The sequence below is a fragment of the Ascaphus truei genome, chromosome 3, assembly GCF_040206685.1.
Source record: "Ascaphus truei isolate aAscTru1 chromosome 3, aAscTru1.hap1, whole genome shotgun sequence".
Classification (NCBI taxonomy): Eukaryota; Metazoa; Chordata; class Amphibia; order Anura; family Ascaphidae; genus Ascaphus; species Ascaphus truei.
Window position 1 is genome coordinate 256,492,590 of NC_134485.1, and position 72,089 is coordinate 256,564,678.

The 72,089-nt window shown below is 42.9% G+C and overlaps 1 protein-coding gene across 1 annotated transcript; it reads left to right on the forward strand.

Moving 5' to 3' along the window:
* Nucleotides 1–17,988: 17,988 nt before the first annotated feature.
* On the forward strand, nucleotides 17,989–51,879 carry ANKRD10 (ankyrin repeat domain 10). The gene is made up of 6 exons (XM_075590692.1): nucleotides 17,989–18,276; nucleotides 21,248–21,400; nucleotides 25,112–25,203; nucleotides 42,884–43,119; nucleotides 48,676–48,756; nucleotides 49,892–51,879. The coding sequence occupies exons 1-6, from the start codon at nucleotides 18,070–18,072 to the stop codon at nucleotides 50,329–50,331; spliced, it is 1,209 nt and encodes a 402-aa protein (XP_075446807.1). The 5' UTR covers nucleotides 17,989–18,069; the 3' UTR covers nucleotides 50,332–51,879.
* Nucleotides 51,880–72,089: the final 20,210 nt, after the last annotated feature.

Below are 72,089 nucleotides of genomic sequence, written 5' to 3' on the forward strand. Positions count from 1 at the left end.
AACAAAAATGCCCAAAGCTACTTCCATTGTGACAAAAATACACAGTGCAAAACCTATATATCTCTTGTAAAAAGGGTCATTTAGTTTAACCCTTTGGCCAAAGCGTCTTAAATCTGCCGCCACTTACAAGGCATGACCAAAGCAGGTGCTAACACTCACCTGGGTTACAGATACAGGATTACTCCTGCTGGCAAGAGAGAAGCAAGAACCAATCAGATGACTGTGGCTTGACGAGGGCGGAGCCTGTGGGACAGCTTGGCCGGAAATTTCTGGTCGAAGGCCTTAACCAGACGGGGAGCATGGAGTTGATCCCGGGGAATCCAGGACCATTCTTCTGGACCGAATCCCTTCCAATGTACGAGATAGTGCATACCCCCTCGGGACCTCCTGGAGTCGAGGATAGACTGGACCTCGAATTCTTCTTGTCTATCCACTAGGAGAGGCAAAGGAGGAGGAGTCATGGGAGCAGAGCTGGACGGATCCTGTACAACTGGCTTTAGGAAGGAGACATGAAAGACCTCCTGAATTTTCATGGAGGGTGGTAGTCATAGCGGGAAAGCACCCGGGATGACGCTTTCGATGATAGGAAAAAGGCCAATGAATTTGGCGATAGTTTCGCGGTGGGAGCCTTCAACTTGATATTTTTAGTCGATAGCTAGACCTTGTCTCTGGGGTTGTATACTGGAGCAGCACGATGATGCCTGTCTGCTTGCCTCTTCTGGGTGGTCACTGCTCCCTAAAGGTTCTCCTGGATTTTTCCCCACAGTTCCTGTAGCTGCTGAATCTGGTATCCATTGCTGGGACCCTGGATGTAGCATTAGACGAAGGAAGTTCCCGAGGGGTGAATACCATAATTACAGAAGAATGGCGACTCCTGAGATGACTTGCTCTGTAAATTGTTGTGGGGATGATAGGCGGACAAGCAGCAAGACTCTGAGTAGTTGGCACAAGGCCCACCAGAACTTGGATATAAACTGTGAATGCCGATCAGAAACAATGACCTGTGGCGTACCATGGAGACAAAAGATCCCCTGGATAAAGACCTCTGACAAGATGGAGGCGTTGGGCAGGTCCCTCAGACAGATGAAGTGAGCCTGCTTCAAGAAGCGATTCACCACCACTAGGATCGTGGTCATGGCCCTGGATATGGGGTAGCTCCACGATCAAGTCCATTGATTCGTGGGTCTACGGATGGTCTGGAATCGACAGAGGCTGTAATAGACCCATAGGACGACTTCTAGGCGTCTTGGTCTGGGCGCGCACATGACAAACTGCCACAAATGTTTTTACATCTATACGGATTCTGGGCCACTAGAATGTCCGCTTCAAAAGTTCAACAGTCCTCCTCTTTCCTGGATGCCAGGCACTCTTGGAGCTATGACCCCATTCCAGAACCCTTCGTTGAAAGCGCGTCAACACAAAGAGGTGACCCTCAGGGATGTCGAGTCCTCTGGGATCTGGGACTGTCCCAGAATAATGTCCTCCAAGACATCAAAGGTGGCAGCAGAAATGATGCACGAAATGGGTGACGCACGTCACGCTACCAGGCTGGGGTTACTGCATGAACCACACGCAGGCTCCGCCCCATGACATCACGGTTGATGCGCATCGCACACGAGTTACACGCAGGCGCCGCATGACCATCCGAAGTCTTACTCTCAGCAATTATGCTACACCTGCTCTTATCCCCGCCCCTGCCTATCGGTGGACTGAATACATCTGAGGGGGTGGTCCCCATTCATTACCTTGCAGCCTTGTGCTAACCTGCTATTGGTTACCTGCCCTATTTATGCTCACCAAATCCTCCTCCAATTTGACTGAGCATAATCCTCTGTTTATGTTACGAAGTGCTTGCCCCAAAAGCACCCTGCTGCCTTGCTGTTACACTACCTTGCCTGTAATTATCCTGTTTATCTTGTTCCTGGTTTGACCTCGGCTTGTTTCTGGATCTCCGCACTCTCACCCCTGACTTCGGCTCGCAATTGGACTTCTACCTTCTCTACTCCTGGACCCCGGCTACGCACTACGACTTCTCCAACCCCAGACCACGGCGAGTACCACGTCCATCCAACTTCTCCAACCCCAGACCACGGCGAGTATCACACGACCTTTCTAACCTCTCCTACCCTGACCCAGCTACACGACTACTACACTCACACTCTGATGCGGTCTCAATTGGCTGTGCTATAGGACGCAGCTGCATGATCCAGCCGCCTATCAAGAACCGCAGCCCCACTTCCTGGATGCCTCCCATTGGTGGGAGGTCCTTTAAATATGCTCTCTGCATTCCCATACCTTGCCGAACATAACTCTTTGTGTGATGCTGATCTCACTACGCTGTGCCGGTCTGCCTGTACCTTGCTGCCTGACCCTGCCTGGAACTTACCTTGTGATATTCTCCTGCGCTGACCTTTGGCTTTGGATACGACGACTCTACTCTCTCCTGCACTGACCCTAGCACTGGAATACGATGATGCTGCTCTCTCCTGCACTGACCCTGGCTTTGTCTCTACGACTAATGCTGACTCCAATCCTGACTCCGGCTACGTACTCCAACGATCCACTACTCTACACTCCTAGACCTGGCAAGTACCTCCTTTACGCTGTCCTCTATTACCCTGATCCGGCCTGCAAGACTATCCTATACTCTGGACGCGCCCTTGCGGTTGTGGTCAGCGTTCTGTACCAATTTCTACCTCAGCCACGCGGTCGCGCCTCGTTTGTGGTGAGCTACGCGTTACAGTATCCTCCTCTATTCCATTTAGTTCATTATCTCTTTCATTTCCCTCCCACCTCCAACCAATTTTAAAATCTCAAACTTTTTTAACATTTTCACCCCTAGCACAGAAGATCCCTCTTCATTGAGGTGCAATCCGTCCCTAGAATATAGATGGCACCTCTCAGAAAAGGAGTCCCAGTGCTCTAAAAACCCAAAACCCTCCTTCCTGCACTACTTTCTTAGCCATGCATTAACCTCCCTGATCTCTGACTGTCTCCCTGCGGTAGCGCATGGCACTGGTAGTATTTCTGAAAATACTACCTTGGAGGTCCTTGCCTTATGCTTTTGGCCTAGATCCCTGTAATCATTTTTTAGGACCCTCCATCTTTCTCTAACTTTGTCATTGGTGCCAACGTGTGCTAAGACCGCCGGGTCAATCCCAGCCCCCCAAACAATCTGTCTATCCGATCTGCAATGTGCCGAACCTGAGCACCCGGGAGACAACAAACTGGTCGGTTCATGCGGTCCCGGCAACAGATTGCCCTATCTACCTTCCTCATAATGGAGTCCCCTACCACCACAATCTTTCTTTGCATCTGAGCATCCTGAGTCCCCACTGTGCTGGAGGAACTATTCCCCTGGCTCCTAGAGGAATTAGTCTCCCCCAGCCTTGCCATTTCTGCCCCAACATTCCCAATATCTTCACTCAACATGGCAAATCTATGTGTCAGCTCAGAAACAACCTGCCTCTCCCTATTGCCCCTGCTTCCCCTTCTAACTGTCACCCAGCTACCTACCTGCTCCTCACTAACAGCACTACTATCTGCACCACTAGTCGAAGCAAGGGCCTGCTCAGTGAGCTCTAATTCCCTTTCAAGATTGCCAATGTCCCTCAATATTGCAAGTTGCCTCTTAAGATCAGCAATCTCTGATTCTAAAGAGACCACCCGCTCACACTTTTCACAGCGGTATGCTCCTTGGAACAGCTGCTCCACGTGCACATACATGTGGCAAGATTTGCATTGAGTGGCATTTTCAATCTTGCTCATTCTAGCAACTATGAAGTTTAGAAGTACTAACAGTAAACTGTACTTCAATAACTATACCTTGTTTAACTGCTTCCTTGTTCAAACTGCTTCTGGTTCTAACTGCACACACTTTAACCAACCAGCACTTCAATCAACCACACATATCAGTCAGTACACGCAAGCTCAGGATTCGATAGAAGCCTCTGTTTAAATAGAGACACCCACCAGGTGTGTTAGGTTATCAATTAACTAACCCCACCCACTCTGCCTCAGGCAGGAGAAAGGGGAAAAAAGTTACAGGCTTCAATTTCCACACCCTTTAAAAATAAATTAACCCACTGCACACTCCCCAAAATCAGCCACCACTGCTAGTATAGACTAGTATGTGTCCCTCCTGAAATCTGTGGTGAGGAATCGCTTTTCTGAGGATCCTCCCCCCTCCTAGTCTGGTAAATGTTGATGGTCAAATTGAATACGAGGTAACTCCAGAGGATCAATTCAATATCTGGTTGATTGGAAGAGATACGGTCCTGAGGAGAGGAGTTGGGTGAAGTCTCAGGATCAAACTCCTGATGAAGCTGCTGAGCCAGCAAAACGCATAGAGTGAACAAGCAGCAGTCCAGAAGTGTACCCTGAATGCCCCAGAGCCCGTGTGGATCCATTCTGCGATCGATCGCTAAACCGGAAGTGACGCGACGGGCCGGACCGGAAGTGACGCGACGCGACCTCGGGAGTGGGGTGGATGGTGAACGCTGAAGCTGCGCATCGATATTTACGTGTCTATGCACATGGTGCTTATGTGAGTGCAATAAGAATTGCTTTTATAAATATATTTATAGTGAACATGCAATGTTGCACTTAAGGTGTCATTTTTTCTATTGAGGGTTTGTTCTGCTGATACCTGGGACCTGATGTCAAGCAAGACCTCTTTTCCTACTGCTGAGTCTACATCATTGTACTTACTACACTTTGCATGCCGCCTACCTCAACCCCGGAACCGTACCTGACTACCCTGCATCCCAGGCCTCTGATCCCAGGCCAAGGTCGGTGTATTACTCCTTACCTCTGCCCTGCGAGTCCATATCCTGTCTTGCAGTCAGCAACGTTACAGTGTGTGTGTGTGTGTGTTTGTCGGCATCTCTGTGTGTGTGTCTGTGTCTCTGTGTGTGTGTGTGTGTGTGTGTGTGTGTGCGCGCGCATCTCTGTGTCCCTGTGTGTGTTTGTGTGTGTGTCTCTGTTGGTTTCTGTGTGTTTGTGTGTGTCTCTGTGTGTGTCTCTCTCTGTGTGTGCATCTGTGTCCATGTGTGTGTGTGTGTCTGTGTGTCTCTGTGTACGTGTTTGGTGTGTGTGTGTGTGTGTGTGCACACGCATCTTTGTGGGCCTCTCTGTGTGTCTCTGTGTGTGTGTGTGTGTCTCTGTGTGTTTGTGTGTCTCTCTCTCAGTGTGTCTCTTTGTGTGTGTGTCTCTCTGTATGTGTTGCGCCTCAGTAGCACTCCTCTGTGACACTCATATGCTTATATATATGTTGTGGTCATTTTGGGGATTCAATAGGAGCTTGTTAGGTGTCCAGTATGTGTTGCGCCTGTACCTGTGGTGTGTGTGAGTCGCCAGCAGCTACTGCGCCTGGATGCATAGTCTATTAAGCAGGTGCGCCTGGACGTGGTACCTACTGCTCAGGCACGCCCAGACACGGCGCCTACTGCGCAGGCGCTTTGACGTCAGCAACGGCTCCTGCGCATGCACGGTGACCGTGGGAGGCCTCCGCATGCGCGCCAGGTGCAATAACGGCCTCTTCTGCTAGCAGTGACGTCACTTCCGAAACTGCACTTCCTTCTCCAACAAGGCGATTTACTCCAAGAAAAAAATTTCATTTGGTAGGTGCGAGCATAGAAGTTTCACTTAAAAAATAGAATATCGTCCAGATAAACAATGAGAAACTGGTCAAGTAGATCTTGAAAAATGTAATTAATAAAGTTCTAAAACGACAGGAGCATTGCACAACCCGAAGGGCATGACCAGATATTCATAATAGCCATCACGAGAATTAAAGGCTGTTTGCCACTTGTTGCCCTCTTTAATCCGAATCAAATTGTTTGAGATGAGGGAGTAAATAAGCCTGTCACGGGAGACCAGGCAATCATTCATTCATTGAGCAAAACAAGGTAATGAAATAAATTTAAGTTTATTCACACAAATTAGTTTACACAAAAAATAGAACACAAAATACAAACTAAAGACACACTTACTGGGGGTCTGGGGTCGAAAACTAGACTTTCCTAGGTACAGGGAACTCTAAATAAGAGTTTTACCCTGACCAGGACTTAGCCCGGAATTCCCTGGAACTCAAATCGGCATGAAGTTCTAGACACCATAATGGCCTAATAGCCTTCACGAGAATCAAAGGCCGTTTGCCACTCGTTGCCCTCTTTAATCTGAATCAAATTGTATGCACCTCAAAGATCTTTCTTGGTGAAGTCAGAGGTTCCACATAACCGGTCGAAGAGTTTGGAGATCAGGGGGAAGAGGTTAATGGGTCTTTACCATGGCTTTATTTAGACCTCTGTAATCAATAGAAGGCCTGAGGGAACCATCCTTTTGGAAATGAAAAAGAAGCCAGCTCCAGCGGGAGAGATAGATCTGCGTATAAAATCTTGCTGAAGGTTATCCAAAATGTACAGTATTCCCGCATAATCTTGGTTTCTAGCTCCGAAATCAGCTAGTCGAATATTAGAGGTTCTAAGGTCACGATCGGTTTGCCATTCTTGTATCCGGAGCTTCATCTGGATACATAGAGAGATGAGTTCCTCGAAGTCTTTAGGGGTGACATGACAGGTCAGCTCATCTTTTAAACGCTCGGAAAGCCCATGCCATGAAGCTGCCACTAGAGCTTCATTATGCCACCCTCAGCAGCAAGGCTACGGCGTTCAATCACAAATTTCCCCACTGTAAGTGTTCCCTGGCGAATGTGAAAAAGCAATGAAAAAGCCGAAAACACTTGATCAGGGGCATCAAATACTCTTTTGAATGCCTGTAAGAACACAGGAGAGTCATTACTAAGCAGAGACTACCTCTCCCACAGAGGGGAGGCCAATGCTTCGTCCATAAGCAGAGATTACATATGCTACCCTGGCACGGTAGGTGCAAAACATGGAGGGCTGGAGTTCAAACTGAATAGAACATTGATGCAGAAAACCACTGCACATAGTGGGATCGCCTATGTAACAAAGATGCGCTGGGATCCGCGGTTTTCTTGATGTCTGGAGTGACGGAGCTGGTGCCGAATGCATTCCCAGTGTGGACGACGTGGGGGTAGAACCCACCTGGAGGGCATCCAATTGGGTGACAATAGCCTGTATAGAGATGGCTACGAGTGTCAATTGTTAGTTCTGCTGAGTAAGATGTGTCTCGTGATCTCCTATTAGATGGCTTTGGAGAGACACGGCTCCCCCTTCCTCAGCGGGGTCCATTTTTTTCTTGTTAGAGTATACATAATTGGGTTGCAGGCAGAGCATTAAGGCAGGTGGCAGAGATGCAGAGTCGGAGTCACGGGCTGAGGTCAATGCAGGTGGTAGAAGGTGCAGAGTCGGGGTCACAGGTAGGTCAGCAACAGGGAATCCACAGGCAAAAGGACAGGGAACACGGAGTAACAAGCTGGGACTGCAACACTAACAGGAACCTTGCTCTGCAACTTTCTGTAAGAAGTGCAGCCTTAAATAGGAAACTGCCAGGAACCAAGACAGACACAACCAGCCAAGTGAGGGCAAGTTGAAAATGAAACCAGAACTGCAGCAAAAATATTAGGCATGGATCAGATGGAATCCTTACAGGGGTTTACGGTGAGAAAGTCATAGGGTATTTCATACACTCAGATTCATTTTCTCTCTCAAGCCATCAATGTCACCAGAGATGAATGAGTGGGAAAATAGGACATGCCCAGCAAGGTGGGCTTATTCTGGTCCCATTTCAAAGTTTGAAGGAAAAGAACATGCATTTGGGATATCCAAAAATAGAATTCAACAAGAGAAGTGTTATTTCACAACATGTGGATTCTCATACTTCAAATTAAAATACCTCTTTGAGGAGTCTAATAGGCTGTAACGTATTTAAGGCTTTCTGATGTTTTGCTTTGTTTATATTATCAACTGTCTGCATTTATATATTGTATGTCGTTGTATGTCGTTGAACTGTTCTTTTACTGTAAACAAGCAATGGATCACTTTTTGTATATTACATCTGAAATTTTCATAAGTAATGTCTATGGGCTCTAATTGAAGCTAGTACCTTTTGAAGAGAGTAACCATCCTAAGGGTAAGAACTTAACTTATTCTTGAGGGTGGCAGTGTATTGGGGTTGTAGTGTGACGGTTTGGGGAGATAATGCTTAGTTTTGAAGGCCCTGCTCGGAGGTGAGTCAGCAGGATAGCTAGAAGTATTAATCCTTTTGACATGCACAAGTCACAGGTGTTGTGTACGTGACACTTACCATGAAAATAATCATCCAACAAAACTGGAAATTAAAGTAAGAGGTGGTTCTGAGTCACTGTCAGCACAGGCAGTCGACAGGCTCAGGAATTCTGTGTACTATTTTCAGCTGTGCTGCCGGCACTCTGTTACATGTTGGTGAACTAATTTTACCGTTCCCAGTTTCAGCCTGTACGTCAACAGGAAATATATGAATACATCTGCATTTCCTTTCTCCTACTGAAATGCAGCAGTGTACAGTATTAACATTCAAAATGTCCATGCATTGTAGGTTATTATGGCTGTAACGTACTTTGAGATCCTGCCTATCCTCAGGGAACCACAGTTAGTTTAGAAATGAATGGAGTATCCTCAAAGGTCAGGTTGGGGTTCCCCAAAACATCAGACGCAAACCACTGAACTATATGCTAATTCAAGGGAATGCATGTATTATTTCAATAGATCTCTATGTTTCAATCTTCTCCTTATAAAAGAATGCCATTGCTCTGCAGGTCCAAGATTACAAAAAGATGTGGGGAGAGAAGATGAGGCCATGTAGGAAAACCTGAGAAAGGACCCACTGCAAGCTTCTTGTGACTTGTGTATCTCAGGCACAATTTGTGTCTGAAAGACATACACAATCGGATTAAATGTATTATCCAAAAAACGGTTAAAATACAGATAAATACATATACAATTCAGGTATATTAGTATCAGACATAAAATTGAACATAAGAAAGGGGAAGGAATTCCTTACCTGCTGATAGATATTGAGAGCAGTGATTCATTATACCTCTGTCAATGCTATGTACAAATAAACAATAGTATTAATATTTTGATTATTGAAGAGTACTTTCAGCCCCATAAGTTTTACCCAACTATTATCTGATTTTCTTTTTGCCAGAGCAGGAATATCATCATGTATTCACTTTGCCTTCCAACTGATACTATACATAAATAGTGTTGCATGATTTATAATCAAATCCACTAGGAAACTTAATAACACATTTAGCAATAGCTTCAAATATAGGAAGCATTAATAATCTGTTTTCCATGTGGCTAATTCACTAACAGAAATGTTGCCTTTCTGTGTGGAATGTATAGAATAATATGAATGAATGTATATTCATTACATCTGTATTGTCATAAGGGACATACATTACTTTATACAGGCTTCCTTTTTGTATCCATGTCATGTGGACAGATTGAACCAGTAAAGTATGTATCAACATATATGGGCTCTAACCAGAAAACCTCAACTTTCATCACTCCTCCTTTTATTAAGGTTCTTGATTTCTCTCCTTATAAGCCTACCTTTGGCCTTCATGAAGGAGCGGCACATAAGGAAAGTCCTTTTTTTGGACATTGCTGTGACTATGAACTGTTCCTGCCCCAATTCCATTTTTACTGAGCCCTCCTTTTGTAGCGGTCTCTAAATGCTTTTACCTGCAACTAAGGAGGATATGTGTTGGTTTTCTCTGCTTCCTGTTCCTTAGGCTGCGGCCCTAGTGAGCGCGATTGCGCTCGCACCAAAGAGCGGCGGCGTGGCAGATTTTTGAAAAGACGAATTATTTTGTTTTTTGGCGCGACGGCTGCGTCACCTGAGCGGTTCAGCCAATGAGGGCGAACCAGCCTGGTGACACGTCTGCCACGCCTCCCCTTCGCCTCCATCCTAGAGTGCACACATCGCTTGGGCGTCAAGCGCGCGCGATACCATGCACGCCTGCACTATAGACCAGGCCTTACGTTCATTTGTTTCTTCTTCTGAAAAATTGTTAAAATGTACTCATTCCTCTATGACAGCTAAACCTGAATACATTCTCTCATACTTTCCTGCCTTAAAGCAACAGTCCAAGCTGCCGTTTAAAAAAAAAATGTTTTTTTTTCCCCCTTTAATATGTGCATCAATACAATCCACACATTGATAAGTAATTCGTTAGTTGCCGCTCGATCCGTTCAACTGTGATCGATCAGCGAAGATTTGGCTCTGGGTTCACTAAATGGTCAGTGCAGCAGAAGAGGACCAAAGATGCAGATGTGGGGAAAATCATGTGACCAGACAGTCACTAGATACAATTGGTGCGCTGCTAGAGAGAGAGCAGGGCTCAAAACGGGGTGTGCTGTTTCAGAAGAGGAAGTTGATTGACTTTGTAAATGGTTGCTATAGAAACAAAACATGCTTGTTACATTATAATACATTACAAAATGTCACAGTTGTTTAAAAAAAATGCTAGAAGTATTTTCTCATAGTACAGAACTGATTTTTTAAAAACAAAAAAACACACTTGGAGAATATTGCTTGGTCTGCAGCTTACCTTTATTTTTCTTTCCCCCTAGGTGGGAAGCAAGGGATCTCTGGAGCAGAACATGTTAATTTCAGTTATGGGGACCTTCTACTCCCGAGATTCTTACATCGGAAGGTGATGCTGGAATCTTAAAGCTGCAGTTCAGTCTTTTTTTTTTTTTTTAATTTAATTTTTTACTTCAATAGTTTTATGTGGGCAATCTCTAATTACCTAAAGAACTGCATAGCTGCCGGTCAATTCGTTCTCCGTCTATTGATCGGCAAAGTTTGGTGACATCTTTAAATATGGGGAATGTAAATCGTTGCTAAAGGAACAAGCATGCTTGTTAAAATAGAATACAAGAAAATTGGTCTTTCAAAGTTGTTTTTTTTTAAAACAGAAAATGCTAAAAGTATTTTTTCTTACTACAAAACTGATTTATTAAAAAAAAACCACACATGCAGGATATTGCCTGAACTGCAGCTTTAATGCTGTTTAAAGGTTCCTTGTCCCATGGACCAACAGGAAGTGATGACGTTGCGGCTTCCTATTGAACCGCAGAATGCTAGACCTGTAAACAGACATTTTCTGTGCCCAGCAGCCAGGACTGCTACGAGCAGCCCCTTCAGATGCAAGTATCTCGGGAAGCAGAGGGTCCCCGGAGCTGAAATCAATGTGGTTCAGCTCTGGAGACCCACTGCTTCCAACCTAGTGAAAAAATGCAAAAAAAATACACCAAGAGGTATAGACACTTTAATTATCATAACCTCCTACTAACTGACCCCATCTCTCCAGAAATCCAGTACAAATGCTTATTAAAAATATTAGTAAAAAGATATTTAAAATGCTGGTGGAATAATCACACTGTCTGAGATAACCCTGTAATAATGAAAATAAATCACACATTTAAATGACACTTTACATCTACATCAGAACTCAACAAGTACAATTACATTCCAATACTCTTCAGATCCTCCTATTTGTTTACATTTTCTTTTTCGTACCAGTTGGAAAACTACTTACAGAGCAGTGTATTATACCAGTGGCATCTATAATACATGCACAAAAGCACATTTAAATCAATGTGCAGTGTCGGTCCGTTTGCACTACAGATGAAATGGCAATCAGTGGCCATTATGTAAATAAATCTGGAGGGCTGGTTGGGAAGCATTTCAAAAACCATGAAAGTGCATGTGAAGGGCAGAGAAGAGAGGTTTTAGTTATTCAATTGCGGTACTACTAGTAAACGCTTTGATTCTTTGTTCTTAATAAGCGGGATAGCTCTGCTCTACATTACTGGATACACACTTCTGCTCAGTAGCCATCTGCTGGTAAAACACCAGAGTGCAGTCTGCTTGTTATTCTGCAGAAGTGACATCATACTCCAATTGCTATTAATAGCAGTAGCTAGGAGCAGTAAAAATAAAAGGTCATATATGCAAGCATGCCATTTCTTGTTACCCACTCTACATTGGAGAAGCTGACCTGCATAAAACAAAGCAATGAGCACGAGGTTGAATGTGTTTAACCTTTCATAAGTAGAATGGATAATGCAGATTTCTTTCTATTTCAGGCTCTTCTGAACAAAAGGTTTTAATGGAGGCTGATTGAGAAATGAAAGTAGTTAACTCCTAAAAATGGTTCTGAACAATGAACACAGCAATACAGGAAGGTCCGCTTCACCAGGAGTCATGTAGCCTCAGGTAGCTTGGGAGGTATGAGTGTGGGATGGGATAGCTTCACAGAGTAGGGGTATTAAAAAATTATATACACGACAGCTGGATTACCTCTCACCAGAGACAGGCAAATTCTTTTTGCGGATTTGGATCCGCCTCAGATCATCCGGTTCCTTTGGTCCACGGATTTCCGTGGATCGGACTAAAAAAGGGCGACCCACTTTTTTTTTCTATCACTTACAATCCACATAGTGGGTTAATAATCCGTGGTCAGATTTTTAACAATCCAACAATGGATTTAAAGACTACCCAAGTCTTAAATTGCAAGCCAGTACAACCAACCTCACACTGATGAGACCCAAAGGGTCAAAACAGCTGTGAATGGGTTTACTGGCATTGCATCTGATCCCAGGCGGTGTTTAAAAGCTGTGTTTAAAACAGCAAGCATTGGCTTTAGGGTTCCACGTAATAATGGATTTAAAGCTGCAGTTCAGGCTCCCGTTTTTTTTTTTTTAGTTTTTTTTTTTTTAAACTTCAATAGTTTCATCTGGGCAATCTCTACTTACCTAAAAAAACTGCATAGCTGCCGGCCAATTTGTTCTCCGTCTATTGATCGGCAAAGTTTGGCAACATCTTTAAATATGGGGAATGTAAATCGTTGCTATAGGAACAAGCATGCTTGTTAAAATAGAATACAAGAAAATTGGTCTTTCAAAGTTGTTTTTTTTAAAACAGAAAATGCTAAATGTATTTTTTCTTACTACAGAACTGATTTATTTAAAAAAACACACATGCAGGATATTGCCTGATCTGCAGCTTTAAGTAAAAGGGTGGCCGAGGGAGCACTGTATGCTATGTGATAATGGTGAAAAGGAGGGTTACAGGCCTGTCTAAGACATGTGAATGTGCTCACAAGTAATATTTTTATTTGCTATATAAATATATATATTACAGAATTCTTGGTATATAGTAAATATGATCTGGGAGTGTCTTGACTGATCAGCCTTGTTGTTTGTCACGATTAAGAACATCAGGAGCGCAAATTTTGGCAGGACATGAAAGAAATTAAAAAACAAAATAGTGCAACATTGTTTTTTTCATAGACATAGAATTCGTATTGTACACTCTTGCAGATTTTACACTCACGTTATTAACGTGATATTCAGGCAGTGTGGTTATTAGAAGTGACCAACTTTAGTTACATCCAGACAGGTACTCCAAATCAACACAGGTGACCAACTTTGATTGCATCCAGACAGGTACTCCAGATCAACACAGGCAATGTTCCATAGGGGGAGGGGAAATCCGCATATACAAGGAGAAAAGCAAAAATAGTGTAATATTGCATTATTATTAAAAAAAAACCCACAAAGTATTGCACTTACATAAGTGTTTTTGTGGTGAGCATTCAGACCACCCTGGGTCAATTGGACAGACAGCACTCCAAACAGCAGCAGCTTCTGCTCCACGGCCGATACAGCATCCACTGGGCTGAATGATGCAGTCTCCGATTTGAATGCCTCCAACAAAGTGTCCTTTAGTAGTGTATAACCACCCTACACACGTTTCAACTTTACAGTCTTCCTCAGGGGATAATCTAATGTCCTCCAGTGTCTCCCTTCCTTAGGCTAAGGCCCCGCTACCTCAGTCAGCGCACCCGCACTGCAGAAAGGCGGCGCGCTGACAGGCAATTGACCGCGATATGCGGTCTGTAGAGAGCCGGGGGGAGGGGCGGGAGTGGGGGCGTGGTAAAACTTTGTGAAGATCGTGGTGCCGTCCGCCCCCCCAACACCACCTCCCCCAACACCACCCCCCCCACACAACACATACACACAACACATACACACACATACATATACACTCACACACTTTTCCCCCGCAGCTTCTTCCCTGCTCCCCTCCCAAGGCGCCTCCCATCCGTAGCTCCTTCCCTCCCCTCCTTCCCTCATTGGCTGACTGCCGCACCACGTGACGCGTCAGAGCTGCAAATCACTAAGAGCTTGCAGCATCGGCCGGCTGACGCGTCACAGCACGCAGTCAGCCAAGTAGTAAGGAGCCAGTGGGGACCTCCACACTACAGGAAAGGGGCTGGTGGTCCGCTGCCGCGCCTTAAATAGCCCGCCGCCTTGATTCCCAATTGCGACGCCCTACTTGTGACATCATTACATCCGACGTCACTATGACACGTCATCACGTGTTTGATCGTATTAATAATGTATTTGCACTATAGATACAGCATATAATTGCGATTTAAACATAAAACATAGTATTCCTATTAACAGGATAAGCTTGTATATGCATGTGTCTACCCCAATTAGCTATATTGACAGTGCTGTTTACCTCAATGGCGACACCTTGGGTATATCCGTATGATTGACACATACTGTTTGGATTGGAATTGAGTCCTATCTCAGGAGCTGCACTTTCTAAAGGATAGTATATCTTGTTTCTTTGTTAAAATGGTGTTATTTGCGCTTATTTTCTTTATCACTAATTGTTGTTTGTCACAGCAGTTTGGGCTGGTAGGACAAGAAATGATGGACCGTGTTTGATCATGTTTTTTATGTACTAGATGTTGATAATTAGGAGTTCAGTTTGAGGAAGCAGTGGTATGACCAGTGGCGGATTTCCAAATTTGCCGCCCCTAGGCACTTTCCTGTGTCTTTTGCCTCCTTGGTGCCGCCCTCCTGCTCCTTTGGAATCCCGGTGTCAAATGATGCTGCGACGTCACGCTGTCGTCTCGTTGCCATGGAAACGTGACATCATTTGATGTCTACAACAGACGACAGAGAAGCCCAATGTTACATCCAACATGACAAAAATACACAGTAAAATACTTATATATTCTCTTGACAAAGGGTCATTTAGTTTAACCCTTTGGCCAAAGCGTTGTAAGCTTGCGAGCCACGACAAGGCAGACACCTGTTCGCAAGGCCTAACACTACCAGATAAAATACTAATATACCTCTATTAGGATTAAAATTCTAATTTACCTCTATTAGGAGGGAGAAAAACCACATTGGATCTATATCCAGTAGAATGAATGGACCTGCAATCTAGGGAAGTTGGGAGGGGCGGGCTTAAAACCTGGGGTTTTGTGTTTTATTAATCATTTGATGTCGCAAATTTCACATTGCCATGGCAACGAGACGCCATGTGACGTAGTGTTGGGGGTGTCCGTGGCATCATTTGACGCCGGGATTCCAAAGCAGCAGGAGGGCGGCAGCAGAAAGGAGGCGGTAGACACAGGCAAGTACCTTCCCATTAGGTCTGATAGGCCCGAGAGCACGTCCAAATTACGAGGGGGCGGAAATTTTTGCCACCTCAAAATTTTGCCGCCTGGGCCTAACGGGAAATCTGACACTGCGTATGACTGCTGAGGACAATAGACAGGAGATTGTCCCGAATGATTAAAGTTATATGGCAGGATTCATTAACTACCTATGGTAAGGGAAAGGATGTCATAGTAACAGTTACAGTGTCTGGGAGAGACTTGTTAGAGACCCAATGACAGCTGTTTGTTACTTTATGTAGACCAAATTGGCCTATTAGCACCATTTATTACAGATGGACCTTACTCTCTTCAAGTGTCATTTATTAAAGCCACCCCCACTGCAAAACTGAGCAAGAACTGTAGCACATTTATCAAAGGAAAAACTCAAGTTGACGTCATGGAATGTTTTCCTTGATCTGTCCTGGGACCTCTTCTCTTTTCTCTGTATACACTCTCTCTAAGTGACCTAATAACATCTTTTGGGTTTAATTATCACCTCTATGCTGACGACACACAAATATACTTTTCAACACCTGACCTTACACCTGCTGTACAAACCAAAGTTTCTGAATGTCTCTCTGCTATATCATCCTGGATGGCCCTCTGCCGCCTTAAACTCAACATGGCTAAAACAGAGCTCCTCATACTTCCTCCCAACCTGGCTCTACTACCTCCTTCCACATTACTGTTGGAACTACGATCATTCACCCAGTAGCCAAAGCACGCTGCCTAGGGGTCACACACGACTCCTCTCTCACATTCGCTCCTCACATTCAAAACATTTCTAAAACCTGTCGCTTTTTCCTCTGCAATATAACAAAGATACGCCCTTTCCTCTGTTGCTCGACTGCTAAAACTCTGTCTCAGACCCTCATTCTCTCCCGTCTTGATTACTGTAACCTCCTGCTGTCCGGCCTTCCTGACTCACCTGTCTCCCCTACAATCTATCCTAAACGCTGCTGCCAGAATCACTCTACTCTTTCCTAGATCTGTCTCAGCATCTCCCCTCATGAAATCCCTCTCCTGGCTTCCGATCAAATCCCTCATCTCACACTCCATTCTTCTCCTCACTTTTAAAGCGTTACACTCTTCTGCCCCTCCTTACATCTCAGCCCTAATTTCTCGTTATGCACCATCCAGACTCTTGCGTTCTTCTCAAGGATGTCTTCTTTCTACCCCCTTTGTATCTAAAGCCCTCTCCCGCCTTAAACCTTTTCCACTGACTGCCCCACACCTCTGAAATGCCCTTCCTCTCAGTACCCGACAAGCACCCTCTCTATCCACCTTTAAGACCCACCTTAAGACACACTTGCTTAAAGAAGCATATGAATAGTACTGTGAATATTCTGAACACACGATACATAAAGCTTGGCCCCCTGCAGACGCACTTACCAGAACTCCCTCCTACTGTCTCTGTATGTTCTCCCTACCTACCAATTAGATTGTAAGCTCCTCGGGGCAGGGACTCCTCTTCCTTAATGTTACTTTTATGTCTGAAGCACTTATTCCCATGATCTGTTATTTATATTATCTGTTATTTATTTGATTACCACATGTATTACTACTGTGAAGCGCTATGTACATTAATGGCGCTATATAAATAAAGACATACAATACAATAAACATGGAGTACTTTATTTTTGCTTTGATAAATGACTGTGTCTCAGGCACCAACATTTGAATTCTTTGCTCTGGAGTCATCTGCTGCATTGCGCCCAAATCAGAGATACAAGTTTGATAAGTGATCAACAGGTTATAGGGAAGTAATCACCACTTCTATTGTATGTATATATAAGTACATCCATAGTACGCAGTAAATCGACATCTATATGTTTTGTTAATAAAATGAACTTTGCATATAATACATTGAAAGTGTTATGGTGCCTTCATAGGAGCATCTAAATTACTGTATTTCACATTGACAAAGGAACTTTAATGTACTTATTTTCATATGCCAAATGTGGGAGGGTCTGATTTCCATACAGTATTCGTACAGTATCTGTGTATTTGCATGCAGTATATTTCCTTGCAGTTAGTGTGTGTACACAGTATATTACTTCTATGCAGTGTGTGCAGTACATGTCCATGCAGTGTGTGTATACAGTATTAAATGTTCATGCAGTGTGTGTGTGTGTGTGTAAACAGTAGTACCGTATATGTCCATGCAGTGTGTGCATACAGTAGTATATGTCCATGCAGTGTGTGTACAGTAGTATAAGTCCATGCAGTACGTGTCTATACTGTAGTATATGTCCATGCAGTATGTGTCTATACAGTAGTATATGGCCATGCAGTGTGTCTATATACAGTAGTATGTCCATGCAGTATGTGTCTATACAGTAGTATATGGCCATGCAGTATGTGTCTATATACAGTAGTATATGTCCATGCAGTGTGTGCATACAGTAGTATAGGTCCATGCAGTGTGTATGTATACAGTAGTGTATATATCCATGCAGTGTGTGTGTTTACAGTAGAATATATGTCCATGCAGTGTGCGCAGTGAATGGGTTGCAGTCACAGTGAGTCACAGGAGGCGGTCCCCAGTGTGCTCCTCCCTCTCCTCCTGCCCCGGTGTGTGTGTGTGTGTATACTCGGGTGGTTGCTGCAGTTATCCGGTAGTAGTCATGTCGGTGTGCTCGGATCCCGGCTTCTCCAGTGAGGAGGTGCTGAGCCTGCGCTTCCCCATGCACCGCGCCTGCAGGGACGGGGACCTGCTCTGCCTGCACTCCCTGCTGCAGCAGGGCCCGCCCGGGAGCACCGCGCTGCAGCTCGGCAAGGAGGACTCCTGCTACGGCTGGACACCCATACACTGGGCCGCGCACTTCGGGAAGGTGACCCGGGGGGGATGAGGGAGCAACAGGGGGGCCGGGGAGAGAGCCCGGGGGGATCAGCTGGGACAAAGGGAGGAGGCGGAGCTGGCGCCATTTTATCCCGCTCATAATGTGACAATAGAGAGAGAGAGAAGAAGAAGGGGGAGGATCACTGAGCTCAGCGCACGAGAGAAGAGACAAAGAAAAGGGTGGGAGGGAAGTGAGAGGCTGGGAAGGAGGGGAGCGAGAGGCCGGGGAAGGAGGGGAGCGAGAGGCCGGGGAAGGAGGGGAGCGAGAGGCCGGGGAAGGAGGGGAGCGAGAGGCCGGGGAAGGAGGGGAGCGAGAGGCCGGGGAAGGAGGGAAGCGAGAGGCCGGGGAAGGAGGGAAGCGAGAGGCCGGGGATGGAGGGAAGAGAGAGGCCGGGAAGGGAGGGGAGCGAGAGGCTGGGGAGGGAGGGGAGCGAGAGGCTGGGGAGGGGAGCGAGAGGCTGGGGAGGGGAGCGAGAGGCTGGGGAGGGGAGGGAGGGGAGCGAGAGGCTGGGGAGGGGAGGGAGGGGAGCGAGAGGCTGGGGAGGGGAGGGAGGGGAGCGAGAGGCTGGGGAGGGGAGGGAGGGGAGCGAGAGGCTGGGGAGGGGAGGGAGGGGAGCGAGAGGCTGGGGAGGGGAGGGAGGGGAGCGAGAGGCTGGGGAAGGAGGGGAGCGAGAGGCTGGGGAAGGAGGGGAGCGAGAGGCTGGGGAAGGAGGGGGATAAAGATGCTGGGGAAGGAGGGGAGCGAGAGGCTGGGGAAGGAGGGGAGCGAGAGGCTGGGGAAGGAGGGGAGCGAGAGGCTGGGGAAGGAGGGGAGCGAGAGGCTGGGGAAGGAGGGGGATAAAGATGCTGGGGAAGGAGGGGAGCGAGAGGCTGGGGAAGGAGGGGGATAAAGATGCTGGGATATTAGTGGATAAAATGGCGAGGACAGAGGCTGGTGGTAGAGGGAAGGCCGTGATGACAGAGGGAGAACTGGGAGACAGAAACATATGCACTTACCTGAATGAGGAAGTGCAGAGAAATGAGCAAACTGTATGAGGACCTCTCCATGGTGGCCCATAGGCTTCAAGCAGAAGAGCCCTGGGGTATATGTATCCCATCTGTACACCAACAGTACATGGCTGAGCTGCAGTAATGTAACATCTTTTAGTCGAGTTGCACCTTCATCATGTTTAGCGTTTGCTCAATAATATCGTATGTGTTTTAATTTTGGGGGGAAACATTCGATGAAATGAATTTTCTCAAGATGTGAAACTTGAGTAAGAATGTGTATGTGTAATTTATGTATAAAATGTTTTACCAGGAAGTAATACACTGAGATACCTCTTTTTCAAGTACGTCCTGGGCATAGAGTTAAGATGACAAATAACACATGGTTACAAATACAGTTGCATAAGTTAACAGGGTATAAATTATATACAAGACATTACATGCACAGTTAGAGATAATATATATCATAGGCGTATGTAACTATTACAGGCAGTTTTAGTTTTGAAAGAACTTAGATTGGTGGCGGCTGTGAGAGTCTCCGGTAGAATGTTCCAGTTTTGGGGCGCACGGTAAGAGAAGGAGGAACGGCCGGATACTTTGCTGAACCTTGGGACCATGAACAGTCTTTTGGAGTAAAATCTCAGATAAGTGCTGCATGTGGTAGGGGTGAGGAGCTTGTTCAGATAGACGGGAAGCCTGACCAGAAAGTATTTGAAGGCAAGACAAGAGAGATTAACTTTGCGCCTAGACTCAAGTGATGGGCAATCTACTTCTTTGAGCATTTCACAATGCTGTGTGTTGTAGTTGCATTGGAGAATAAAATGGCATATTGAATATATTATATATGATCTAGAAAATTGGAACTATAAAGATGAAAAAAAAGGCACCCTAGGCCAAAGCATCAGGGGTTTCAGGTGTGTGTGTGTGTATATAATAGGGGTTACACACACTGAGAATATTTTCAAAATGTTCAGCACTTTGTTTAAAGTTATAAAGCACAGGTCTATACCATAATTTCACCTTTTTTTATAAGATACTCACTGGGCAGAGCATGCTGGATCGAACCAGTAGTTGAAGTGGTGAAGTCTGTTTTTTAAAAGCCTTTCTTGGGAAACATGAAATAATTGTAGGACATCAACACTTCAGTGAACACCTGGAAGTTTGACGTAAGCTGAACGTTTAATTTCCAGGGGTATAGGTGTTACTTTTAATAACAGGTTTGCCATACAATGATTATAGCTGTAGCATTCTGGGTGTTTTGTAAGGCCGCGGTCCCAGTCTGCACTGGAGCACGCGTGTCTGGCGGGGGGGCGCGTGCAAACCACGATCTGCAGTCCTCGGGTGAGATGCAGGCGATTGGGACGGGGGGGCGTGGCGGGGGTTTTGCAGGGGTGTGGCCATGACCTCATGCGGCTGGTTCGCCATCATTGGTGGGGGCGTGGCCGTGGCCAGCCCTCCGTCGCAAGTTGTAAAGACAGTTTTCCTGTCTTTGCAAAAACTTATAGTAGAGCGCGACTGCCGAATGCGCGCAAAGGTGCGTAGTGGGCCCGGCATGATTGGGGAGTGGTGCTTGTTCGCACAGGTGTACGCTGTAGGACGCAGCCTAATGCTTCGGCTGTGTGGCCTGAAAACATTATTTTACATACACTCTTACTGTCTTTGTAAATTCTCCCTACTTGCCACTTAGATCCTAAGCTCTTTGGGACAGAGGCTCCTTTTCCTAATGTTTTATGCCTGAAGCGTTTATTGCCATTACGTGTCATATTATTTTGTCACGTGTACTACAGCTGTAAGGTGCTATGTCCATGGATAGCGCTATATAAAGATATCCATACATTTTCCACCCAGACAGTTCAGTGATCATTTTACAGTGAAGTATGTGATGAGTGCAGAAGTAAAGGTAGCATTAGAAATGATGTGCAAACAGCCAAGGTTCATGCTCTCTGAATAAAACGTGTTTGTGTTTTTGTCTGTAGTTGGAGTGTCTTATCCAGCTGGTGGGAGCAGGTTGCTCTGTTAATTCCTGTACAACTCGCTTTGCCCAAACACCAGCCCATATTGCTGCCTTCGGAGGTCATCCCCACTGCCTGATGTGGCTGATTCAAGCTGGTGCTGTTATAAATGAACAGGTAAGCAAGTCGAAGGGATTTCAAAACCCTGTTTGCTCTGTACTTTTCGCCCCCCATGTGAAAATACAATGCCCCCCTGAAGATCACCTGGTTATAGAGCCTGACTATACTAGCAAATAAACACATTCTCTCTCTGCAATCAAGTTAACGTGATATTTCCATTTATTGGAAGTCTTTGATGGTCTTGGATCTGTTCCCTTTTGTCAGACTTGTACGGTGCTTTTACAGTAATTACTACTGTCTTTCAATTTGCTGTATCATTCAAGAGATGCCTAATTGTAACAAGTCTTCAATCTATTTTTTAAATGTCCTATAATATCGCGGGGATTTTTTTTTTTAAATTCTTGGCATTACTTGCATGGTAGGAACACTGAGTGCTTGATACCTACTTCCCCCTAAACATGTATAAACTGTCCGTTCTATATATTTATGTATGTGGTGTATGTCTGTCTGTCTAAATAGACAAAAATAGGTGCGCATGAAATGAAACCAAGAAAAGTTGAAATTAATACATAATCTTTATCATAAATTGTTATCATAAAAACACATGTAAATGAGAAACATTGTTATTTGATTCAAGACGTGTTTATATTGATGATAACACTATTCTGCTAATTGTCAATGTGCAGTTCATATTTATAAATGTGAATGTTCTATTTGGTGTATCAATTGTGTATGTGTATATATATATATATATATATATATATATATATATATATATATATATATATATTGCAAAGAATGACCTAGGCGCACATATGCAGGGGAAGAGAAAAGAAAAGGAGGAAAAAATCATAGGGCAGTATATCAATACAAGCAGATAAGAATTCGGTGAGATATGCACTTACACTAGTAAGATCATTAAATGCCTTTAATCCACTTGGGGACTCTCGAACTCAGCTCCTGTAGTTCGTCTGTTTCTTGGCTCCTGGATCTCTGGAGAGGCTTGTCCTGAAGGCTCCTTGCAGCAGTCACGATGAGTCTGTTTTTAGCAGACTATACCTTGGTGTGGATCTCAAATAAAGGGATGGGTAGGGAATAAAAGGAGAAACATATGTGTAAAACCTTTTAATAAAACATCTAAGGATAAAACAAAAGTATTTAACTCACATTCTATGAATTAAAAACGGGCAGTAGAGAGTGTTTAGCGAGTCTCTCACACTCGTGGTATAGAACGCCGACTTCCAGACCTCCTCACACCGGCAAGTGCTTCCGCATCAGGTGATCAGATCTCGTACGGCTCTCGCGAGATTTCCCTCTGTGTAATTCACTGCCAATGCTCCGTTCAGCTCCGTTCAGCTCACACTAGGAACAGTCTCTTGGCGTCACTCTCCCTGCTCCAATCACGCTGGCCCTACGCGTTTCTCCACTCGGGCTTCGTCAGGGGCTGCTAAAGCCCGAGTGGAGAAACGCGTAGGGCCAGCGTGATTGGAGCAGGGAGAGTGACGCCAAGAGACTGTTCCTAGTGTGAGCTGAACGGAGCTGAACGGAGCATTGGCAGTGAATTACACAGAGGGAAATCTCGCGAGAGCCGTACGAGATCTGATCACCTGATGCGGAAGCACTTGCCGGTGTGAGGAGGTCTGGAAGTCGGCGTTCTATACCACGAGTGTGAGAGACTCGCTAAACACTCTCTACTGCCCGTTTTTAACTCATAGAATGTGAGTTAAATACTTTTGTTTTATCCTTAGATGTTTTATTAAAAGGTTTTACACATATGTTTCTCCTTTTATTCCCTACCCATCCCTTTATTTGAGATCCACACCAAGGTATAGTCTGCTAAAAACAGACTCATCGTGACTGCTGCAAGGAGCCTTCAGGACAAGCCTCTCCAGAGATCCAGGAGCCAAGAAACAGACGAACTACAGGAGCTGAGTTCGAGAGTCCCCAAGTGGATTAAAGGCATTTAATGATCTTACTAGTGTAAGTGCATATCTCACCGAATTCTTATCTGCTTGTATTGATATACTGCCCTATGATTTTTTCCTCCTTTTCTTTTCTCTTCCCCTGCATATGTGCGCCTAGGTCATTCTTTGCAATACATTCCCAGCGGCGTTGTGGAGCCGCAGACCTAACTTGGCTGCAAGTCTGTAGGGTTAGTAGATTGTAAGGGTATATACCTGGTATTGATTGATTGGCTGAGAGTGTGGTTTTATCTAACCATATTCAACATATTGTCTATATCTGCGCTGTTGTTTTTTGTCTGTATATATATATATATATATATATATATATATATATATATATATATATATATATATATATATATATATATATATATATATATATATATATATATATATATATATATATATATATCCCCGCCTTTCCCCATTATCACCCAGCATACAGCACTTCCACTGCAGCAAGGGATTCTGGGAAATGACATGCAAATGAGCACTTAATGCATCAAGGTTGAAACATGTCTGTGAGTGGGTTTAATGGCTTTGCATCTCATCCCAGCCTCTGTCTAAAAGCTGTGTTTAAAACAGCGTGCATTGGCTTGAGGATCTGCTTGTGTAATACGAGCTTGAGACAAAAGGTGGCACTGAGTGCTCATTTGCATGTCATTTCCCAGAATCACTTGCTGCAGTGGAAGCGCTGTAGTGAAGTGCTGGGCGATAATGGGGAAAGACAGGGTTGCAGACCTGTCTAAGACATGCAAATGAGCATACAGTAATATTTACAGTTGCTTTATGCTTTACTGTGGAGGGTTTTTGTCACTTTTTTTACCCACCATAACCTTAATAATTGTGGTTATATATATATATATATATATATATATATATATATTATAAATATGCATTTTTATTTTAGTTTCCCTTAGGTCTGGTATTATGTATTATTCTTTATGTCATGTGAATTGTTAGTTGGTATTACTCATTGTAATTCATTATATGTTTGTATTGTTGTATCTGATTGGAGGGTTGAGAGGTTATAATCATACATGGCTACTCATTGGTGGATTTAGCAGCCAATTGAGGTATTTAAACCCCTCTATGAGAGCTAATGACCTTCTCCTGAAGTGTCATATGACACGAAATGCGTTGGTGACGTCATCACGTAGCGACGCACATCCGTGACGACGGTTGTTTGTGTTGCTGCCTTGAGCCCTGCTGCACCACGAGGAATACACATGATAGCTATGGTCTGTTTTTTCCATCCAGCAGTCCCAGCGATTTTTTCTTCTCTTTTAACAGCTATAAATATTTTTTTGTGTACTTTTGGGTGCTTGCACCCCTATCCTCTATGAAGCTAGGGCTCTCATTTTAATATTAGTGTCATTTAAGGCATTTTTCGATTTGTATGTTTCTCATTTACATGTGTTTTTATGATAACAATTTATGATAAAGATTATGAATTAATTTCAACTTTTCTTGGTTTCATTTCATGCGCACCTATTTCTCTCTATTTTGTCTGCTGAGTGTGCCCCGCTGATCACGGGAGATTAGGAGCTGCGGGTCGAACCAGATAGTTGAGGGTGAACATTTGGAGGGACAGCGCGCTCAATACCTTCTTCTCACTGTCTCTGTCTCTCTGTCTGTCTGTCTGTATTTGTGCAGTATTATGGGTTTACCACAAACCTTTCACTTTACATAGCATCAATATATACGCGCACGCGCGCTCTTAGGAATATTGCCATTTCTTTTTCAGCCTGTTATCAGACATCTTGCCTCTCACACTTCAATTTTTTTCCCCTCTTCTTTGCAGGACTATGTAGGTGAAACCGCGGTCCATAAAGCAGCAAGGGCTGGCAGTATGGACTGCCTAAAGACCCTTGCGGCACATGGAGCACTAATCGAGTATGTCTTTATTTCCTGCTTTCGTATTTCATATCGCTTCAAGTAGGCTAGGCAACACCCATACACATTTTCTTTTTACAAAAAACAAGTGAGTAAACTCACTGATGTTACCATTTCTATTCATACTAAATGACCCTTTGTCATTACACATATTACAAAGAAAATGAGTGCATGATGCTTATAACAAATGTTTAAGATGAGCCAGAGTATCTTGGTAATCTTTCTTTAAAGCTGCAGTTCAAGCAATATCCTACATGTGTAATTTAAAATATATATATTTTTTTTTAACAAATCAGTTCTGTACTATGAGAGTATATATACAGTATATTATTTATTTATTTTTTTCAAATTATTGCAGTTTTGAAGGGGAAATAAATAATGGGTACAAAAAAAGGGGGGGGGTACAGTTCCAGGTCACAATAACTTGTATACATCCAGATACGATAGTACAGTCAAAATGATAGACAAAATAAACACAGCAACGCTCTAATAGTCTATCGAAGAATGTCAACAGCCATGGCCTTTAATCTGGGAACCATGGGGGACAGTATCCTATGTGAACAACCCTCTCTCCCTCTCTCCTGCTACAACATAATTGTGTCTGAGTTTATTCCCGGATTGTCCGCTCCCAGGATCCATGGGTGCCAGACCCTTTTGATACTTAGGTCAGGAATCATTTAATAGGCTTGTGAGTTTTTCCATATGACAGATAAACCATATTTTGTTTTTAAAGACATTTTTAATGTATTCTAATGTAAATAGCATTTTTGTTTCTATAGCAATCATTTACTGAGACTGGCTCTTGAGCCCTGCCCTCTCTCTAGCAGTGCACCAATTGAATCTAGTGCCTGCCTGGTCACATGATCTTCCAGACAACTTTGCATCTTGGGTAGTCTTTTGCAGCCCTGACAGTGATTTTTAAAGAGCCCCCAAGACAAATCTTTAGCGATTTAATTACAGGAGAATGGATCAATCGGCAGCTTAGCTAATGACTTGTTAGTGTGCAGATTGTATTGATGCACATATTGAATGGGATTATTTATTTATTATTTTTTTTTTTAATGAAAGCTTGAACTGCAGCCTTAATACCTCATGAACTAATTTAGCATTTTCTGCTATTTACAGTGTCACATAACTTATATTTTACACGTATAATTGATAGAAGCATTACTGTTTCAGTAATGTAGTGGATGTATTTATTATTGTGTGTAATTTGCATTGTGTTTAACCGCTTTTACCTTGAAGGTTTATAAACTATTAAAGACATTTTCAAAAAAATGTTTTCTACCACCCGAAAAATGGATGCAGTTTTCACCTCCAAACGATGAGTACCACTTGTATAATTAAAATTGGTATAATGTAATTGTTATATTAATTAAAACCACGACTATTTTTATGATATGACGGCAGAGCATGTTTTCCTCTATCCATATGCTGCAAGCAGTGCCAGAAAGTGGAATCAAATCACATATTGCTATGTTTTAATATTGGTTTAGCAGAATACTTAACCCTTTGGTCTCCGTGTCCAAACAATTCCTGCCTCTGATTAGTATGTGGTAATAATTGTGTGCTCTTCCTGGAGAGAAAGGTAACGTTTGCAAACAATCCAACTAGTGTGATGGTGCTGATAAGTGTGTTTTATCCAGCGGGTGGGAGCAGGTTGCTCTGTTAATGCCTGCACAGCGCTCTCTGCCCTACAGTTTTGGGGTGGGATTGCACGTATAAAAGAGATATTCCTTACTTGTACCTTTTTTTTTTTTGCAAAGAATTTTAGCTTTGCACAACTAATAGTGATTTATATGTATTTAATTTTAAATATGCAATGGAAGCAGTCCCATTTTACCTTGGTCTATTTCGTTAGTTTTTGAGAAATACTGAAACCCAGAATTTGACTGCAGATGGGAACCACTTTGCCCACCTAGTCTGCCCATTTCCCTATCATTTTCCAAGTGATTGTAAATAATTGTCACAGTAACTCTTAATGGTTTTCATATAAAATGATTTATAACTTTGCCTGAACATCATAACTTTAGAATAGCTGCATATATGGGTTTATTTCTCATTTGGGAACCAGCACATACCTTGCTATTGAATTAAGCATTTTGCATGTCCCGTGAAATATATGCAAATACCTTTTTTGTTAAATGATAAAACAAATTAAATGGTATCACATGGCTAACTAAGTTAACTTTATAGCGTGTGCTACGTTTGTTTCGAAGTTGACTCCCCAGGGGACTCGTGGCATTTTCAATCTGCTGGAACAAAGTAATGCCTTGAATCGTCTTACAATATTTTTTAAAGAGTTTTTTTTTTTTAAATCTTGACCGTATAAACATTGTAGAAATAAAATGAGCCATTAAAGAGGCAATCCAAGCAGCTTTAAAAAAAATACCTTTTTTTGTTTTAATATATGCAACACTTGATTATCTTTATTGAAAACTAAGCTGCCAATCGATTTGATTCTCCTGTGAATGATCCGCAAAATCCTGTTTCTCAGGGTTCACTAAATGGCTGCCTTTCTGTTTCAAATAAATCCTTTAGTCAGTGTAACACAGCAGCTACAATGTATTCTTATATTACTAAGGTAACATTATCTATTGTTACAGTTTGCAGCTCAAACTGCTGGGAATATTGGCGACAAATTATCACAAACAGGAAAGTGTTACAAAAAACTCGCACTGCTGAGAAGTGCTAAACCTGCTATAGAAATCAAAGGATGCATAGTATATTAAAACTCGTTAAACATGCTATTAAGAGTTGAAATTTAAAATAATTAAAGGTAGTAAGTATTATCAAATACTACAGAACTGATTTAAAAAAAAATACATGGAGGATACTGCATGGATAGCTCCTTTAATATATTCGCAAGCAGGATAAAGGCTGCACACTGAAATCATGCAGAAGGCATACATTATAAAGCAAATGGATACAAAACTCCAAAATAATAGCAAACTTTAACACACAATGCTAAACTTGCAAATTGTGAGCAACAATATAGTCAAAGGCCTACCTACACACGTGACGAAAGACCCTGCCCCCACACTGATGTTTGTGACCTGCTTTATGGGGAAGGTATACACATTTTGTGTTGTAAGCAGCCATATTTTCTCATTGGCCATTGGGTTAGTCCTCACCACTAGATATTTGCATATGTATTTACAGTAGCTTGGTATGTGTTAACAAAAGTAACCTAAATTGCAAATTGCAGCCACCATTTCATTTGATTTAAATTAAAAGGATTTTAATCTGCTTGTAACTTTAGGCAAAAACGGCAAGCAAAAACTACATGTGTCGTTCTGTAAACATTGTAATCTGAAAGTGGCGGTGGATTTTAACCTGATCTTTGTCCACTTTCCTACCTTGTGCAAAGTTGTTTTACTTTATCGCTAGGGTGGAGCAAACAGATCAACAATCGCTTCCACGTTAATTGTAACTAAAAACAAAAGAAAACAATTGGGCTTTCCAAAATGGTTCACATACTTTTACTGTTATTTATATTTTTCTAGTAAAATGGACTGCCATTTAAGTCTGGGTGTAAGTGGGTTTGCGCTCTTAATGGGGGATAAAAATGCCAATTTAATTTAATTTACAAGTTTCGGGTCAAAGGCAGAGCGGTTCCTTGTCTCGCTGATCTGAACATGATTTTTCGGTCAAAATATACGTGCTGGCTGACAAAGGAAGGACACAAACAGAGTAATTGTCACCTCCCTCTACTTACGAAACGAGGCTTAAAAATCCCTTATTTAGAATACAACTTCTCCATGACCAAACAAAAACGAAATGTCTGAGCACCTAGCAATGCACGGTTAGAGTATGTTTCACATTAAGCTTGGCATGAAGAATTCAGTATTTGGCACAAATGCTGTTTGTAGTTGATGTAAGAAAATCTGTTGTATCTAAGGGGTATTCCGAGGTCTCTATGGCAATACAGCCTGTAGATTGTTAGCCAGAAGGATCAAGATGGCAGACCAAACTATGTTATTCGCACAGGCACAATAGTAAATCAATCTACAATAATCAGAACATTATTTTCAATCAGCGGCGGCTCTAATAAGATGACCTGTATCATATGTAAATAAATATAGAAATGATGTAAGTTAAACAATAACTAACAGGGTGCTACATTGATACTACATAAGAGAGAACCTTTGTAAATATGTTTTAAAGGAAATCATTTGTTTAATTTATACATATTATAATATATATTTTATACAGCCCAGTCAGTAAACATAAAATGTTAGTGGTATATTGAATTGTCAAACCGTTTGCACTATAGACTTTCATAGCAAATGTTGTCATCTAACCTTCTGAAACCATCACCTTAACCAAAGTGCCACTCTTTTTTTTTATTTTATAGGCGTAAGTATTTGAGATACATGTGAAACAAAAATACATACTATTGCCCTGCAATATAAGTTGAGACTCCTACGCCATTACTTTAGGCTGGTAAGTTTGTTATTGATGCACCTACTGAAATGAAATACAAGGTAGCACTATAAAAGTGCATCTTCCGTATGGAAATATTACCACTGGCAAACTGAACAGCAAAAATTTCTTCTAAACTGCAGAAGTTAAAGATGACAGCAGTGTCTTAGAAAAAAAAGTCTTGCAAAGAAAACAAGCTAATGAAAATAATGTCACCCCCTTCATTGCCAAAGGGAACGGCATCCTGATTTAAAAAAATAAATAATCTGGAAATAAAATAACAAATGTGGAGTCATGAGATATTATTTTGGTTAATTGTCTTCAAAACTACCTATAACTATATACCACGTAGAGTTTAAACCACATTTAGTTGCTGCTTAATATTTTGGGCAGCTGTAAAATAAACCTGAGAAAATCTTTGTTTTTAGTTAGAAGTGTGAACAAAAAAAATATTAAAACAGCCCAAGATTGGCTTTGTGATGATGCCCTGTAGAGCCATGCTAAAGTTGTACCAATTACCTGGTCGCAGGATATTGGCAAGTGATAAGAGAGTATTCAATCTCAAACTAAAAGCAGAACACAAGAGATGAGAGTTCTCATGAGGCAGCTTGTGTGGATTTGTAGCTAAAAACAGGATCTGCTTTATGTTGATGTAAAAGATTAATTATGCTTATTTCTTTATTTCCTAGACAGCGGCGAAGGCAATTTTGAGGCATACCAACAAACCGTTGTATACCTGTGTTGCATAGATTTGCCTTTAAACATAACTTCTGGCTTAGATGTCTCTGAAGGGTAGGGTTCACCACAAGTACAAATAAGCCTCTTTCACTGAACGTCTGGCTGAAGGTTTATGGCTCTGAGTCACTATCTTTGGCAACTTCTTTTTCCTTAATTCCTTACAAGGCAATTGTAAGCTGAATTCCCTGGAACTTTCTTATCCTAGATCACCTGAGTCTTTGATGGTTTGTTTTCTCTTATCCACCCACCATCGCTTTATTTCCTATATCAGATTATTGAGCATCATGGCTATTGACTTTCAGACTAGACCTGTGCAGCTCTTGTGTTTTAGAGCGTTTGAAGCCTTAAAGCGGCAATCCCTTCAAGGCGCCTATGTGAGTTTAACTCCTACTGTGTAATGTTAGTATCTTGAAACCTGAGCATGCCCTACTTATCTTTTGGGCTCCAGGGAGAGCTCCATTTTGACCTCCTGGGCACTTACTATTTCAAACGCTTCTCTATCTCCTGAAAAGGGCGATGGCTTTAATTAAATATAAAAATGGTGTTGGAAATGACGATCTCTTCAAGTAAAGATAAATGTGCAAAGAAAGGTGAAACAGATTGCTTTAATGAGTTGTACCAGATTCAATCCTGTGCAGTCAGAGTTTTGGCTGCCCATGTCTGAGGTCTGTTTACCACTTGTGTCTTCACTCGCAAATTGTGAAAGTGGCTTGTCAATTAGTTGGTGGCAGTTACAAAAAATCTGCCAGTGCTTCTTTCCATCTGTCAGACAGGAAATGTGCAATGTATTGACAGAGTATCTAGACTGTTTTTGCATCTCTTATGTCAATCTTGGCACTTGCCACCCACAGCCATTGTTTCTCTATATGTGCTGCCAGTTATTTAGGTAATGAGCCCACTTTTTCCTCGGGTGATATTCTTAAAAACATATTACAGAGTTGGAGTTCTGGCCTTTAAGATGCTCTCTTAGATCGTATCTGGCTCTTTTCTCCCTTGCTCTTGCTTTCATGCCCCTTTCCCTTCTATTTTTTTTTAAATCTCCTTCAGCAGTAATCTTTCTTTGTATCTCCAGTGGATAGTGAGGTCACCTTGTTTTAGCTGAGATTTTCCTATAAATCTGTGTAGTAGACCTCGCTCTGTATCCTCAATGTTCTTCTTCAGGTTGTTTTATCAAATATATTCTTGCACATGATCGACCCAGTTGTCCCACGTATGTGTTACATTCCCGTGCTCATCACCTTCTACTTTTAAACTTTGCAAACTCCTGTTTTGCCACTCTCCTGCTTCTCATGCTGGCGTAGTGCCTTCACAAGTCTGAGCTCAATGGCTTCTACATCTCATGAAGTAGTTATTGTAAACCCTTGCCAGCATTTTATTTTGCACTAATACAATGGTGATCTTTTACACTCTAAAAAAAATATACGTATCTATTTATATATCTATATAATGGTACATCACCTCCAGACCCTTTTGCACTGTGTTGTGACTGTCTCTAAGTAGTTTTATGCTGTTCCATTGCTGCACCCGGGTTTTTTTTTTTTTTTGGACAAACACAATGCTGCACATGTTGTTATGCCTTTTTGTTTTTTAATTCTTTTAATTCTGTTTTTTTTTTTATTTTAATGGTTGTGCAGAAAGTCTAATTTAATTTTGATTTATAGACTGGAACAACCATTTACTGCATAGAAAGGTGATCCTTTAATGCAGGGGTGGGGAACCTTTTTTCTGCATAGGGCCATTTGGATATTTATAACATCGTTCACGGGCCATACAGACACAGACAGGCAGGCACACAGCAGGCCTGTAGGCACACAGAACCCCGCCCCCCTATCTCTGGTAGTTGCTGCTGCTGGGGGGATCGTGTAGGGCGGATGCTGGGGTAAGTGCGAGGGGAACTGCTGGAGAAGCATGGGGGAAGTGCGGGGAATGCTGCGGGAGAAGTACGGTGGCTGCTGGGGGATTGCTGGGGCTAGTACGGTGGCTGCTGGGGATCGTGTAGGGCTGCCGGCGCCTCACACCACCTCCCGATCGGGCGCGCGGCGGCCATTTTTTTTTAAAATTAGCGCGTCCCCGGTTATAGCAGTTGCCTTAGCAGGGCCAGACCAAATGATTTCGAGGGCTGGGCCTGACGTTCCCCACCCCTGCTTTAATGCAAGAGACTACTATTGTAGGAGTCTGTGTCTGATTCTTAGCATTCAGACATCAGTGTGTGCAGAATGTGTTCTGTGCAGCACTGTCCTTCGCCACACTTCTACATTTTTTTTTTATGCAGAGGTCATTCTCTTGCACACTTCTATGCTACCACTGAAAGTTTAATTGTGGTTGGAATGAAGAGATGATCTCAGTTGTTGTACTTCCATCTCATGTCCTGCTTCTTAATACAGTACTTGGTTCATGCCTTTTATTAGCTGGTAACAGGTGCTATGCCTGTGGTTTAGCTCCATCTTCTATTTTCTATCTCCCACTTGTAATCGCTTTGGTCTAGACATTTACTTCTCAAGCATCTCTGGCCTTTTCAGAAAATGTTGCTTTCATATTTACACCGCTCTCTGTTCTTGAGTCTCTTTTGGAGATATATGCCATGATTCTTGACGGCTTTGTAGTCTTATTTCCTTTGGACACCTCCTTTTGTTGTTGTTTGATTTGGTCATCGCTTAGCACTATGGATATTATCCACCTTTTTGCATACTCTTTGTGTATACTGGGAGTAACACACATTAAGTGTGGTGCAAACTTCCTTTTTGGGAGATGTACATCCATTCCTACTAAACATGTAGAGCTGTTTATGGCCTTGATCACATTCATCCTTCATTCTGTGATCTCTGCATCTTGCAATTGTTGTACCTTTTTGACAGGCTCTACTGTCCCTCGACCTCCCATACCAATTGTTGCTGTATGTGGCATGTCTCATACAAAACATTTCAATAGAGCTTTTTCAGAACGGGTGACGTGGCAACTTTCATGGGTCCTTTTGGTTGACTATATTAGATTTTAAAAAAAATACATGCAAAATTCATGATGAGCAGATTATGTTTAAAATTATTGCTCAAGGTTCAAACTTTTAAATGAAATGTATAAATGAGCCTTGTTTTCTGGACACCTGCTCTAGATCTTGAGATAATCATCTCTGGAAATATTGATCATTAACAAAAATCCAAGATGTTTGATCTTGCGTAAAATATGTGCTCATTACAACAAATTTGATCTTTGCAACTTTGATCAAGTGCGACAGGCGAGAACAACTTTCTTCATGTGTTTCTTATTTTATTATGCATTTCTTGAGTGTAATGACGTTTGGTTCCTGGTACATTCAGCCTTTGCCATGAGTACAATGTGGTTGTTTTTTTCCTATAAGTCCAAATCTGTCTTATTTTTCACCAAATTAAAAAGCTCTCTTCCATATAAACATTTGATCCTGGACCACACATGAGATCTCCACAGTTTCCCTTCTCATCAACTCTCATCTGTATTGCTGTGACAGTCAACAAGTTATATCTAAGGTGGATGAGGCAAGGAGTAAGGTAGGAACAGGGGGAGGAATGCCACCGGTATTGAGCAGTGTTATTGAAATTGCTAATGTAGTATTTTTGGCCACAGTTAAGTATCAAAGCTTTCATTGTGCAAAATTTCACGATGTCTCAAAGAAAAGACAATGCCACTGAAAATTAACTTTGTTTTTCTTGGATACACCTGGTGCAGAATTTGCACAAGTGGAGCCTTTCATACATAACCCCATTTCTACAGGTTGTGTAAAACAAAATCTGCCTTTATTTCAATTACAACCCGCAGGATAATGCATCTTTCTAAGAACATATTGGTGGGTTCTATTGGAGTGTAGATTTCATTCTAATTCTTCCAAGGACACCAGAGGGTTAAGACTATATTTTTGCAGCCTTTTGTCTATAGAGTAAAACATGTTTTGTCAAAGTGTTTAATCAAATAAATTATCATTCTCGATCTATACATAGACATTCCGTATACGCATATCAAGTTCATGTTTTGATGGGAATATGTGCATATTTGTATTTTAAACATCATTCATTATGCAAGGCGCAGCAAACCAAATGATGTTGCTAAAAGAAAAAATTGTACGTCGACACGTATCACTTTTCATAGATGTTTAAAAAAAATAAACAGGGTAATTGGCATAAATCCTGAAATAATTCAGATGAAATACTGTTAAAGTACATTTCAACATTCTTAAGGTGGTCACATGACAACGGCGTATGAAACACGATGGTTACATGTGCACACGCACTTTTTGTATATATAGATGTATTTTTTAATCTAAATGTTGCCTGCAAATATGTGATCCCTTATGTGATACGTTTCCTGTTTATTTTTCTGTAATTTGCCATTTCCCTCTCTAAATCAATTAGAAGTTTTTGAAACTGTAAAAACTACACGTGTCAATGTTTTACAGCGACGTAATTCGAATTGACTTGATTTTTTCAAGTAATCCTAGAAAGGGGAGCATCCCAAATAGAAACTGCTGAAACTGCCACAGGTGCCTCTCCGAAAACCTTACAGTTGTGGCATTGAGTGTTCAGTATCGCTTCCTTTCTGCACACAAGGCATACTGTTGAGGTATTTGTTGCGGTGATTGGTTTTAATGCTAATTTAGGAATTCCGTTATAGACTGTTTAGATTTGCATGCATTTGTTATCCTAATATACAGTCTCTACCGTATTTGTTAAACTAACAGCTTAGAGGAGGCTAGTTTTATTTATTTTGTTTTTCCTGTACCAGAAATCAGATATTGATATTAAAATGGATATATTGCATTGTCTCATGGCATTGAAAAAATATACATATTCCTCTAGGTATCAATCCGTAAATATGTTCCACTTAAGAATCTAAGGATACCTCCTTCTGTTAATTAAGGCAATAAGCCATATAGTGAATTTGTATTTCTATCTATTCAACGCACATCTAGATGTAATTATGTAGTGGTTGAGCTCAAAACTGCTGACCAATGCAGTAAAACATGTACGAATACACATCCAGTTGTGTGTATGAAGTTCTTTTGGAAGGAGCTAACACAACATTTAAGCAACTCGCTGATGCTTATTATTAATAGTCTGTATATATTTTCTGTCATATCATTTGGTTATCATTCTTTTTTTTTAAATTAAATATAATGCTGTGTTTCTGGCAGACGTAAGTACGGCATCATAAGAGGGGACATTCATAAGCGCACAATAAAATACATCCCACGCAACAGTCCTACGGGCTTCTTTAACATGTGTAAGGCCATGTACATGTATTTGTGCTGTTAAAATGCAGCTATTGTTTGCACCCTCCTTCATTTTCCAAGAGATTTGTTTTCATTGTTCAATGGAGAATTAACTTAAACTATTTATTTTTACCTGAATTCTGGTAATCGTATGCAGTGATTTGACGTTTCCACCACAATTTGATCACACAGTGTCCGCTAAAATGCATTACACTTTTAATCATTCTTGGTGATGTTCATGCTTCCTTATTTGAGTTCGATGCTCCTAGTAGCAACCTTTGCAGTCCAGAGGATGTATCTGCTTAAGCTTAATAGTTTTCCAAAACTATCACCTACCCAGAAATTTGTGACCAGTTGCCCATAATATTTTTGGTGGCTTCCAATACATCAACAAATACCCCAAAAGCTAAATACTTTGGGGTTGAAACTGTCAGCAGTGAACATCTTGTGTTTAAGAATAAATACAGAAGAAAATGTAAATATTTGTATTTAAATTCAACTTAATTTTGTTCTATCCGATTTGAATTTCTGAAAGTACCAAGAAAAGAAAACTTAAAAAAAGTGAATTCTAAAAGAAAGACACGCATAACAAAATATCTGTTCATTAACGGAGCTAAAAGGAAAAACAAGTGTGCAGGAAAATGTTATGCAAGAAAGCAATTCATATACAAAAGTTCTATCAAGTAGAACATAAGAAGAGTCCATGCATGTGCAATTTGTGGTTTTATGGAGTACCTCCGAATTGTCAAAACGTGGTCGGGTTGCATCCCAAGTATCAACTTAATCAACATGTGCAACCGTAGGATATGTCACTCAATATGCATTGTCTTGGTTCTCCAGTCCTTTTGCCCAGAAGCACATACTATCGACAGTACAAAATGTGCTGTTTTTTCTGGATCCGCTCACCTGCTGATTGTTCAAATCTTCTTATATTTGAGGATAGAAACAGCCATCGTCTTCCTAAAGTCCACCCTGCGTATGTATGTGTGTGTTGTTGTCCTCATACATGCAGGGATTTTTTTTTCTTCACTCCCTCCAACAGGGATATCTGCGGCACTGTCCCGCATTTCTCCTGTTTCACGTTCAGATGCTTCCCTTTCTTTAGTTGGTACATGGTCTTCCACTCATACGCAAAGCTTATATTTTATGAAGTACAGAGTATTCCTACTACCTTTCATATTGGTGAGCAGCACTTGTCAATGAGGTATATACGTTCCTTCTAACTTGCCAATACAGATCCTTCTCCAGCTCAGAAGAAGCCTTGAGGATTGTGGAGCTACTCAACATTTTGGAGTTTCCGTAGTAATGATATAGCCAGAGAAAGAAATATACTATACCCTTCCTTACATTTGTCATAGGTTTTGGGGACATTATTATGGACCAACAAGAGGGTAATGCATACAATGTATAGTCTTTGGTCACGGGGGAGACTCCTGGAGCGGGTAGGACCTCGGTGGCCGGAACAACAGTGAGCGTGGAAAGATGGAGTCACGGGCTGAGGTCAGTGGCAGGCGGCAAGCAGGATTGTCGGGGTCACAGGACGGGGTTCGGTGGCAGGCAGCAAGCAAGGATCGTCTGGGTCCAGGCAGGGGTCGACAACAGGAATGCAGGAGCAGGAACTTAGACTAGGGAGCAGGAAACAAATGGGGACAAGCCAGATTACTAGCGAGGGCCTTTAAGTACAGGACTCCACTGAACAGAAGTATGGACATAAGGAGTCTGGACACAACACAGGCAAGGAAGGAACAGGAAACTATAAGGACAGGAGCAACATGAGCAGACAGACAGCAGCACATCCGGTGGACAGACAAGGGAACTGTGGCTGGGAGCAGGATGTCTAGGAAGACCCTGATACTACTCCCCCCTCTTGGGAGCGTTCTCCGGATGATCCTCTAGCCTCTTCAGGGAGACCTTTTGTCAAAGGCAGACTCGAGTAACCCACCTCTGATGGTTTATTGACGGGCAAAGTACTTGTCCCCACAGGGACGGTACAGGAACTAGCAACCAGTCCATCAGACTTTTCATACAAATCAGTGAGGGCATTGAGTTAACTTTCTGTGGTCTCCTTTTGTGACCAACGTATCTCTTAACTCTGGAATCTCTTTCTCCAACTTCATCTTTTCAGACTCCAATTTAGCACTAAATGCCTGTTCCTTGTAACCCTTGCTCAGGTCTTGCAAAGCCTCTGCCAGTTTGTTTTTTAATTCTGTCTGATGTCTGGAATCTATTTCTACTATCCTAGTCTCGTGATGTTTCGTGGTATCATTTAAAGAGCATTTAAGACCAGCTATTTGAGTTTTCACCTCTTGAAGCTATCCTTCTGCACAGCTTTTCCCACTCAATGCAGTTGCCAGTTCAGCTTCTTTGGAGTTGAGTCGCGATTCCATATCTTCCATCTGACTCAGAGCAAGGCTTAAATCTGTTTCCTTTTCTTTATTTCTGACCTGCAGCTGCCGGTGCTCATCCCGTATCTTGTCCAGCTGCAGCAGGGACCTCATTGACCATGTGGTCCACCAATTCGCAGGCATCAGCCATTTTGGCCTCAGTGCAGTGTCAGGTCAGCCACTTGATGGACGGACATCCTCTCCCTCTCTTTCTTTTTGGCGAGCTGTATCTTGAGCTCAGCAATCTGTGCTTGCAGAGCTGTGAGTTGCTGGGATGTGTTCAGCTGCCAGCTTTAACTCTTCCACTTCTAGGCTTTGCTGCAAGTTCCACTCCTCAGCGAGAGACCCCTGTTTCTTGCGTGCATCCTACAAGTCTCCTCTCTGGGCCTTTATCTCTTCACTGTGCTTGCTTCCACGCATCCTTCATTACGTTTTTGGTGAGGGAGCAGCGTCTCTGCTCCTATAGCTCTTCATTTTCTGGACTGCCTCGTGCTCCCTCTCATACAGAGTTATCTGGCCTCTAAGCTCCTCCTCAAGCAAGGCTCTGGTTATGCTCAGTATGGCCTTCAGCTCCTCATGCTGCTCTCTGGGAACACACTGGGTACTCAAATGTTCCTGCAGCATTTTTACTTTAGCAGTCTGGATACTTTATTCCTGCAGAACGCTCTGCTTCTCCTCAGCATTCACCTGTTTCTCCTTGGTGTCCTGCAGACTCGCACGCAGTTTTTGCAGCTGGCTCTGCAGCATGTTCTCTGCTTGTGTGCGTTGCTCCAGGGAGACACGTTCTTCTTGCAGTACTCTCTGCAGTGCTGCCTGTACGTCTAACTTTTCCTGGGCCAACTGTTTCTTCTCTTCTAATTCATGGAATCTTTTATCTCCATCACTGACTCGGACAGAGATTCTTGCACTCTTGGGTTACAGTTTCAAAACCACTATTTAACCCTTCGAAGATCTCTCTCTCATTGAACATAGTTTTGTATTGAAGTGGCAACTCCCTCTCCTTAGAGGCTTCCAGCTCTGTACTAAGCCTGTGAACTTCCTTCTGAGAGGTTTCCAGCACTGTGCCAACTTGATCACTGAAACTCTGGTCCTGGGCAGAATCCGCTCATGCCTTCTCAAGCTTACTTGACAAGATCACCCTGTCACTCTCCAACTGATCCTTTTCTTTCTCCTGGAGTACACACTTGGCAATAGCTGTGGACAGACACTTTTGTAGTGCAAGTAGAGAGATGTTGATGTAAAGCACAGCCACGAATTCCAAATCAGCATGGGACCGGAACAAATGATACAGGTGAACACTCCAATCTTGCAACAGGTCAGGTTTATTGCATGGTGGTGCAGCAAAAATAGGACTACACGAACGCACCTACGCGTTTCATGCACAAGGCACTTTATCAAGGTAATAATATGATAAAGTGCCTTGTGCATGAAACGCGTAGGTGCGTTCGTGTAGTCCTATTTTTGCTACACCACCATGCAATAAACCTGACCTGTTGCAAGATTGGAGTGTTCACCTGTATCATTTGTTCCGGTCCCATGCTGATTTGGAATTCCTATCTGTATAGGGGGGTGCAGTGGATGAGTTGCTTTAGGAAACTAAAAAAATCTTTTCACTTGGAATTCACACAAAAAGAAAAAAGGGAACTCTTCTCAGGATATAACAAACCCTGCAGAAAAAACTTGAAGCAATCACTTTTAGGAATCCACAGTTGGGGTCACGGGCTGGGGTCAGTGGCAAGCAGCAAGCAGGATTATCAGGGTCACAGGCAGGGTTCAGTGGCAGGTAGCAGCAAGGATCGTTGGGGTCCAGGCAGGGGTCAACAATAGGAAGGCAGGAGCAGGGCATCGGAGCAGGAACTTAGACTAGGGAGCAGGAAACAAACGGGGACAGCCAGATTACTAGCAAGGGCCTTTAATAAGTACAGGACTCCAAACGGAACAGGAACAGAAGCATGGGCATACGGAGTCTGGACACAAAACGCAGGCAAAGAAGAAACAGGAAACTATGAGGACAGGAGCAACAAGAGCAGACAGAGGAACCCCAGAGCAGACAAACAGCAGCACACCCGGTGGACAAGGGAACTGTGGCATGGAGCAGGATGTCTAGGAAGACTGACATCTTTAAAGTTTCACGTTCTGTTTAATAAACTCTGTGGCCCCCACATGTTTTTCTAAACTGGATTCAGCAGGAGATGGACTTTGACAACATCAAAAATTCACATAATCCTTATCGGGAGTTATTCCTATCTTTCGCAGACCTTGGTGTAGTAGACACAATTAACGCCTCGCAATTCCTTGGAGCTTAAGTATGAACACTTGTGGCAGGACTTCCGGCTGTAACCTGGCCCTACCTCCTTTAGATGTTACTCAAACTTTGCAACCCTAGGCAGATTTAAGATGACCGCTACTGACTTAAGTGTTATTCCAAATACAGCTCTCTAGTGTCTGGACATATTTCTTCCTAGTTAGGGCTGTGTACTTCCCTCTTGGCTCTCACTCGGTGCACTGTCCTAATACAACTGATGCTACTGCGTCATCTCTGAATAATTAACAGTTATAGTTCAGATGATATACAGATATTGTCATCCTTCGGCATCATGGATAAGCTAGACAAGTTGGCTGATCCTTTTCTTCTCCCGACCACCACCCCCCCCCCTCTTCTTCTTTTCTTCTTTTCTTCTTTCTTTTTTTGCAGATCTTTTTTTACTCCACTTTGACTAATAGCTAAGCCATGCTTCCCTGCTTTGGAGGGGAAGGACTCAATCACCAGCTATCTCATTAGTCTTGTGCTTGTTGCACAGAAGTAATGGTGAGCTGTTAATAGCAACCTAGTAATCTATATATTTTTAGGATGACAACTAAGGCTGCTTGTTGAAGTATTGTACCAGGGGACATTAACATTGTTCTGGTTTCCTAGCCTGTAGAAAAAGATCCTTTTTGTCCCCTTGATGGATACAGGAAGCTCTTCCGTCTTTTCCCCAGGTGCCTCTCATATTGGCTCTTTACATAGTTGCATCATCATGCAAGAGTATTTTGTAAATGTTCGGGAGTTTTATGCCAGTTTAGTTTAATCAGGAGCTCAGTTCAAAGTAGCCAGAAATTGTAACTTTTATAATGGCTACATTTGTCAGATATTAAAGAGCTTTCCTGTCTACATGACATCAGTGTACCTACAAGTGGACAAACTGAAGTATTAACGTAATTTTATCATGTAAAGTCTCGGTAAACTTTAAATAACAATGATACATTGAAAGACTTTTGTAACTTAAATACCCAAGCAGCACTTGCAGGAAAAAAAAAAATTTGTTTTAATATATGCAGCCGTTGATTACTTTTTAAAATTGTTTTTTTTAATTGAAAATGAATTACCTAAACTGCCGATTGATTCGTTCACCTGTGATCGATCAGCAATGATCCTGCTTCCCAGGGTTCACTAAATGGCTGCCTTTCAGTTTCAATCAATCCTTCAGTCAGTGTAACTCAGCAGCTACAATGTACGTATATTGTTACAGTTTGCAGTTCAAACTGCTGGGAATATTGGCAACAAATTGTCACAAACCAAAAAGTGTTAAAAAAAGATCTTCCACTGCTGGGGCTATAGCAATCAAAGGATGCACCATGTATTAAAACTCATTCAAAATGGCATGGAGGTTGAATTTAAAAAAAAAATGTAGTAAGTAGTGTCTAATACTACAGAACTGATTTTTTTAAATAAACATGCAGGATATTGCATGGATTGCTTCAAGTAATCTGAGCCTTTCGTCAAAGTGTCAAAAGGAGAACAGAAGTTAAAGCTGGTTACTAGTTGTAACTCCTTGTGTGCAGCAAAGGACTTCTCATCTAATTTGCGTTTCCAAAAGTTTTGCTACAATGGTGTGAATTTCCTCTTGTGCATTTTCCCTTCTGTATCTCTGGTGAAGCTCTTGGGAGAACCTTGTAGTTTAGAATTTCTAAGGGCCATTGCTTCCTGCTGATCTACTTGGGTGAATCGGTCTCCACCAGCATCCCGGACTCCTTTTCCAAACGAGATCTACTGTAGTGACGTCCCTTCTTATCTTACTGCGGTCTGGTTTAATGAGCACGTCTCTTTCCCACTATTTACCCTACTGCCTAACCTTATTCTTCATGGGATGTTCTGAAGAACTGAGCTTGGATATACATGTACGTCTTTGTTTCGAACTTGACTCTCTCTCTCTCTCTCTCTCTCTCTCTCTCTCCTTGTTCACTTGAGCTATAATAAAAACTTAAAATTAGGGCTGTCTGTTATGGCATTGTTTCACTTCTTACTTGAATTAGCTCTATTACTGTGTGTTTTATAAGGAAGGCACACAAGCTGCTAATATGAGTGACACCCTCATTTATGATGACCAGAAAGCGTATGATACCATAAAACTTTGCGAACAATGTAAATGCCATAGACAATTACCAATATATGTGAAGCTATTTTACTTGTTTACTTTTGTGCAACCATTAAAGTTTTTAAGCTGCAGAATTAGAGAAATAAACAGTGTAGCTCTGCGCTCTGAAGTTTACTGTAAGGTTAGACACTTCAGGCGTCTTAAGAGATTTTAGGTAATGTGTTCAAGTGCATTTAGGGTATTTGTGACTTTTTTTTAATGAAGAGTAATATATTGATTATATAAATATTCTTTTAAGAGATTTAGCTTTAGCTTAGATGCCAGTTATGTTTTAGGGTCGCAACTGCATTTCTTAACTGAAACCTCTGCTGCTGGAGGGGCATCTAATGTATTAAGAGTACTGTATGTTAGAGGCCCTCCAACAGCAAAGGGGTTATCTCAGCCTTTTTGCTAAGCTTATCCTCGCTTTGCCTTCAGATAGCCACTGCAGGCTTTCCTTGTGCAATATGGAGAATCTAATTCAGTTCTTTGTTACACAGCTTCAGAAATGCCAGTGATTTGACAGCGGCTGACCTTGCACACTCCCAGGGGTTCCGAGAGTGTGCTCAGTTCCTCCTGAACCTCCAGAACAGTCAGCTGAACGGTTTATATTGCAATGGCTCTTTAAACGCAGTTCATCACAACACCCCACCCAGTCACCTGAATGGGGGAGCCAATCGCAAGAGGTCTTTCCAGTGCATGGAGGCTTCTGCAGTGAAGAAACTTAGAGTTGAAGGTGAGTGTGTTCGCTTATGACAGTCATGTAAGAACCCAGTGGCTAGGGTGCCTAATTATGTTTGCCGAGTGATCTCTTGGTAGCTCAATCCTGGGTGCAATAGTCATTATGCTTGGTGATCTCGCTGAGTGTTGCTTGCTTCAACCTGGTGGATGCAGACGCGAGGCAGTTCATCCACTCCAATTTTAGTAGAGCCATGGAGATTATTGGCCATTATGTGAGAAGGCACGCTATCTGCATCTTCCTGGGTCTTATGGTAATACAGTTATCCAAAGTGAGTGAAAAGGAAATGATACGAGGTGGGGGGGGGGGGGGGGAGAAGCCTCTTTTTAGCAGCCCGCTATTTAAGTTGCATTTGTTGACTTGTTACTGTGTATGTGATTGGAAGGTTGGTAAAACAACTGTTTTATGTGCTGGTAACCATGTGAGTATCGGGAACCATTAGTGAAAGGCACCTGCAACCCTTGTCAAATTTGAAATAAGCCCTAGAGGCCTTCTGAAGTGGCTTTTAGTATTCACTTTTTTATCCTAATCACAGCCTTCAGTTTTTACTTGCAGACACAATTTGATATACCCTCTTTCTTTGTTGGGTCTTTTAAAATATGACTGTTATTGAGACTTTTCAGGGAATGCATTACAGCACAAGTCTTCGCACAGCAATTTTGGAGTGTGGTTCCATATTTGGATGGGATTCCTTAATTCTCTCCTAGAAAGCCTTATTTATTAAATAAAATGGGAAATTGGTAATTGTCAAGGGAGGAACAAATCTAATATGTTTGTAACTTTGGGGCTTTGAACTACTCCTATTTTTACCTCTGTGCTGTTTCAGAGATCTGCATCCCAACTAAAAGCTATCATTATATATTGTATGTTGTATAGTTATTACGGTATTGATGTTGGATATATAAACTTGTTTAAAGTCTCAGCAACGCACTCTTGGGCAAGTAATTGTGTCAAGATTATAGCCCTTCTACACATTCACCTCTGGAGGCAAATAAGACAAAATTGGCAGAGTTATTCTCGAATAGGATTGGGTTGTATAAAGAGCATTAGAAAAATAAAGCACTTCCACAAGCTGATGGGATTGTAGTACAGTATATTTGCTTCAGGTTTTTCAGCAGTGTGAGATCAAAACATGTTGACTAAATTAAAAGGTTATGAAATATCTGGCTTGCCGCCCCACAAGACTTTTGCTGCTTAAGATTGATGACCAGAAACTGGGGCCAATGTATGTTAAGTGTTTACTGCAGTACAGTACTAGCCTAAAATAAATTGTTATTACACATGCATTTTGTGTAGGGTTGTGGCTTGGACACAATAACAAAAAATAGTGTTTACTTAAGTCTACATTAGTTTGTATCTTTTGTGTGAGGGGTAAATACATTTCATGGACTTTGCGGAAAGTATGTATGTATGATTACTGTTTTAGAGGATGATCTAGATATTAAAGCCAGTTTTTTCAAATTGGCATTTTGTAGTTGGGTTACACTTTTTTTTACCGGGATCCTTCATTGAGCAAAACAAGGTAATGAAATAAATTGTTATTTATTAGGCAATAATTCGCATTCACAAAATACAAAGAGACACACTTACTTTGGGACTGGGGACGAAAACCAGATTTTCCTAGCTGCAGGGAACTTTATGGAAGAGTTTTACCCTGACCGGGACTTAGCCCGGAATCTCCTGGAACCCAAATCGTCATAAAGTTCCATAGATAACCGCTACGTTCTCCTCTGAGAACTTTGTCCCTCCGGACCGCGAGTTAGTCCAAATCTCCTGATACTCAAATCGGCATAAAATCCCAGCCGCGTCCACTACTATCGTTTCTGAGAACTTGGGCGCAAAAGTCGGGACTTAAACTCTGGCTGCAGGCTTTTTAGGCTTGAAATTGAAGCCGGTTGCTCTGCTATTCGCACAGAAGCAACTTTGAAAAGCCCGTCCGCACGCTTACTACCGGAGACTATGAATCTGATTGGCTCATTGATTCTTATAGTATTCTTGACTTGATTCACAAAACTGAGCAGCCAATCAATGCTTGGGAACTTGCCCAAGCAACCAATCGGAGCCAAGCCGACTAGAAATATTGGGTCAGCGGGAAATCCGAAATAGCCAAGAGACATACGCAAGCCTACCACCTCTCTCCCTGGCTATCTCAATGCCACCCGCTGGGCAGGCTTCACCAGGTCTGGCATAGAAAGTGGCATCCCGGAGGGCTGCCATTGATCTCCGGACCTGGTACTCTGCCTTTCCCCACTGACAAAATGCTTTTCACAACGCTGGGCATCCTCTGGCTACTTTGAATTCCGATGTCCAGCAGACGTATCGGTGCCTATGTGTTGGCTCGGGCAGCCTGTTTGGACATCGGTTCCGAATGTAAAAGCACATTACATTATATTAAAGTACATTTTAAAACCCTTCTGAGTCTTAGGGGATAGTGGTGTCACAGGAGACCAAGTTTATCAACACCTTTTATACCGGGATCATTGATTTGAGCAAAGCAAGGAGGTAAAATAAATTGTAATTTTATTTCAGGAAAAGCCACATTGTGTGTGTAACAGGGGAGTAATCCCTGTTCAAGTAATGTGCCTTTAATCTAGAAGTGTGGTGGTTAACTGCAGGTAGTCAATTAATAAACACCACCTGCCCGATTTAGATTGCTTTCAAAAGCCTGTCTGTTGAGACAGGAAGTGACTCCTTAGCTCACTTGTGAGCTGACCTTTGGAGACACAACAGTCTTGAGCCCTGCCAGAAGAAACAGCAGAGCTGCTTACAAGACACAGGGAAAACTTCTGAACCTGAATGCTGACACACCCTGAGGAAAAGGGAGCTGAACCAGAGAAGATTTTCCCTCCAAGAAACAGATAAGACTTTCATTCTTAAGAGACTTCTTATATCTGCTTATTTCATGCTATGTGTTTGGGGCTGGGAGAAATGCTTAACTAACGGAGATGTGAATTAATTGCATAGGATTTCACTAGAAATACTCCCAAGTGAATAGAAGCTTTGTCCCCCCCCCCCCCCTGTGTCTGGATGATTTCCTGATGAAAAGGAACAAGGCTAATATATCATAAAATAATATATCACCTTATATAAGTCTCCAATTGTGTACCTCTGTGAACGTCCGTCTACAGTGTGTATAACACACTTTACACAGTTAACACACTTACTGGGAACGGAGCTAACGCATAAAATCTTGCTTTAAACAAAATTGTCACAAACGACCTCTGTAGGAGCCCTTTCCAATGACCGGGAGGTACTCGCGAAAGTCCTGGAACGCAAATTGGCATGCAATCCCAGGCGCGACCTAAGCGGGTCTTAGAAAAGTTTCTGACTCAAAATCTCTGAAGCCGGTTCGCATCTATTCTTCACAGAGCATCTTTGAATTTGCCGCTGATGGTTTGGCGCTTGGAATCTGCGCTCCTGATTGGCTGCAAGGCTTCTTATGGGTTTCAGTGTCCCATTCACCAACCTCTACAGCCTATCAGAGCGTGGGAATTCTCCTGCCAGCCAATCACCATTGTGCCGTTATTCTAAAGCCGGATGGGCACCTTTTTCTCAGTCTAAGGGGCATGCGCCAACCTGACACCTCTGCCTCTTGACATATTGAGCCCACCCGCTGTCCAGGCTTCAGAGTCTGGGTTTGGGCAAATGGTGGCCGGATATCCCTGTATTAGCCCAGGATGTGGGTACTCAAGTATAACTGCAGCACTCCTGTTCTAACACCTTGGCATTTCTGATGCTTTCAAGTCCGGACTCCGAACAGACCCAGTGGTGCCAAGCTTGATAGCCATCTGGTACCTCGGAACCCAGGACTCGGAAATCCCACAGTTCATTGACAGGTTATCAGTACATATACATATTAAGCATAACTCTTTAATAAAATATACTGGTTCGTGTATCTTGTGTGTTAAAAAGGTGTAAGTCCCAGTTGTGGTGTCGGGATGGAATAAGGGGGTACACTGCTACACTTACTGGCCGCATCCTTGCCACACTCTAGAAATTACTTTAAAACTTTTACACACAAAAACCACTCACAGCTTCATCATATAGCTGGAGCATCCCCTGAACCCATATACTAGGTTCAGGGTACCTGGGCATCCCCACCTTATACTAGGGACCCCCTGTATGTTGCAGGTATACATGCCCCATTTACCTTGTCTGGATCATGCTGCACAGGAATCCTGGCGTTGAGTCGCAAGAACGTTTTCAGGGTAGGAGTTTGCCCGGAGCAATGTGCTTTGATATATATCCGAGAATCTCACTTGATTCCCGGATACATCGTTGGGGTATCCTGTAACTTTGGAACCCTGTTACATAGCCACATTCGATAAAGACTTTCTACGGCAAACCCACACAAACTTACAGCCTAGAAATCTCCTGATCCCAGCACCCCGAGAGGCAAGACACAGGAAAATCTTTAATGTTGTGTAATTTGCACACAGTCATAGCAACGCATCTCCAACATCTAGATCCAAGAGCTGACACTCTAGGACCTCAAAACACGGGGCATGGGTAACCAAGTGGACTTAACCTTTTATTAGTGAGCCTGGTTACCCTTTCACCATCACAAGGGGACAAAAGGAAAAATGTTGTAGTTTAATTTCTATCTGCCTTATTCCCCACACACTTTCCCTTGGACACAGTTTGGGCTCTGAGTCCCCCCTCAACCTTGTATACGGTTGGGGCACACACAAAACCCTATACTGATTGTGTGTCACCTTGGCACAAGCTGGGGTACCCCCCTTAACCTAGCGATTCCCTCGGCTACAGTGATACCTGTTTTATCCCTTTGCCCCATTCTCTTTTCTGGGCTATGCTGAAGCAGGGTACCCTAGTGATGAGTCGAGTTTTGCGTTTTCTAGGGGAGATATTGCTGGGACAATGTGCCTACATCTATCCGAGAATCAGGCATGATTCCCGGGTACATTTATGGGGGAACCAACAACTCTGGACCCCAACCTCCTAGGCACATTCTGTCAACTGTTCCTCCGCAAACGCCCCTTGAAACTCACACCCTAGCAATCCCTGCTTGCTGGCATGCCCGGAAAGGGAAAAACACCAAAAATACTTTTAATACATACAATACTTTTGAATGGCACAATGTTACTGGGCACAATAGCTAACTCTCTGGGACCCTTATACACGGAACAGGGGTAACCAAAATGGGCTTGACCTTTATTAGAGAGCCTGGTTACCCCCTCCCGTCAGTGGTTTTTATACCTTACCATATATCTATATGAAGTTTACCACCATTGATGGACTTTGTTTATTATTTTCTGTATTTGCATTATTTAATCACAATTGCCTTTTGTCCTATAAGCATTTAAAAGCATTGGCTATGTTTTAGTCTTTACCGTATCATATTTTATTGCCCTAAACTATCTAATCCATATTTTCAATAAACCCTTAATTGGTCCTTGTACTGCATTAGGCGCTGTCTTTATAAGTGTGTGTGTGTGTGTGTGTGTGTGTGTGTGTGTGTGTGTGTGTCCCTTGAGTTCTGTACGCGGATTGTTTTGTTTTTACAGTTTTTGTATTTATTTTCTTTTTTCCCAGGCAAGAGCTTTGGTGGTGCTGTTGAGGCAGAGTTCGTGTCTGGAGAAGATGACGATGATATGATGCATGTGGAGATATCAGGTGGGATTGTACTTGCAGCTGAAGCAGCACTCTGATTCTTGAACATCTGAAACTCCATGAGAGAGAATCTTCTTCTTAGACCAAGAGATGCTGATATTTTCACTGTCTGCAATACAAACCCCTAATAAGCTAATACGCTTATTTCCGTAAATGTGCCCCCAGAGTTATCTAGTGTTGTGAAAACTTTTGCTGCCATGGTAATCTGTAGCATATTTTATGTAATGTTACAATAATTATTAAAGACTTGAGGATGATGAAAGGTGCATTGATTGCTAAATTTACCTCAGAGTATTTTGAGGCTGTCACATGTCTTGATGGGTTAACGGAGACGATCTACGATCTATGTGAATTAAATATAGAAGCTACAGCATTGTTTGAGTTGACCTGCTGGGGAAAGTGTTTCTGCATGCTCTTCTTTGCACAAGTAAGGAAATGCTATATTCAAAAGAAAAGGATTAATATCAGATTAAAGCAAAATTAATTTAAAAAAGTATCCATGTGATATAGATACAATGATTTGTGTATTGATGGTTAAAGCAGAGCCACATGTAACACACACACACACACATTTATGTATGTATGTATGTATGTATGTATGTATGTTTAAATAGTTGCTCTTTGAAAGTCCTCTCCATGTTATCTTTCTTACCTGTGGTTTTTGAATGTCTTTTGAACTGTTAATATATTAGATATTGTATGTTCTTTCGTTTCACTACACTAGTGTCTTTCCACATATATCAGCGACTAGAATTTCACAAAAACATTTTGGCTCATTTGCCAAGCGGTGCTATTTCACAAGACACTCTCAGTTGTTGGTACACACTAAATGTGTCCTCTGGTGCTGTGGAATAGCACTGTTGAGTGAATGTGGCCCACTTCTCTACTACATCAGCAAGTGCTTGAAGTTCAGATGGGATAACCTATGTGGTGTGCCCAGTTACAGAAGTATTCTTTAAGAAGTGCTAGTCACCTCTTCTCTCTGACAATTAGCTTCATAGAGGGAAAAGGAAGCCACCGGACTCCTTTTTGCACATTGTAACTGCAATATGACTCAGCCTGTGACTTATTATTTTTGTTTAAAAACATTGTTTTCACTGTAATGCTCAAGATTTCTAACATGTATTTCTTAATACAGATGTGAAGAGTAGCTCGCTCTACAATTCATTAATGAATGGTGGTGTAACCAAAGGATGCATGACACAGCTCGGTGAAATGGAAGCAAGCTCACCCAAGTTCCTCATACCAAAAGCACCTAACACCCCTGTAACCAACGGAACCAAAGAGTGCGGTGGCGGGCATGAAAATCTCTCTGAGAACAATGACGAGGTTGTGAATTCTTCAATGTGTGGGTCCTTGCATGTTAATGGAAGTCCTAGCAGCTGGGTCTCTCACAGACCTTCATGGGCTGAGGGCTATGGGGAGAGCTTGCAATATGGACATTACCATGGATTTGGAGATACAGCTGAAAGCTTGCCTGAGCTCAGTAGTGTGGTAGACCATTCCAACTCTGTCAGTGTAGAGTGCAAGTATAATCAAACTTTCATAAGCACACTCCAGCAGTATATGGGATTCTAAGGAGAAGAAATACACAAAGGTGTAGGAAATAGTTTTTGAGTTTGCTTTAGCTTTCTTACTTAGATTCTAGATTTCAGTTAACAATGTATTGCAACAATTTATTGTCATTGCGTTTGAAAAAAAAATGTTGGCAATTTATGCAGTGACCGTTCAAAAATGTGTTGAGTAAGATTTCATTTATTTTGCTCGTTTTGGTTCGTATAGAAAGTAAAGGGATTTTCTTACATTACAAAAGCTTTATTACTATTGGATATTTGAAGTTATTCTTTGACACATTGAATAAAGGCTCTTTAATGTGTAGGAAATATGGGCATTTTGCCTGTTTTATACAATTTAAGCATATTGTTGAAACTGGGCTAAAAGATTACGGATTGCTGACACTTTCAAAGTAGAAAGTGTATTTTTTAATGTGTATTTTGACATGTTTCTTATTAAAATTGTCTGTTTCTAGTGCTATGCAAGATGAGAAAATGCAAAAGGACAAAGCTTACTTCCAGGTATATTTTTGTAATAGCTTTGTGTTGAGTTTAAATTTTGCTTCACTGTATCTTGACAAATGTGTTCAAGTCAAGAAGCCACTTGCTTGAAAGCATTTACAGTTACTGATATACCCAACTATCTGTTTTTGCTTTCGCTTTTCTGATTTGTCATCTCCTATAAACATTGTCCGCCTTTGATATGTTCACTCCTAATCATTCGACTCTACAATTTTTGTATAGCGTTTCCTTTCTGACATAAAGTGACACTTTAACTTTTCTAGGTTGATTTATTTGACCAGAGATTGGTAGTTTTTTTTTCTCTGCCTCTTCCATGTAAGTACTAGATCCAGATGGGTCAATATGTTTAATAGGGTACAAACGGCCTTTTTTTTAATTATGATCTTTTATTTGCTTAAGAATCTTCATGTACGTTGTACAGTGGATCACAGTTGAAGGCAGGGTAAAATATTTTCTTGGCAATACAGTGTTGTTTCTTAATAGATGTAGTTACTAGAACTAAACAATGCAAGCTTCCCTCTTGACCTGAATAAATAACATTTGGCTTTTCTACCTTCCCGGACATGGTGGTTACTCTTGACACTAGTTTTGAACAGCACACACCTTGCCATTCAGTGGTGTATAACTGTATGGATGTTGTTGTTTTTTGTTTTGTTTGTTTTTCCCAAAAGGGACAAAATGTTGTACTGTCACTGGTTCTAATTTGTTATGGCTTCTATGTTTTTACATATAGGGGGCTTGAAGACATTTACCTTTTTGTATTAATCACAGTAGATACTGTATATCTGTGTTTGTGGTCAGTGCTACTTTGTTACAACTGTTCTCCTTGCCTGATGGCAAAATGCATTAGAAACTATGCCCATGATTCAGGAATTTATGAGGTGTCTAAAATCCCATCCTCTAACCTTTTGTTGTTGAAAACGAACATGAAGAAGAAAAACAGTTTCTGTTGGTGTTATTTTGCTTCAATTTTTTAATGTACTGTTTACTGTTGCAAACAAAGGGAAGGCATGTTCCCTAACCTTTGTATTAAAATAAAACTGCACAATTACTACACTAGTTCGTGTTATAAATGATTTACTGATTTTGTTTAATTTTTGTATTGTTTGAATTTATTAGCAAAGATGTTATCAAAATTCTGAAATGCCAATTAATATTCTTCACCCCTAAACCCTTTCCTTCACGATCGTACAACGCAGATCAGTGATCACCAATATTCTGAAGCAGACCCGAATAATAAGAATGCTGTGCTTGATATAGGACCAAAATAAATTGGGAGTGGAAGGGCCACAAGTGTATCGTATTGTAATATAATTTAGGAGGCATTTAAATATTTATAAATGTTTGAAGTATTATAATTTAACATTGGTACTATACACACACACACACACACACACACACACACACACACACACACACACACTATGCAATGAACAAAATTGCACTTAGCTGCCTGAGCAACTACAATGACATTGGAAGAAGACGATAGTCCAGAGAGCACTTCAAAACACTTTGAGGGATGCATTTCACCGCGAGCAGCCAGTTGAAGAGTCCTAGTTTAAAACCAAGGAAACTTGCTCTAAGATCCCTATGTCCTGGTCCACGTTGGAAGTGAATCTGGTGCACACAAGGAGATGGCAACATTTGCCAGACTTGAAGCAAAAATCGAACTCCTCCCTCCTTTTGGTTTATCCTGTTTATTAGACATGGGGTGCACAAACTGGGGTGGGTGGGTGGCGGCACTTACAGAAGCCACGCGCTCTTCCCCAAAGCATTTAAGTTAAATGCATGTGGAGCATGCAAGGCCTCTGTAAGTTCCCTTACCTGGGAGTATTTTGGACCATTTATTGGCCCCTCCTGAGAAAAAGGTTGGCCACCCCTGATCTAGAATATAATTTAAAATCATGAAAGTTAAAAGATGTAGTTGAACTAGTGTGTTTCATATCTTAATTTTTTAACAAAATGTTAGAAAACGGCGTTAACTTCAATACTAAGAGATTACAGATACATTATTAACCAGAAATCGTATAATATCCATCATCCATCAGCTTTTCAATTTACATTTTTTTTTTGTCCTTAAATTAGCATTTTCTCGGGCAACTTCAGCTCTAAAATAGAAACTTACCAATAGAAACATGGAGCAAAAGCCAAGAAATGTACAATTTAAAGGAAACCCGTTTACTCCATCTCCTGATTGGGACCCTTTGGATACTTTGCAATGTTTCAATCCAATTAACCTCTCATAAGCAAAATCTTTCTCATATTCCCTCCTGTTGCACGTAATTTCACCACCAAGTATTTGCCACTTAATCTGAGACAGAATGTTTCTCGAAGTAAAAAGGTTTCCTGCCGGAGTCTTATTTTTTATTTCGATCTAGTTTCTTACACTTACTTTTTATGTTCTGAAAGTCTCATTTTGATTTGCCTAGTGGTCTGGTCAACATAGGCAAAATCACATGGGCATTACAAAATGTAGATTACCATTTGATTATCACAAGTAATAAAATCTCTGCAGGGCATTCGTATTCCTCTAGAGAGATGTGATCATACCTCCCCTAATTATGTTATTGTATGGTATGTCTTTATTTATATAGCGCCAAAGGTGTACTCGTCGCTTCACAAAAAATACAGCACAGGGAATTTAAAAATACAATAAGTGCAGCACATCATCAGACAATGGGAAAGGAAATCCCTGCCCCGAAGAGCTTACAATCTAAGATGTTTGAGGGGAAACTTACAGAGATAGCAGGTGAGGGAATAAGTGCTGTAGATGAGTGTGCTTGGCCACAATGGGTGGTATAAGTGACTGTGGGACAATAGCCATGAATGCAGGCTATTGGGATGCTTTATTTGTGGGGTGAGTTTTCAGGTTAGTCAGTGTTAAATGAAATGGTTAACACCATTTACAGGTGAAGTGATGGCAGGGAGGCATGGATGAGATCAGGTGTATATGTCTGCCTTCAGGCTTAGGGGAGATCCCCAGCAGCAGGAAGGAGTAGATAGAGGGTGTGAATAGAGGATTTGTGTGGGTGTTTTTATTGAGGGGTGTTTTTATTGAGGGTTGTTGGGAGAGAGGTGTATAAATAATGGTGGAGTGGGGCAGTTGGAGAGAACAGGGACATTCACCAATGAGTGAGGAAACGGTTAACAGAAAATGCAATAAAGAGGGCATAGTGAGATAGAGGAGGAGAGACTTCCCAGTTATTGGAGGATAGGAAGAGTACAAATCACAGCTTTTAGAAAGAAAAGTTCTCACAGTTGTAAAGTTGTTGTTCAGAGTCCAGATCTTCCTCAAATCTTCACCTCCAATGTCAACTACAAGATTAACTCCACACACTTAAATGTTACACACAGCCATATGGCTCACAGCCAAGGTATCCTGCCTTAAGTATTCTAAAACACAGTCACATTGACTAACAATTAAGGGAGGGGACTGCCTATCAACCCAGACACACCAAATTGTTAATTAAATTTTAAGATCTTGCAAATTGATTGAAGGAGACATACCAATTAATACATTTTAAAATCTGTAGCAATTGATAGTAGAATCCAGCTCACATACCAATTAATACATTTTAAAATCTGTCATACCATGATTGTGACAGTAGGGGTAAATGTGACTGCTTTTAATAAAGGTCAAGCCTGCCATTACCCCTACCTGTCCGTAATACATCTGTATTATGTTATACGTGTATATGTATTTTGTAGCCTGGTTCCAGCACTTCAGGGACCAGGGGTTAATTTTGTTTTTGGCTGGAATGCTGCAAAGGGGTCTGTGGTGCTTTGCATGTGGCTGTGTTTCCCTCCCCCCCCCCCCCCACCAATCGGGTTGGTTCATATTGCAAACACCTACCTAGATGAGATAAGATCAGCTCTTTGTTCAGTGTGTTTTAGTTGTGGAAGAGAATTCTTAGGGCTGTTATATAGTGGCCGCGTGCGCTACGCCGTGCACAGCACATAATTGGCTGAGGTTAGTCTGCCCTTCTATACAATGGCCGTGCACGCACGGCAGTGAGCGTGCATTTGGCCGACAGCGGGGAAGACTGGGAAAAAAAATCTTTTTGTGTGTGTGTGTGTGTGTGTGTGTGTGTGTGTGAGAGATCAGGCCACTCAATAGGGGAAAGTATAAGGAAAGCAACTTATCTGGTCAGTTGTGGTGCAAGCAGTGAAACCAGGATCACCATCCAGCAGCAAAAATAGACTAACTCCTGATGTACAATATCCGCAGCACTCACCAATTCAAATGCAAAAACTATTTAATGTAGAAACACAAGCATCAGAGGTAACAGCAGGTGAAAAGAAGCAACGTTTCGGACCTCCCGGTCCTTTCTCAAGCTCCCTCCATTATGTATTTATTTAGTTTGTGTGTGTGTGTCTGCACAATGTTAATAAATATTTTATTTTTACGAAAGTTTTTTATTTAATAATAAATATTACATACACATATACAGTACCTTCACACAGCTCAGCATGCACACAAAAAGCGTGCGGCACAGGCACGCGCACGCACGCACACACACTATAGAACAGCCCGTAAGAAGCAGCAGCTTGGGAAGGAGCTGTGTGCAACTAGCAGATGCAGAAAGACAGAACAGGGAAAATCTTTAGAAATATCCCTGCACCTAAGTTTATAGGGTACCCCAGTTTCCCAGTTCTTGGTGTTTGTGTTGATTTACTGTACATAGTTGTGGATATTTCTTTTCCCAATAAATTACATTTTATAAACTGTTTCTGTCTGGCGAATTGATCCCTGGTGTGTTAGTCCTGGTCTCCCGTGACAGGCTATTTTCTGCTTGCAGTGGTGGGATCGCTAGACTTTGCACCGATATTCTTCTGGGAATATCTGTCCTGAGTAAGGTCTCAATTTTGCAGACCACAGAACTGAGAGTTACAACTATTCCAGAACTCAGACACACTCTTACCATTCCCTGTAGTTTAGTCGACGTACAGACAAGACTACAGAGATGTGAGCCAAGTATCAGTCCTGGACCAAGGACCTTATTGCACTCCGGTGTGAGTGTGGAGTACCTACCGGAAAGCGCGACAAGAAGCAGCTGGTCGCTGACCTGGTAGCATATGAGGCGCAGTGTTTAGAGCTCAGGCACTGGTCAGCCCCATAGGTGGTTCTGGGCCATTCCAGACCTAGGGGAATCACCTGCCACCTCTGGTGATGAGTCGGTGGAGGCTCTGGCGGGGCCACCTGCAGTGGAGCTGGGTATGCCAGCAGACATCAGGGGTGCGCTGGGCAGCGGGGCTACCGCTGCTGAACAAGATGCTATGCTCCAGCTCCTGACTGCTCGCGCACCCTTCCCTTCGAGGTCCCGATCGTCCTCTGGAAGTTGGAGTTCCTGGGCCAGTCGGGCACCCTGACTCACGTATGGCAGCTTCGCCATGTTTTGAGAGGACATGGATGACATTGATGGGTATCTGGGGTCCTTTGAGAATATTCTGAAATGCACAACCTGTAAAACAAATAAATATACATATTATATATATATATATATATATATATATAATGTCTCCGTGTAAGGAGCATGCTGCTGGTGAAAAAGATGGGCCATACATGTGTGAAAAACCAGAAAGTGAATCCCTGCGCTTCTCCCATTGGGCTAACAATAAATGGGGAAATAAATATACATAGTGAAACCCAAGTCTGTAAGGCAAAGGAGACTTTTGGTTACATCCTTTGATCAAATAATGACAAGCCTGCTAACCAACGTCAAGGTAAGTCTCAGTAGCAGGTCCCTATGCTAAATGCATACAAATATTCTGTGAAATATACCATGAAGGGGTTAATAAACTAAGCCTAAGCTCCATGGTGCCAGTCAGACCTGCAGCGTGTTTGATGTCACTGCGCTGGGGCGTGCTCCTCCCCTGGCCTCTTTGGAGCCATTTCTCTTCAGGCATCGTACCTCTGCAGCCCCCGCGCGCAACATGATGTTGGCCGCCAGATTTTCAAAAGTAAAAACCGGGACACATCAAAAAAAGTATTTATAACACAAATTACATCACTTAAAAATAAATATTATGATATTTGTCTAATAGTGTCCCCATTTATGCTGTATTATTAATCTCTCCCCGCCACATCAGGACCTCTCTCCCCTCTTCCACAATCTCACACTCCTCTCCCAGTCTCTCCCTCTCCCAGTATTTCTCACTCCCCCTCCAGTGTCTCCCTCCCCCACTCTCTTTCCCTGCCCCCAGTGTGTCGCTCTCTTTCATCCTCCCCCTAGTGACACTCACTCCCCCCAGTGTCTATCACACTCTCCCTGCAGCCATTGTGTGTCTCTTCCTCCCACCAGTGTCTCTCCCTCCCCCAGTGTCTCTCCCTCCCTCAGTGTCTCACTTTCCCTCCAGCCAGTGTGTGTCTCTTCCTCCCCCCAGTGTCTCTTTCTCCCTCCAGCCAGTGTGTGTCTCTTCCTCCCCCCAGTGTCTCTCTCCCTCCAGCCATTGTGTGTGTCTCTCACCTTCCCCCATGGTGTCTCCCATTCCCCCCAGTGTCTCTCTCCCCCTCCCCCCAATATGTCTTTCACCCCCATGTCACTCTTTCACCCCCGCCTTCCCATGTCACTCTTTCACCCTCCCCATGACACTCTTTTACCCTCCCCATGACACTCTTTTACCCTCCCCATGACACTCTTTTACCCTCCCCCTCCCCATGACACTCTTTCACCCTCCTCATGACACTCTTTTACCCTCCCAATGACACTCTTTTACCCTCCCCCTCCCCATGACACTCTTTTACCCTCCCCATGACACTCTTTCACCCTCCCCCCTCATCACACACACCCTCTCCCTCCCAATGACACTCACCCCCCTTCCCATGACACTTTCACCCTCCCCATGACACTTTCACCCTCACCCTCCTCATCACACACACCCTCCCCATGACACTCTTTCACCCTCCCATGACACTCGCCCCTCTCCCCATGACACTCACCCTCCCCATGCCACACTTTCACCCTCCCCCTCCCACTACCCCTCCCCATGCCACACTTTCACCCTCCCCCCTCCCCATGACACTCTTTCATCCCCCCTCCCCATGTCACTTTCACCACCCCTCCCCATGTCACTCTTTCACCCCCCCTCCCCATGACACACTCACACACTCACCACGCTGCATGCAACAAGGAGGTGCTACAGGAGCTGTGCACCACAGCGCCACCTAATGGCCGAAAGAGAAATTTCAGCTGCCGACTGCTTTTCTGTGCTCCTGGCAAAAATCGCCTCCCTCCGCCTGCCCCCCCCCAGTTTGCGCACCACTGATCTAAACAATGGATCGCCGGATGTGAGGTGACAACCTTTAAGACACTCCATTACCTGATGGTCAAAGAGCAGTTCATGCTGAAATGCTTGCCTGGGGTGCGAGAATGGGTCACCGACTGCAAATCGGCCAGTGTAAGGCATGCGGCTGTCCTGGCAGAAGTCCCCAGCTCCGGAGGCGGATCCTTTGCCCCTTAGACCTGCAGTGCCGTTTCAGCCCCGACAGCCTGATCCTGACGCAACCAGCGCGAGTTCTTGACGGCCAGCCACGGCGCCTACCAGTACGTAGCCGGCGCCTACTGAGTTCATCCATGAACGGCGGTGCTTCAGGTGCAATCAGACGGGGCACATGAAACGCGACTGTCCCAAGCTTAGCCAGCCCCAGGGTGCAGGGGCTGGCAACGTACTCCAGCAGCCCGGGCTGTCGCCTGGATAGGCAGCCCAGATGATCCAGCACACTTGCCTACGTTCCCGATGCGAGTCGTAGTGACCAACCAACTTGTTCCAGCTGAATTAAGCTCCCAAGTTACCACGGTCGGGCTTGGTCCCACCGACGTCTGGATCAAATGTGTTTTACGTTAAAACACTGAAATAGGTGGCCCAAGCTCATTTAACTCTTAGAAAATACATTTCGCTCTGATTCGGAGCCACCATGGGGAGATCTGCCATCTTGAGAGGAGTGCGAATGCCCTTGCTGCTTTTTGAAAATGTCCCAGTAGGGCTTATTTTAGCCTTCTGAACGAGATCAGTCTTGCCCATTTGTGTATGAAGCTGTTAACTGGTATAAAAAGTCGGAGTGATGCTTTAAGAAATCATGTAATGAATGGATCATTCCTCCCTTGTGTAGAGCGACACTACCGCTCATCCATCCAGCTCAACATTGTGAATGCACCCCCTAAAATTACGTTGTTTTTAACATGTAAATATTGATGGGTATTTTGAGAGATGAGGTTTTCATTATGTACTCTGTCCAAGATCATAATATTATTGTTAATTTCTAAAGCAAAACATACTGGACACCTAACAAGCTCCTATTAAACCCCCAAAATAACCACAACATATATATAAGCATATGAGTGTCACAGAGGAGTGCTACTGAGCATGGCAATATATATTTAAAACCAGAGACAGAACATAAAACACAGACAAAGCTCAGTTTTAGCACATCCAGTGAGACTCATACACGGTACAGTGCCTAAATATATATGTATAAATATCTAATAAGTAAAATGGTCTTTTAGTTTGACATTTTTGGCCAAAATTGTTGTAAGCCCCTGAGCCAACGGCACGGCAGACCACATATCAGGGGTCCCTAACGCTAATATAAATTATATTAGCGTTAGGGACCCCTGATATGTGGTCTGCCGTGCCGTTGGCTCAGGGGCTTACAACAATTTTGGCCAAAAATGTCAAACTAAAAGACCATTTTACTTATTAGATATTTATACATATATATTTAGGCACTGTACCGTGTATGAGTCTCACTGGATGTGCTAAAACTGAGCTTTGTCTGTGTTTTATGTTCTGTCTCTGTTTTTAATTTCTAAAGCAGCAACATATTCCTCAGCGGCGTACAATGGGGGAACACAATTATATAAATGACAAACAGAACAACACTCAAAATAAGGACAAACAGATACAAAGAAGAAATGAGGGTCCTGCTTATGAGCACTTGGAATCTAGAGGGAATATGGGGCAAAGTTGAAACAAAAGTTAAATGGGCTGCTCATTGTGGAACAGAGTATGGAATGAATCAAAACAGGTCTTAATGGTGTGATTGCCAAATAAGGGTTTATTTTGTCTATACACCTTTTTAGTGTACATATATTTTCTCCAGATTACAATGTTACCAGCGTTCTCAGAAGGCTTAATTTTATTGCCCCCATATATCAATAAATTTTCTGTCTTCCATTCAATGACTGTCAAATTATTACTACCTTCCTATACTAAAATGACCAGATGAGAATAACATTGATTTTTTTTTTTTTTAAACATTAAATAATCTTTCAACAGTAGAAAAGGGGGTATAAAGTATACCCTTTGTTTAAACACCAGTATGACATACAATTGATAACTTCATTATCTTTTTTTTTTAAGCATATGCTTTACCTTGTCACATTTTTTTTTGTATTACGCAGCCTTAAATTACTGTGTTGTATATGATTTTGTGTAATTTTCTTCAGAATTTAAAGATAACTCACATTGAACATATACATTTTATGTGCACCAACGAACTACTATATAACTACGAGCCAATGCACAGACGTTTTATATTTACTTATTTATGTATTGAATCTGTCCTGATGTGTTTAGAATGTAAGGATTAAAAGACATTCGCTTTTCATTGTCTTCTATACTTTGTCAGTATCTAGTTTATATGTAGAGACGGGCGAACCTGTCTCAATCCATTCCGCGGAGTTTCCTGGTCACATCCATCCCGCGGAATGAAATCCGCCGTCAGATTACTTCATTGCAAAGCCATCTGGATTCTTCCAAATCCTTCCTTTGGTCTCGGCCGCGCAGATTTTAAAGAATCTATCACCGGATTCAATTTAAATCCCAATCCGCGGAACGGCTTTATATTGAATCCGTGCTGCGGATACCCAAAAAATGGATACATGAGATAGAAATACCAGTGAAGCTAGGCAGGCTACAGCCCAGGGAGTGGACTGGACACACACAGAGAGGGGTCAGTCCACGTAGTCACAGGTTAATTTTTAAGCTACAAGTTTTATTATGTCTAAATGTATGACCTATAATACTACAGCAGCAGCCTAACCAACCCATTGCTAAACCCTGCCTACAACACAATGTTAAAATTGAGGCTGCACCCATATTTATATAATCCTGCTCCCATAATAATTCCGTTTCCAGGTTCGGATTCAGAATCCGTCGGACGGATTTTAAGTAATAGGGGGGGGGGGGAAATCTGCCTTTTTGAGACTGCTCTGTGGATGAAAAGAACTAGCCAATCTGCGTCCGATTCTAATTCTGTAGAAAATCTCTGGCAAAACAAGAGTACTAGAACCAGCGCTAGACCAATTGTGAAACAGTGCAGTGCACAAAAAAGCAGCCTGTAATTCTACAAAGGGAACTATCTCAAAAGTTACCCAAAAACAACATGAAAATACAAATATAGAAATGAAACCTGGCGCATGTGTACATAGATAATGTGAATTAAACAAATGTGAATTAAACAAAATCAATGTGTATATTCCATAAAAGGATATGGGTGACTGAAATGAGTGGAGTCCTTTCTTCCAGACGTTGAATGGTTAATGAACAGAAAATGGACTCGTGCATTGAGAACTGAGTCCATTTTCTGTTCATTAACCATTCAACCATTCTGGAAGAAAGGACTCCACTCATTTCAGTCACCCATACCCTTTTATGGAATATACACATTGATTTTGTTTAAGTCATATTTGTTTAATTCCCATTATTTATGTACACATGCGCCAGGTTTAATTTCTATATTTGTATTTTCATGTAGAAAATCTCTATTTATAAGAGAGTAAGTAACAAATCGTGCGTGCGTGTCTCCAATAAAGAATATCACTTCTGAGCACATTCACCTTTTGCCTGGAATATCCATTCACATGGAGCCCATTTAAGCAAATGCATCGCCATTCACACAGCTTTTAAGCACAGCATGGGACTAGCAAAGCTAGTCAAACCACTCACAGACATGTTTCAACCTTAATGGGTATCATCAGTGTGAGGTTGGTTTATACTTACTTTGCAATATTTCTAGGCTGGGTAGATTTACCATATACATTTAAAGTTTTATGGTGGGTGAAAAAGGCACAAAAACCTCCACCGTTAGCATATAGCCAATAAAGAATATCACTTGATAGCACATTCACATGTCTTAGACAGGTCTGTAACCCTGCCTTTCAACCATTATCACCTAGCATACAGTGCTACATGTGAATGGATTATCCAGGCAAAAGGTGACACATTGTGTGCTCATTTGCTTGTCATTTCCAGAATCCCTTGCTGCAGTGGGAGCACTGTATGCTAGGTAATAATGGTTGAAAGGCAGAGTTGCAGACCTGTCTAAGGCCAGGACCCCACTGGCTACTGCAGTGCCCGCTGTGGCGGACGCTGCATGGACAAGAGCCGCCCCACAATGGGGCTGTGCCCGCTGTGAGGGGGGGACGCCACGCAGCGCTGACAGAAACTCCTACTCTGAAGAAAATTGAGATCAGGACTTGCGACGGAGCACTAAGCCACGCCCCCCGGCGGTTCAGCCAATGAGGGCGAACCTGCCTGGTGATATCACGGCCGCGCCCCGTCACTCCCCCATCACGCCCCCCCTCCCTGTCTTTTCCCCTACAGCTCACTGCATACCAGGGAACTTGGCTGCCCACGCCGCCAGCCTCGCAGACGCGCGTGCAGCACAGGCAGCGGGGCCGTAGCCTAAGACATGTGAATAGCCTAAGAAAGTGATATTCTTTATTGGCTATATGCTAATGGTGGAGGTTTTTTGTTGCCTTTTTCACCCACCATAATTAAATGGGAAGGGAGGAATTAAGCTCACAAAGGAAGCATAAAAACAAGCAATGTGTGATCAGTATTGCCACCGCAGTTACAGACGCCCTCCGGTGAAGTCCACAGTGTGTATCCATGATAGACATCATGATCATAGCACCAGAACGGTCTCAGCTGCCCCTCAATGGAGCTGAAGCTGATATGCAGCGGTGAATCCTGGGTCCTTGAATCCCAATGAACAGAGCAGCTGCGGTATATTACTGCCACTGTTAGCCTCAAGCAGCAGGGACGCAGTCCGGCCACGATCCAGCAGTCCCAGGATGATAACGCAATGACGCTACTACGTCCTGACGCGTTTTGTCACTGCGGCGACTCTCAAAGGGATATGTTTGATTCATAGACCTCACAGTGTTAAATACACTACGGGTAACAGAAAACAGATAGTCGATACCGTTCTGTGGCTAATGAAATGCTTTTATTTGTGCGAGCTTTCGAGATACAATGATCTCTTCTTCGGGCGATGTTACAATTGATTCAGCCAAAAAACTTTCTTGAAACAAAACATCTGTGGGTGAAAGCTATCCCTCCCCCTGTGCAGTATGAGCGGAGAGAGAGAAAAAGTGAGAATGGGAGAATATATCCCTCCTTGTCTGGCTCTTAAAGAGTTTACATCATATGACTATATACATGGCTTTGCTCAGTCCCTCATATCTTGTCAGGGTGCTGGATTCTCGCAGGCTGGACATAGATATACTGATAGAATAACGAAGGGCACCAGGAACATTTATAGTACAAACAAGCGCTTTGACAACCGTCCACAATGCTCCTCATACATTAATATCATCCACAATAGACTTACTTCTTGTATCTTCACAGCGTTTGTACTAATAATGTCTTCTCTAGTTAGCACCCACTCTTAATGCGCTAGGGAGGTATCTAAGCTTGTAGCTTGTGTGCCACTCTTAAGCATTCCGTTTCTGAGGTAAAAGAGGGCCTCTTAGCAGGGCCGATCCGATTAGGTCCCAGAGCTACTATTTGGGTAAGCGCTAGAGGACATAGGCTTCCTCTTTGTGAGCGTGTAAAGTTCTGTTGTACCATGGCTATGGACGCTAACTGGATGGGGTACTTTCCCTAACTATACAATAACAAACATGGACAGTATCACTATACATGAACTATACGCTTAAATATATTTACATTAGCAACAGTGAGGTCCCTCCACCTGTCACTGTCAGAGATCTGAATTCTAGAACCTTCAGACTGGCTATACTGTATATACCCTGATGGTGACATCCCTGATAAACAAACATAATGTGGGTGTGGCTTCTCCTCTGCCAAGTCACAATGTGATGGGATCAATGGGAAAAAGAAAAGAACCTCCAAAATAGGCACTCGGGGTATACCAAAAATACAAAAAGTTTATTTAGACAAACTAAAATATAAAACACTTAATAAAAATAACGCCCTCTTATTGGCACAAAGCAGAGAAACAAAGTTATCTACACAATAAGCTCAGCTGCTTCAACAGTTTCAAACCATAGTAAATACAATAGAAATACAAGACAATAGAGAAAAGTATCTCTCTCTAAGAGTAAATAAAGACTCCGCAGGGAAGAAATCATTTTTCCCTGCACAAGTCTGGACAGACTGCATATTACCACGCTCCTGCCTATAAAACTTTGCTGCTGGTAAAAAGATAGGCCTTACCTATAGAAAAACAAAAAGAATAATTATTGCGCGCCTACCAATTAGGCTAAAATAAAATAGTGATCTCATGAATAAGGATTATTTTGTTAAACCCTTTGGCCAAAGCGTTATAAGCCTGCAGCCCCGTCAAGGCATAACCAAATTTGCAGGTACCTACACTGAATATATGTAATTATTGTCCCATGGACTGGTAAAAAATGTGAGAAAGCCCTGCAGGGGTTAAATAAAGCATACGCTTTTGTGAGTAGTGCAATTAAAAGCTGGCCAAAGCCAGTATCATAGTTAACTTACTATAGAGTTAAACTGTGGGTGCACAAATTCCCTGGTGTGAATATAATAAAACATATTTCTTTCTGTCAGCCTTATACATTCACCTACTCTTCAATGGAGGGTTATGTCCAGAGCCGCCAACAGAAATCATGGGGCCCGGGATAAATGAAAGGAGAAGGCCCCCCACCCCCCCCCCCCGAACCCATAGCGTAACCGACACCCCCACCCCCCGAACCCATAGCGCACCTACCACGAAAAAATATCTTTTAGCGCGCAACTTTTACTTAACTGTTTTCTTATTGTGATACAGAAAAAAACATTACAATGTAACCTATTTATTTTTATATTTTCAACAAAAGACATGTGACTGCCTGCCTGGGTGGCTGACTGGGTGGGTGAATGACAGTAGAATGACAGTTGGGTGAATGACGGTGGGTGGGTGAGTGATTGACGGTGGGTGGGTGATTGACGGTGGGTGGGTGATTGACGGTGGGTGGGTGATTGACGGTGGGTGAATGACGGTGGGTGAATGACGGTGGGTGGGTGAATGACGGTGGGTGGGTGAATGACGGTGGGTGGGTGATTGACGGTGGGTGGGTGATTGACGGTGGGTGGGTGATTGACGGTGGGTGGGTGATTGACGGTGGGTGGGTGAATGACGGTGGGTGGGTGGGTGAATGACAGTGGGTGGGTGGGTGAATGACGGTGGGTGGGTGAATGATGGTGGGTGGGTGAATGACTGTGGGTGGGTGGGTGAATGACGGTTGGTGGGTGGGTGAATGACGGTTGGTGGGTGAATGACGGTGGGTGAATGACGGTGGGTGGGTGAATGACGGTGGGTGGGTGAATGACGGTGGGTGGGTGAATGACAGTGACTGGGTGGATGGATGACAGTGACTGGGTGGATGGATGACAGTGACTTGGTGGGTGGGTGGATTACAGTGACTGGGTGGGTGGGAGACAGTGACTGGGTGGGTGGGAGACACTGACTGGGTGGGTGGGAGACACTGACTGGGTGGATGGGAGACACTGACTGGGTGGGTGGGAGACAGTGACTGGGTAACAGTGACTGGGTGGGAGACTGACTGGGTGACAGTGACTGGGTGGGTGACTGACTGGGTGACAGTGACTGGGTGGGTGGGAGACTGACTGGGTGACAGTGACAGGGTGAGTGGGAGACTGACTGGGTGACAGTGACTGGGTGGGTGACAGTGACTGGGAGACTTACTGGGTGACAGTGACTGGGTGGGTGGGAGACTGACTGGGTGACAGTGACTGGGTGACAGTGACTGGGTGACAGTGACTGGGTGGGTGACAGTGACTGGGTGATAGTGACTTACCTTGACCGGGTGGGTGCAGCTTGCCGCCGGACTCTTTCCCCTCCTGACCCCGATATCCCCACGGCAGCTGCCCTGGAGGGGATGTGGGCTTGGGGGCGCATGAGGTGGGCTCAGGGGGGGTGTCCACGGGAGGTGGGCTCGGGGGGAGCGCGAGAATCTGGCCGCAGGGGGAGCGCAGGAAGCTGGCCGTGGGGGGAAGCAGGCCGCAGGAGGAGCTGGTACTTCCCCCTCCGTCCCACTTTGGGAGCGGGGGGGGGAAATGGGCCCTGCGCATGCGTGCCGGGACCTGCGCTCCGGGACCTCCGCGCCGGGACCGCGGGGGAATAGCCGCCATGTTTTTAAAACTTTTTTTTTAAATGTATCTAATTAACTGGCGCCCGGCCATGCAGGGGGCCCGGCCGCCAGGCACCCCTGACCCAAAGGGGACGCCAGTACCCTTTCTCCCCTCCCTGCTGTTGGCAGCCCTGGTGATGTCCAGACTGTCACTGGGGTGTATTATACCTGCACTAATTGGAAAATTGGTAGGAGCTCTGACCTGAAGGGAGGAGACATACACCTCCAAGGAACTGCTATATAAAGCAGATGAGCCAATGAACCTACCCCTTTCACATGTGAAACGTTTTGGCATAATTTAAGTTATGGCAGAATAATATTTATACATCGCCTTTAATTTGTGGAAAGATCAAGTTAGGTTTTTTTTTGTTTAGTTATGCTGTTCAGTGGAATGTCCTTCTGATGACCGAAGTGCTGTCTTTTTGTGGAAATAAATCAATAAACTGTCAATCTGACTCGTGCTGAAATCTACTCAGTCATGTTATCGTTTGGACTCACCTCTGCTGGAAATAAATGACATTGGACTTGAATATTGACTCTCACTGTGTGCCGGAAACCCTCGCCCTATAGTATCAATGAATCTGTAAGTACAAGTGGTTATTCAAGCTTACTGCATACATGGGTTAGTCCAGTGTTAAAGGTACTGGTCAAGTGGACAATCCGCAACATACAGATGATGCCAGATGGTTGGTTGCGTAGTTGGCCAGGAAACCACAGATGGCAGCTGCCTGAACCACTGCTTCCTCGCGGAATCAACGTGACCAGACTAATGGCTCATCAGGATTAACACAGCGGTGGTCCCTGCTTCTGAATGGGACTCCCGCTGTGTGAATCCTACCGGACCGCATCAGTCTGGAAGAGACGCGCAGTGAGAGTAGACTGAATCGGTCACTCTCCCTGTGCGCCTCTAACAGGCGATCGCACGGATTTTATTTTAATAACATAGTATTGAAGCAGGTGGTCTCCACCAGAGCTGAACCACATTCATTTCTGCCTCGCGGACCCCCTGCTTCCCGAGTTACAGGCCCCGGTATTAGATGTCGGTATCTCCGCAATGTTTAAATGTCCTGGTCACGTGGGCCGTGACGCGGGAGAATTAAACCTGCAGAGAGATGTAACCTATACCGGGGCCTGTAACTCGGGAAGCAGGAAATTCCCAAGGCTGAAATTTATGCGGTTCAGCTCCTGAGACCTCCTGCTCCAATACTATGTTATTAAAATAAAAGCATCTTCATTACTAAGGTAATTAAGGGGTTAAACCAAACTACCTGGTTTGTGAAATGGAATAAAAAGGGCTGCGCACAAACAAATAACACTTATTGTAATTAAACAACTATACTTTCCCTGCAGCTTGGTTTGGCTCTCTCTCTCCAGGAGAGAAAACAGGCAAACATCCAAAGGAACCAACCTGTAGCGCATGGTGTAAGAGGAGAAAAAGAACCATAGTGTAATATGTAATGGTATAAGGACAAGTCCTGCTATGATGGTCCACACTTACAGCAAAAACATCTTGATCGGGCAAAGAGAGAGAATTTGGGTATCACTTCTAAAGGTTTTTGGTCCACTGTGTATGATGTGGAGTGAGCTGGATATAGTAACTGCTGGGCTTACATCTCTTCCAATAGGTATCCGCTCAGGGGTAGAAATATGGGGAGACAGCAAGGCAAAATGTACCATAGCGTAACCCAGTGGTGGAATTATGCCGGTTCACATTTGCGTGACTATTTTTTCAAAAGTGCTATTCGCCATTTGGCTACTAGTGCTTTTTCCCATTTGTGTGTGTGGTGGTGGTTGGGTGATGGAGGTAGTTGCCCTGGGGTGGGTGGTTAGGCCTATTGGCAGGATAGTGGGAAGGTTTAACCCCTTCATTGCCTTAGTGGTTACAACTACTAAGGTAATTAAGGGGTTAACCCATCCTGCAACCCTCCCGGGAGGCCTAACCACCCACTCCGGGGCAACTACAGTACACCCTTCACTCACCCCATAAAAACCAGTAACCCCTTAATTACCTTAGCGGTAGTAACCACTATGGTAATTAAGGGGTTACTGGTCTTTTAATGGTTGGGCATCGGCCCTTACATGTTCGTGCAGAGAGGAGGGGGATGCCTTAATCCTGGCAGGGGTAAGTAAAACATGTATTACTTTAATTTATGTATTTTACTGTATGTATTTTACTGTTTTGAATGAGCAAATGTGCTAGTAGCATTTGCCCATTCCTTTTGTGAGGGAGGAGGTTTGTCGTGGGTAGAGGGGATGGGTGGTTAGGCCTCTCGGGTGGGTAGTGGGGGGTTAACCCCTTTATTACCTTAGCGGTAGTAACCGCTAAGGTAATGAAGTGGATAACCCCTCCCGCAACCCTCCCTGCAGGCCTAATCACGCACCCTGGGGCAACTACCCCTTCTACGGGCACCTACCCCTTCTATCCACAACAAACAGGTAGTTTGGTTTAAGCCCTTCATTACCTTAACAACTAGCCACTAAGGTAATGAAGCTGCTTTTATTTTTACATTTTTAATGATATATTATTGAAGTAGGGAGTTTCCAGGGGGTGATCCGCATTCATTTCAGCCCCGGGGCCCCCCTGCTTTCTGAGATACAGGCCCCGGTATGGAGTGTCGGTATCTCTCTGCAGGTTTAATTCTCCCACGTCACGTGACCGGGACATTTAAACATGGCAGAGATACCAGCACCCCATACCGGGGCCTGTAACTCAGAAATCAGGGGGTCTCCGGGGCTGAAATGAATACTGTTCAGCTCTGGGGGCTCCCGTTGTGTTAATCCTGATGGGTAATTCCCCCCTGCTATGCACTTTGCGCTCTCCACTTTTGGTCCGCGGTTCACCAGCACATGTGCTGTGGCAGGTTGGAGATACAACTGGCTGCATCTGTAATAGAGTTGGCTCGGTGCCGATGGGCATGTGACCTTACCATTATGTACAGTACCTAGGGGTTTAACAGCATTCATGGAGACTGTAAAACATTCAATATTCTCTGCAAGGGAAGTGCAGAGTGAAAATGGCTCTTCTGTAGATCACTGTGAACCTACCCCTTGCCAGATTTGTGCATGCGTTCAAGTTTGTATATTTAAGCTTTATGCTGACACATTTTCATCTAGTTCTTGATGTATGTTTATACAATTGTAGACAATAACCATATGTCCCCTCAGCATCTCTCTTTCAGCCGGAAGCAATCCCAGCCTTTTTCCAAAGTCCTCCTCGATTTTGTTAATCTCTAGATATTATATGTCTTTGTGATAAACGGTGACAACACCTATATACCATACTCCAAAAGTGGTCTAATTCAAGTTTTTACCATGGCATAAGAATTAGATTTTTATGAAAAAACCTTCCATAGCAAGACAATATTCATTCTGCACTGTGTGCTACTGCTTAAGGTGGAGTCGCTCACAGAGAGATTGGCTCACAGTAGAATAATGTGCTACGTATTACTTTTCCGGTTAATCAGTTTGCCCCTGATGTATTTAATTGTGACATGCCACATCTGTGCCAACACACATCAGGACCAATTCCTACTAGGGGTGGTGGTGACTTTATGTCACTTGGGCCTTTTCAATGTTTCGGATTTCCTTTCCAGCAAGGGCATGTTTTAGGCAATACATTTGGTTTTGGCCCTATTTTGGCCCTGAGAAGGGAGCAGCAATGCCTTGAGCTTTGCGGCTTAGGTTGCGTTGACCTCTTGTGTGATACGGTTGACATGCCCATTTGGCATTAGTGTCAGTGGCTGGCATATTTATGTAGATATGATGTTATTTTAACTGGCAAGCATTATGTTTAGCTGTTAATAAATGGCTGCGGATTTTTTGCATCCAGATCGGTGTTTGTGTTTCATTTAGGATTTGGGTGAGACAGCTTGTCTAATTAAGGGCAATGTAGGAATACTGTCATATTTTTGGGGCGCGTTGGAATTTTGGTTTGCTACAGATTCCTTCGTAATATCCACCCTGATCACTGCATTCTTATCATCGCTACTGCATTCTTTCCTCAGTCAACAAAGCCCTGCAAACGTAGTATGTATTGTATATTCTGTGATATGTTTTTTTTATTGTGCATTATTAAATTAGGCAAAATAAATAAGCCCATTGTATGAAATTATATTGAAGGCTGCAGCTGATTGCCTTTACTCTGCTACTTCAATGCATAATGTTGTGGAGGGTGATGCAGCGAGAAAATCAAAATTGCATAAGATAGATACAACTGTATCATAAATATGAGAAAAGCCTGGGCCGAAATGCTGTTTGGGTTTATGGAAGCATAGGATACTGGTGCTTTATATCTGCCGTTCATGTTTGTAAGAGAATTCATGTCTCTATAAACATCTTATGCGCTTCTCTGCAGAAGCGCGTTACCTTTTATCCCAGAGGTCCCGCACAGAACTAGGGAGAAGGCAGCAATTATTCCAAATTTAAATTACATTGACTGGCGTAAAAACAGTAGTTAAAATACAACCGCCGCCATTTTTAGGTGGCCATGCACATATTATTTTAATCAAATCGGAAACCACTGGGGTGCATTTCACAGTAAAACATGAGGTAAAGAGGACAAGTGCTAAAAATATGTTTTGGTCCCACTAAATGATGTGGAAGTTGTTACAGCATCACCATGGGTCATGGTCGATAAAATAGGAATAGTTTCATTATCATCATTGGAAGATATATCACTGGGGTTTTTGTTTGCCTTCCTCTGGATCAATATACTGTAAGTACGGATATAGGATAAAGTATCTGTCGTCTAAATTTAGCACGTTGAACTGGGTGGACGTATGTCTTTTTTCAACCTCATCTACTATGTAACTATGTAACTATGTAACTATGTAACTATGTAATTAAAATGAAATATGCAGCCAAAAAAACACTGGTATGATTTTACCAAATGTTCTTCCTGGTTGGACTCCTTCTGTGCTGAAGGTGTTACTCCTAAGGTCACACAGTGCCATGTCTACTGTCAGATAGTAATATTATTAATACTATTCCCCATCAGCTTTGTCCAGAAGCTTTTGTGCAGTTGAACATAGATTCAGGGTAAATTCACAAGACCAGCAAATATGATTTATCATTGTTTCTCCAAAAATAGGTACGTATGGAATGATTTTTATATAAAATTGTAACCAATGACAGGTGGTTTGGCACATAATAACAGAAAGTAGGTACAGTATTTTTGGGCAGAGTAACCAATACTATGGAACACAAATATACACCACTGAGAGCTACAGTAACTTGTCTTTTCCTGCCACCTGGTGGTACAAAATAATATTGAATCTAATAGTTGCCAATAAAGTTACATTACTCATAAACGACTGCTGCCTGGAATAGAACATCATAGCAGAATAGAATGAGATGAAGCACTGAACCTAGTCTAATCATAGGGTTGCCCTTATTTGGGATTGAGAGCCAATAAGCAGGAGATTCAAGTTGAGCTGGAGCCAGTTTCAGACACTTACTCCCATTGTTTCCTAGCTTTATTTTGTCTTCTGACGTCTTTACTTGTGTGTCACAGTAGTGTTACCCTCCCTGCCCGGCTCCTAGAGAGCTCACATCTAATCTCTCTTGACTTGCTCACTGTTGATTAGGTTGCTGGATTTGTGCAGGTTGGGCGTTGGTATTGCAATGATGGGCGCCAGGAACTTTATTCATATAAATAGTTTCTTTATTAAATATCGATAAAGTCATTTATACGGTACACATCACTTTGTGTATAGTATCCTCACTGTTCTCTGTATGTACTGTCTGTATCCTCTTCCCTAGCAGCTCCCTATCTCTGCCCGCTAGGAAGGTGCTGAGACTTAATCCTGTTACCTAAAAGGATCCCTCTGATTTATAGTGTCAATAGTACTCCCTC

Excerpts from the sequence above, each read along its gene's own strand:
- ANKRD10 (XM_075590692.1), top strand. The coding sequence starts at position 18,070 with ATGTCGGTGTGCTCGGATCCCGGCTTCTCCAGTGAGGAGGTGCTGAGC. Across the intron at positions 18,277-21,247 it reads GGGCCGCGCACTTCGGGAAG|TTGGAGTGTCTTATCCAGCT; the intron begins GTGACCCGGGGG and ends TTTTGTCTGTAG. Across the intron at positions 43,120-48,675 it reads GAAGAAACTTAGAGTTGAAG|GCAAGAGCTTTGGTGGTGCT; the intron begins GTGAGTGTGTTC and ends CTTTTTTCCCAG.